The sequence below is a fragment of the Callorhinchus milii genome, unplaced genomic scaffold, assembly GCF_018977255.1.
Source record: "Callorhinchus milii isolate IMCB2004 unplaced genomic scaffold, IMCB_Cmil_1.0 Scaffold7, whole genome shotgun sequence".
Lineage (NCBI taxonomy): Eukaryota > Metazoa > Chordata > Chondrichthyes > Chimaeriformes > Callorhinchidae > Callorhinchus > Callorhinchus milii.
The window spans coordinates 24,067,860-24,122,730 of NW_024704748.1; the positions used below are offsets into that span (position 1 = coordinate 24,067,860).

General features: G+C 41.9%; 3 protein-coding genes and 1 long non-coding RNA gene across 7 annotated transcripts; 3 read left to right on the top strand and 1 right to left on the bottom strand.

Annotated features, from left to right (window-relative positions):
• The first annotated feature begins 11,303 nt into the window (after window positions 1–11,303).
• On the top strand, window positions 11,304–20,484 carry hpdl (4-hydroxyphenylpyruvate dioxygenase-like). Its single transcript, XM_042336750.1, has 5 exons — window positions 11,304–12,043; window positions 13,858–14,024; window positions 16,764–16,915; window positions 19,004–19,143; window positions 19,669–20,484. The coding sequence occupies exons 1-5, from the start codon at window positions 11,367–11,369 to the stop codon at window positions 19,898–19,900; spliced, it is 1,368 nt and encodes a 455-aa protein (XP_042192684.1). The 5' UTR covers window positions 11,304–11,366; the 3' UTR covers window positions 19,901–20,484.
• A 523-nt stretch (window positions 20,485–21,007) lies between these two features.
• abraxas2 (abraxas 2, BRISC complex subunit) lies at window positions 21,008–37,248 on the bottom strand. 3 transcript variants are annotated; one of them, XM_042336752.1, is made up of 9 exons: window positions 37,201–37,248; window positions 33,249–33,339; window positions 31,699–31,735; window positions 30,547–30,613; window positions 29,668–29,858; window positions 28,296–28,415; window positions 27,048–27,132; window positions 26,193–26,307; window positions 21,008–25,510 (listed from the first exon to the last, which is right to left on the bottom strand). In XM_042336752.1, the coding sequence occupies exons 1-9, from the start codon at window positions 37,219–37,221 to the stop codon at window positions 25,071–25,073; spliced, it is 1,167 nt and encodes a 388-aa protein (XP_042192686.1). In that variant the 5' UTR covers window positions 37,222–37,248; the 3' UTR covers window positions 21,008–25,070. The 3 variants fall into 3 exon arrangements, with proteins under 3 accessions (XP_042192686.1, XP_042192687.1, XP_042192685.1); XM_042336753.1 differs by lacking the exon at window positions 37,201–37,248 and adding an exon at window positions 37,162–37,190; XM_042336751.1 differs by lacking the exon at window positions 37,201–37,248 and adding an exon at window positions 34,952–35,047.
• eef1akmt2 (EEF1A lysine methyltransferase 2) lies at window positions 37,201–43,024 on the top strand. Of its 2 annotated transcripts, none has more exons than XM_042336754.1 (6): window positions 37,201–37,320; window positions 38,596–38,661; window positions 38,805–38,919; window positions 39,094–39,201; window positions 39,913–40,129; window positions 40,899–43,024. In XM_042336754.1, exons 1-6 carry the CDS (start codon window positions 37,220–37,222, stop codon window positions 41,003–41,005), a joined length of 714 nt encoding a protein of 237 aa, XP_042192688.1. In that variant the 5' UTR covers window positions 37,201–37,219; the 3' UTR covers window positions 41,006–43,024. The 2 variants fall into 2 exon arrangements, with proteins under 2 accessions (XP_042192688.1, XP_042192689.1); XM_042336755.1 differs by lacking the exon at window positions 37,201–37,320 and adding an exon at window positions 37,742–38,023.
• Window positions 43,025–53,061: 10,037 nt separating this feature from the next.
• Window positions 53,062–53,903, top strand: LOC121849466. Its single transcript, XR_006085236.1, has 2 exons — window positions 53,062–53,241; window positions 53,829–53,903. It is a non-coding gene; the product is annotated as an uncharacterized LOC121849466 (long non-coding RNA).
• The last annotated feature ends 968 nt before the right edge of the window (window positions 53,904–54,871 follow it).

Below are 54,871 nucleotides of genomic sequence, written 5' to 3' on the forward strand. Positions count from 1 at the left end.
GGAACTCCGCCCCCTCCCCGCCCCCATGTGAGTGATTGACAGACAGACAGATGGACAGATAGACTGGAGTTCCTGTCAATGTTTTGGGAACCACTCGCAGCTGTCACTCAAAGGGAAAGTCAGGGGTATTTAATGTTTAAAGGGAGGAGGTTGGCGGTGACTGTGTGTTGGGTGGCCACGCTGCTCCTTGAAATAATCCTCATGTGGTCACTCAATCCGCCGTTTGTGAGACGCTGCCGCCAGTATACTCTTTGAAGCGCTTCGTTGCTGTTGAGACGCCTCCAAGACCGTGACGAGGCGCCGTATTAGACGCGAGGATCGTTGTCGTTATTGCATTTGACATAGCGTCTCATCGGGGTCTTTGAGAACGCTCCCTCCGCTCGGCGGGCTCCCTCCCGCCGGCTCCATGTCTCCTGCCCGACCAGCGGGGTCTGAGCTTTCAGCCTCTCTGCCCCCACGCTCTGGAACTCCATCCCTCAGTCCCTTCGCCTCGCTTCCTCCCCTGCCTCCTTCAAGGCCGGTCTCAAGACCCTTCTCTTTGATCGTGCCTTTGGTCGCCCTCCCACCTCTCTGCCTTTCCTCACATCAATCCCACCCCTCACCCATGCTCGGGTCCTGACCCCCGACTGTCCAACGCCTTGGGACATCCTCCCGACGTGAAAGGCGCTCTATAAATGTCATTTTGTTGTTGTTGTTATTGTCTCAAGCGCTTCACAGAAAATACTGTAAAGTGAATTGACTGTATTTTGCGGGCCAAACACGGCAGCCTATTGCACACAGTGTACATAAAGTTGATCTGCCTGGATAATGCAAAAAGATGGAACAACGATTTGCATCTACACAGCATCCTTCAAGGAGAGTAGTGTACCAGAGAGCTTAACAGTGGCTGAGCACAATGCCAAGCCAGGGAGGTGACCCTAGTCACAGTCGAACAGGAAGGTCTTCAGGCGCGACCTGAAGATGGGGAAGGGAAGGATAAGGCAGAGGGGTAGAGGAAGAGTGTTCCAGAGTTTCGGGGCATCTGTTTTGGTCCAACCTGTCTGTGTGGCTATTGAACCTGTTACAATGGGACCCTGTAATAAATCTCAGGCATCCAAAAGGAAGGAAGAACCCAAGAAAACAACGTGCTCTTGTCATAAAGTGTGGTTATGTTTTCCTTTAGTATTAAGAAAAATTCTAAATAGTGATAAGTATTTTATGTTTTAAGTACTGTATCTCAATTCAAGAGGGAATTGGATAGTCATTTGATAAATAAATTGATTGAGAAGGGTATATGAAAGATACTATGATTTATCTTACTTTGGGAAAAAACAGCTGAACTTTTCCAATCTTGTATGATTTGGCATTCCTGTATAATAAAACTACCTTTCATCATCCTAATCCAGATGGTTTTCATTTTCTTGAATTCCTCAAATTACATTTTTAAGGTTTTTAATCACATTTTTAATAAAAAAAATCCCTTTTTGCTTGGAAATATATCGTAGATAAATCATTCAGAATTTGAGTAGAAAGTTCATGGCCCATCGTCACTTTTCCGCTCACATGCCAGTTTTATCATTCACAGGACTGCTGTGTTCTAATTAACTTAACTGAGATAATAGGACATCTTAAACAGTTTCACTAAGTAACAAAGAATTACAATAATTCTGATTTATGTGAAGAGATGAAACAGGTAAATTTAAATATTTAACAATTTGTTTATTTCTTTGACTGTGATTTTGGCCATCTTCCCCCTCCCCCAAAATGTGGATGCCCAGTCAGCTATGTTAATAATAATAATAATAATCATTGCATTTGATATAGCGCTTTTCACATCTTCAAGACGTCTCAAAGCACTTCACAGATAATGCTGTAAAGTGAATTGACTGCATATTTGTGGGCGAAAACCGGCAGCCAATTGCGCACAGCAGTGTCCCACAATCAGTCGTGGTTTGAAAATGATCAATTTATTATTGTTTTGTTTTTTGGAGGGATTATTATCAGGCGTGTGGAGTAAGGAAACTTGCCCAAGGTTTCGTCCTGCCTGTTTGAACCTAATTGAACCTAGGTGTCTCGCTTGCAAGGCGAGCGCTCTAACCACTGAGCTACAGGACTCCACATGTTAAGTGATTTGAGACAATCTCCCAATGTGAAAGGCACTATTTAAATATAAATTGCATTATTATATATGATAATTGGGAAGTGAAAGGTTCTTGACTACAACAACCACAAAATCAACAACAAAATTATATTTGTATAGCGCCTTTCACATCGGGAGGACGTCCCAGGGAGCTGGGCAGAATTTCGGACCCGAGCTGGGGGTCGGGACCGGGGAGGGTAGAGGGCAGGGGCGGGAAGCAGGGCGAACTATACGCATTAGTAGAGTACTAATGATGATTTAATCCAGCTACTAGGGTTCTGACAATGCATTTTGATATGGTTTTGGTTTGATATTTCAGTACAAAGCAGGAACAACAAAAATAACTTGCATTTGTATAGCACCTTCAGCATTACATAGCACTTAACAGCGGCGTGGGCAAACATCGAGCCTGAAAGGTGGGTGAGATGCCAAAGGCATGGTCGAAGAATAAAGTGTGTGATTTGAAGATGTGCAGAGAGGGAGCAAAACAGAGGGATCAAGGCAAGGAGTTCCAGAGAATGTGAGCATAGTGGTTAAAAGCACGGCCACCGATTGTGGAGCAGAGGGGACAAGGTATGTGCAGCAACCCATGCCAGCGGAGTGAAGACAGCGGGTGGGTGTGAGTAGATCAGTAGGACATGTCAGGCCATGAAGAGATTTGAAAGTAATAGGAAGGATCTTGAAATCAATCCATTCTGCATCAGGGAGCCAGTGGAGATTGGCAGGAACTGGGGTGATGGGAGCCTGGTACCGAGGGAAGACATGGACAGTAGAGATTTGAATCTTGCTAGTAGTGAAGATGGGGAGATCGGCGAGGAGTGCATTTGGAAAAATCGAGGAAAGATAGTTTCAATATGTACTGTGTGATGCACAAATGTTTTAAAAAACAATCACAAAAGTTATCCAGCACCACTAAGAAATGCATATTAGATTATTGTATTTTCAAAATTGTCCAGCTCCTTTCAATGTTTTTAATCCAAATTATTTGTTAACAATTAGTTACTGCTAATCAAATTCAAGATCCTCATCTTCACCTACAAGGCCATTCACGGCCCTGCTCCCTCCTACCTCTCTGACCTACTATCCCCCTACTTACCTGCCCGTACCCTCCTCTGAACCCGTACAGACCTCTGGCTCCGGTCTGCTCCACCTCCCCCGCCCCAACCGCCCTACCATCGGTGGCCGGGCGTTCAGCCTCTCAGCCCCGAGGCTCTGGAACTCCATCGCCCAGTGCCTTCGCCGCTTCCTCCCTTTCCTCCTGCAAGGCCGGTCTCAAGACCTTTCTCTTTGACCTTGCCTTCAGCTCCCCTCTCGACTCTCTCCCCTCCTCGCTCCCTCCCTTCCCTCCCCTCACCCTGACCATTTCCCCCACTGCTCGGGTCCTGACCCAACTGTCCAGCACCTTGGGACGTGCTCCTGACATGAAAGGCGCTCTATAAATGAAATCTTGTTGTTGTTGTTGTTAGTGCATCTGCTTCTGATGTCTATACAATTAATAATAATCCTTGCATATGATATTACCTTATCACATCATTAAAACATCTCTAAGCATTTTACTGGATTTTCAGGAAGGTCTAGTAACTCTGTATGTGTAGGTGAATTAGTAAATATTTAATTGAATTGTGTGAATAAACTGTGCATCTCATCTGAACAGTTGGTAGGTGTGGCTGCATGGCCATGTTTGCTAAATAGAGTTTGTTGACATCTCAGCACCATGTATAATAGGATACTTTGGAGTGAACATGTATTAAATTGTAATTTGATAAAGTAAATAGCAATGATTTGACAGTGATAAATACTTTCGTTGATTATTACTTAAGAGGAAATGAAGTTTGCCTTTCTGTAATAAATGTAAATAGTCGTATTTACATTCACAATTTACTGACAAAATCTCTGGTGAAAATATCAACAAAATAACATACCCACCATTGGAGCCAGTAAACCACCAAGATAGGTAGTTTCAATCCACGCCTCTGACAGCAGTATTTACACCTTATGATGGTGAAAATTTCTGTCACAAAGTCTGTGTTAATATAGTTGATTTCAAGCTAGATTTTATTCAGAAGTTTAAACAGAGTTTTTAAAAAAACACAACTGTGCTGTTCAGCATTTATTTCAAAACACTCAAGCAGTAGCATAAACTTTGCATCTCTTTTCAACTGTTGAAAGTATTTCATCAGAAGTCGTTCACCTCTATTCTTTTGGAGTAAAATTAATTAATTTCACCAGGACACAAGAACGTTTCTTCTTGCTGTGTTAAAATAATTGCAATAGCTCCAAATTTTAATTTAATGAACCCAATCTTTCTGAATAGCACCTCCAATTGGCTTCCCCAGTCTCCTGCTTCATGATAAATGTGCAGCACAATGACCTTATCGAGGCAAAGCAATAATCTGAGGGATTTTAAAAATCAAGATGAACTGATGGGAAGACGGCTGTGAAAAGAAGAAAAATGTTTGATGAACTGGCTCACCAGAAGATACATAAAACAGGAGTAGCCAGAGAATGTCAGACTGTAGATCACAGAACAGAAATAGACTGCTGGCACACACATACACCCAAGCACAGAACTAAATACTGAAAACGATGAACAGATAGCCAGGATTCATTTTGACCTCTAAGTCACACAGACTCTTGCATTTTTGCTCTGTTAGGGTAAACTTCTTGCTGCAAAACCAAAGTTGAATCTTTCAAAAAGTGTTGTGAATAATAAATACTAATTCATATTTACAGAGAACAAATTGGTGTCAACAATAAACCGGCAAAACAAACCTTCACAGCTAAATTTCTTTTTGAAAAACAGATATTAAGAGACTCTCTAGCAACTGTGATCCTTCGTGTGGATGTCTTTATATAGCAGCCAGAGTTAGAAAATGGATGACAGTCAGAAAGTAATTACATTTTCTAGTATCAAAATCGAGTGCATAAAAGCGGGAAGAACAGTTCCAAGGTCAGAATAACAGTTAGCATATGGCCTGGGGATACGAGCGAAGTAAAGTAGGAAAGGAATTTGCCTTCAGAAGAGTAAAGAAAAACATATTGAGGACCTGAATACGTATTCAACCTACATATTTACGTACTCATTCTTTCTTTTCCACTCTGGCATGTTGCAGCTTCTTGGAGTATGATACACATCATTAACTACGTGGCTCATTTGAATGTTCGAACAAAAAGTAACATTGAGTCATGACCTAAAGATAGTGACTGTGACTGCAAATATATTGTAAATTGTGGGTTTCCCCTAAACAAAGTTCACATTTTATAAAATAACTTATACTACACAATTATACATTGTACAAGAGATTTGAGGAGAGGTAGTTGAATTGAAGTATCTGACCTGTATATACACAAAACCCATGAATGATATAGAGATGCATGTCATTAATATTCATTGCTCGGTCACATTCGGTGTAATTAGGAAAAATGCCAAACTCATTATCAAAAAATTCAACTCTACAATTATCTTATGGTAATTGAGCTTTGGGATGATCGCAGGATATTATTAAACTTCTTTTGCTATTACCTTCAGGCTTTGTCCAAAGACATCTTTTGTGATCATTTGCGTTAATGATAGTTGTACATAAAATTCAATGTTCCTGCAACAAATTACCAGATTCATAGCTTGTCTTTTTACTGCCTTTAGTCTCTCAATATGAGATGGATTTTTACCAAGTATATACAACAGTGCTAGCCCTAACATTTTTCTCCCGAATTAACATAAAGCAATATTGTTTTATTGCTCCACTCTTCCTCACCTAATAAATGCTGATTATTAACTGTCGTTGAGTGAACAAGGAGAATATCACAGCTGAGCCCAATCCAGGACACATTTGAATCTAAATATGCACACTTTCCAGCAGGGGGGTCGATCGTCTAACTCAGCACAGATTGCGAACAAACCTGGTAATGTCTGGCCTGTAAACCTTAGCATACACTGGGCATTGCTTGTCAAGAACCGTTAGTGCCGAAGAGTAACATGAATGGAATTTGGGGTGAAATATCGGCACGAGTACAACTTACATTTATGTAGCGCCCTTCACGCGGGGTTAGTGTCCCGGCGCCCTTTACAATGGCGGAGACTGACCACGAGCCAGGGGGAAGAGGGAGAGAGAGGACTGTGAGCACTGATCAAAAAGGAAGATCTTTAAGCAGGATCTGAAAGTAGGGAGGGAGGGAGGGGCAAGGTGGAGGGATTGAGGGTGAGATACACTTGCATGGAAGCAAAAAGGAAATTTCCAAAGTTGAAGTGAGAAAAAGGAGGAAACAAAAAGTGAAAAAGCAGAGGTGCAAGAAGGAAAATAACCGAGTGAGGTGGGGAGCTCAAGTTTGGGAATTGAAGCTGCTGCGATTTAGGGGTATAGATCGGGAGATCTGGTGTTTTTCTTTCTGTGACTCCTCGGCTGATAACGCTCTGTGATCTTCAATGTTTTTCAAGTTGGAGGTGAAGCTGCACTCTCGTGGTTTCTGTGAGGCCCTCAACGTCCTCAGATCAGGGTGAACACTCTCTCCTGGATGGGAGACACCCCTCATATCTTGTAGTTAGCTCTAAAAACAAAAGCTGTGCATTCCTGGAATCTGACGCTGGGACCCTGTATCTTCCCGATGTTGTCATCCATCAACATCCATCACATCCATGTGATCCATCATCAACAATTTCAAGTGTTTTACAGGGTTTTGTCTCACAATAAAATCTGTAATCAAGTACTTCATCTGTGTAGTAGTATGAAGTATAAATTACTGTTAAAGTGTATTGATCCATGGTAACCATCATAAGGGCAGAGGGTACATTAATTCTCTGATATTAAATTGGGTTTTGTGACCTACCTCTCACCTTTTTCCAAAGAGGATTCTTCTGCCATCCAAGAAATCCTCTTAGTGGCGATGAAGAATTAAATCCACTTAATTATCTCCTATCAGCATCAAACAAGATGCGTCATGGAGTTAAGATGTTTTAGATGTTTAACTCGCTATGGTTTTCTTTAAAATACCTCATTTTGAGCACCGCAGTGACATCATTTTATTCTAGAAACTAATTTACATAATTTTCATTTCATAATTATTAAAATAAAACACAGTCAGGTACTAAGTGCATGAGTCAGTGCTCTTTAGACCCCCCAAAAACCCATCTTTAAGAGCATTTCAACAACAACAACTTGTATTCATATAGCACCCTTCACACCGGACAGCATCTCGGAGCACTTAAGGTGAGGTGAGGAGGTGAGGTATTTCAAGGTGAAGAACGGTGACAGTAGATCCAGTTAGGATCTTGTTCCACATTTTTCAAGTCTCTTTGGGAAGGGTGACCCTGGAATTTAACGGTCACGAACCTTCAGAGCTTTAATTTCACCAGCATTCGCTATATAATTTTAACGTTAATAGAAGTAATAAACTTCAAACTAATTTCAATAAAAAAATTAAAGCCCAGGTTAGATTGCCAAATATTATTGGATATTTAGCAGAAGAAAACTCGATATCTTCAAGATATATCAATTGATACAAAATATACAGGTTAGTTTGACTTCAGTATCCACTTTTATTGCCTTATTATCCTGTAACCTCATTTTGAAACTTACTTCCCTAACTGTTTCTTTTATTTTCGCTTTCTCAATTCAATTTCCAAACAATTACAGCTCTGACCATGATGGCAATATTGTCTTGGTTAATAGCATTGTAACATAAATGAGGCAGACAGTGCTACTGACTCAAATCCACAGTCGATCCACTTTACAGTATATTCTGTGAAGCGCTTCGAGACATCTTGAAACGTAAAAAGGCACTGTATCAAATGCAAGGATTATCATTACCTCCTAAATGTGGACCCTCAACCCACCTCTTGAAAGCAAAGGCACCAGGCACAACAATCCTACATTGGATCCTTTACTTTAAAGAGAATGAGAGTGATTATAGGTAAGAAAATGAGTGATTTAGAAGTCATTGCAAATATGAGAAAGTTGTTTACGTGTTTCCGGAATCTGTCCTTCAGTACAAACACAGAACAATACAGGAATCGCCAGCGTCAGCTGCATGAGAAACGAGTTGATTGGAACTCGATACACTGTACTTGAGAACCGTTCCATTTTAATCAAGTATTTCAGAACAGTTATATTTAAATAAGTTCTATTACAGGAGGCCAATTGACCCGTGACTCTAAACTTGCACCAGCTCCTCTGTCAGCGATAACCACTCCGATCCCAATTCACTTCATTTTCAATTATTCTTATATATTTTCCCATTTAAATATTTATCCAGATCTCTTTTATATGCTATTATCTTCTCAGCCTGAATAACTGCTTTGTGTCAAAAGCATTCAGGGTCCTACCAGCCCTCTGTAATTCTATTTGTGCCAAGGATTTTAATTCCATTTGAACTGATAGAAAGGCTGGATTGCATTTGATTTTATTATCTCCACTGGACTCACGTCATTCAAATACCAATTCCCTCCCTATGTATATCCTTTGATATTTGTACCTTTCAAATGTTTATCCAAACAACCTTTAAGCATAGCGTGCTGTATGTCTCAATAGTGACTCTTATAACTAAGCTTGAACCAAATATCTGAGAATTAGTCCACTGAGCTGGTTGAAATGTTGAAGAAATTATCTATTTCATTTCATAAGAACATAAGAAATGCTAGACAAAAAAGACCAAGGTCCATCTAGTTCGTCTTCCACCTTCCTGGTGGTCACATGCACATATGACCCAAACTACTTATGTACCATATCCCATAATAATATAATCCTTGCATTTGATATAGTGCCTTATCACATCTTCTAGACATCTCAAAGCGCTTCACAGAATATATTGTGAAGTGAATTGACTGTATATTTGTGGGTGAAACCCAGCAGCCAATTACGCACAGTAGTGTCCCACAGTCGTGGATTGAAGTGACCAATTTTATTATTGTTTTTCTTTTCTTGAGGGATTACTATCAGGCATGCGGAGTAAGGAAACTTGCCCATAATTTTATTTCCTAAAAGAAAATTATCTAATCTGTGCTTGAAAGAATGAACACTTCAGTTTTTCATTCATTCGAATCCCCTCCCTATACATGTTTTGACATTTTTCCCTTTCAAACGTTTATCCCAAACTCTTTTATTAAAAAAACGTTGTTTACAGACATTGTTTACAAAAATTACATTATTTACAGCTGCTTGTAACAATTGATTGTTTCCTCAGAACCCCACTTGAACCAAAAAATGCTTTTATTCTCCACTGGAACCAATCACTGCACAGCCCCACCCCCCGCATACATATGCTTTCATATTGTTTCCATTCAAATGTTTTACAATTTCCTTTCGGACATTGTTATGTATCTATGATCTGATAGATTGAGCTGTATGTGAGGTATCTGAGGACGCTGATGCTTTGGGTATCTCAGTCATGGATGATCAAAGTCACTGATGACATTCTGAACATCTGTGATCAGGGCTCCCTCTGCCTCCTTGTCCTCCTCGACCTCTCTGCCGCCTTCGACACTGTCGACCACTCCATCCTCATACACCGCCTCTCCACTTTACTCAATCTTCACGGATCTGCCCTTGCCTGGTTCGATTCCTCTCTCTCTCACTGTCTCCACTTTGTTGCCTCTAATGGTTTCTCCTCCAGCCCCCACACTGTCACATCTGGTGTCCCCCAGGGCTCGGTCCTTGGCCCTCTCCTCTTTAATATCTACGGTCAACTTTCACATGTATGCGGATGACACCCAACTCTATTTTTCTGCTTCTACCCTCAACTCCAGGACCACTGCAGTCCTGACAGACAGACAGACTGCCTGTTGGATATCAAGTCCTGGATGAGGGCAAATTTCCTACAGTTGAATGTGAACAAGACTGAGGTCCTCCCGATTGGTTCGCGCCAGCGCCTCAGCACCTCAGGCTCTGGCAGCATCAACCTCCATGGTTGCTCACTTCAACTCATCAGCTAGTCAGGAACCTGGGCGTCTTGTTCGACCCTCAACTGTCTTCTTCCCCACTTTCAAGCCATGACCCGCTCTGCCTTCCCTCACCTCCGTAACATCGCCCGACTCCGCCACTACCTCACCCCTCAGGACACTGAAACTAGTTCATGCCTTCATCACCTCCAGGTTCGACTATGCAAATGCCCCGCTTGTCGGCCTTCCCAACTCCTCTCTCCACAGCTGCAGATAATCCAGAACTCTGCAGCGCGTGTCCTCTCCCGCACCAAACTTCGTGACCCCATCTCCCCCATTCTCGCCCAACTCCATTGGCTCCCTATCCTTCAGAGGATCCAGTTCAATTTCCTGGTCCTCACATACAAAGCCCTCCATGGCCTCACCCCACCCTACCTCTGTGACCTCCTAACCCCCTACCAACCCACCCGTTCCCTCCGCTCAGCCGGCTCTGGCCTACTCCACATCCCCCGCCCCACCATTGGCGGGAGAGCCTTCAGCCACTCTGCCCCCAACCTCTGGAATTCCATCCCCCAGTCACTCCGCCTCGCCCCCTCCTTAGCCTCCTTCAAGTCCCGCCTCAAGACCCTCCTCCTCGACCATGCCATCGGCCACCACCCTTCCCCTCCCCCGATCCCAGCTCGGGTCTGAAATGCTGTACACTGTCTGATGGTGGTGGTAGTGGGAGCTGATGATGAGGGTGGGAGTTTGATGATGATGATGGTGGGAGCTGATGATGATGATGATGGTGGGAGCTGATGATGATGATGAGGGTGGGAGTTGGATGATGATGATGGTGGGAGCTGATGATGATGATGGTGGGAGCTGATGATGATGATGGTGGGAGCTGATGATGATGATGGTGGGAGCTGATGATGATGATGGTGGGAGCTGATGATGATGATGATGGGAGCTGATGATGATGATGGTGGGAGCTGATGACGATGATGATGAAGATGGTGGGAGCTGATGAAGATGATGATGAAGATGGTGGGAGCTGATGATGAGGATGGTGGGAGCTGATGAAGATGATGATGAGGACGGTGGGAGCTGATGATGAGGATGGTGGGAGCCGATGAAGATGATGATGGTGGGAGCCGATGAAGATGATGATGAAGATGGTGGGAGCTGATGATGAGGATGGTGGGAGCTGATGAAGATGATGATGAGGACGGTGGGAGCTGATGATGAAGATGGTGGGAGCTGATGATGAGGATGATGAGGACGGTGGGAGCCGATGAAGATGATGAAGATGATGATGAGGACGGTGGGAGCCGATGATGATGAAGATGATGATGATGATGATGAGGGGGCGAGGCCGGGGTCGGGCGGTGGCTGATGGCGGTGGTGCGGGTTCTGGGGCTCAGCCACATCTCCTTCCACGTGGGCAGCAGCGAGGCCCTGTGCCGGGAGCTGCGGGGCCGCTATGGCTTCAGGCTGTGGGGCAGTCGGGTCACGGCCTCGGCCGAGCAGCAGGTGCTGAGGAAGGGCTCGGCCGTGTTCATCGTGAACCAGAGGCCGGGAGGGAGGCCCCGGGCCCGGGCCCAGGCCTCGGCCTGGCCTTCGCCCTCGGGCGGCTTCCTCTACGACGTGGCCCCGGCTCCCGGGGTGGACACGGCGGCCAACGTCTGCTTCGAGGTGAGGCGGGTGGAGGAGGCGGCCCGGCGGCTGTCCGGCCTGGGCTGCCGGGTCCTGGTGCCCCCCAGGCGGGTGGAGGGGGAGGGCGGCCTCGGGCCCGTCACCTACACGGTGCTGCGCTCGGCCCTCGGCAATGTCTGCCACACGCTGGTGGACCGCAGCGCCTACAGCGGAGACTTCCTGCCCGGGTTTAGCCCCGAGCCCCGCGGGCCGGGGCCGGGGCCGGGGGAGGGGGAGGGGGGGGAGGCCGGGCCCGGGCCCGGGGTCTCGGTCTCACACCTGGACCACATCACCTACGCCTGTGACCGGGGAGACACGGGCCGTGTGCTGGGCTGGTACCGGAGGTGCTTCGGCTTCGAGCGCTTCCCCCTGTGCCGGTGAGTCCTCCACCTCCCCCCCCCCCCCCGCACTCACTCCCTCCCCCCACACTCCCCCCACACTCCCCGCCCCCGCACTCACTCCCCTCCGCACTCACTCCCCCCACACTCCCCGCCCCGCACTCACTCCCCTCCGCACTCACTCCCCCCACACTCCCCCCCCCCCGCACTCACTCCCCCCGCACTCACTCCCCCCGCACTCACTCTCCCCCCCCTGCACTCACTCTCCCCGCACTCCCCCCCCCCCCGCACTCACCACCCCCCCCACACTCACTTCCCCCTATACTCACTCCCCACCCCCCACCCCACCCCGCACTCACTCACTCCGCATCCCCCCCATCCCTTAATACATCTTCTCCCTCACCCCGTGTTATATCTCTCCCCCCTCCCCGATCCCCTCATGACTATTCTTCCCCAATCTCTTTATACATCTCTCCTCTCCCCCCAGTTCATGCCATGGGGACGATGCGGAGGATAACACTGTGATCAGAGACTGAATTAAACTTCGGTTGTATTCTTCGGAGCTCGACGTGTTAATAAATAATATAATAATAATATAATAATAATAATTAATAATATTTTAATAATAATAATCCTCGCATTTCATATATAGCGCTTTTCACGTCGGGAGGACGTCCCAAAGCGCTTCGCAGAACACACTGTAAAGTGAATTGACTGTATATTTGTGGGCGAACGCGGCAGCCAATTGCGCACAGCAATGTCCCACAAACAGTCGTAGATTGAAAATGACCAATTTATTATTGTTTTGTTTTGGAGGGATTATTATTAGGCTCTGTGTGGAGTAAGGAAACTTGCCCAAGGTTTCGCCCTCTGCCTGGGATTGAACTCAGGTCTCTCGCTTTCAAAGCGAGTGCTCTAACCACTGAGCTACAGGACTCCACATGGAGGGGGGGGGGGGGGGGGGGGGGGTGGGGCCATATTGGGGCTGTTATTGCGATATTGTATTTAAACTACCCGCCACTCACTCAATGCTGCACGTACTCAAGAGCTTCGGTAAATAATAAAAATAATCCCCGCATTTGATATAACAATAACAATCCTTGCATTTGATAGAGCGCCTTATCACATCTTCTCGACGTCTCAAAGCGCTTCGCAGAATATGCCGTAAAGTGAATTGACTGTATTCGTGGGCGAACCGCGGCAGACAGTTGCGCACAGTCGTGTCCCACAAACAGTCATGGATTGAAGATACCAATTTATTATTGTTTTGGAGGGATTATTATATAGCGCCTTATCTGCGAGGCATCTGAAAGACGTATTAAATGGCAGCTTTTTTTTTATGACAGTTGGCGGTCAGGCATTTATTAAACTGGTCGTTACACTATTGACCGAACGCATATTTTATACCTGTAATTTTATGTTAGAAGGTTCGAGTATAAAATGTGCGTTTGTTCAATAGCATATAACGCTGGTGTGAGTTTCCGGTTGTAAAGTGCTTGAGAGCGCACGGCTTCTGTCGTGTGTTGTGTGAAATTTTCCATACTGCACTCAGAGAAGCACATTGCATGGATTGAGCAGTTTCAGGTATCACAGATCAACTTCTAATTTAGATCAAAGAAGTTCAAAGTTTGTTTGGTCAGCGGATCAAATGTGCCACTCATTTTACACTTCTAAGCACAAGGATCGCGGTTTAACCTCTTAAGTATTTTTTAAGTTGCACAATTTTCTGTTAGGAAGAACTGCAACCCATTTGCAAAAAAAAACCCTGAACTAATTAGTTTTATTGTTCCATATAAAGTTTGCTGTCGTTAGTTTTATAAAGTTCTAATGTCTAATTTGTGTGCTCTTGCTAGGAATGAAGATGTAAATGAAGGCTACGTAATTGAAGGAAATGATGTGGGACTGCGCTTGACTGCTATGCGTTATTGGAAATGCAGTGAAGTTGGTATGTCAATCCCTGCCACCAAGGAGAAAAAAATGGACTGCAAGTTTGTGATCGCTGAGTCCTTACCGTACCAAGGTACACAATATTAAGTATCCCATCCTTTCGGCAGAGGTAGTTCTGTCTGCATCTACAGGAAATTTACATGCAAAGCCATTATGTCAAGTCATAGTAATATGGGATGTCCTCCCGACGTGAAAGGCGCTATACAAATGTAATTTTGTTGTTGTTGTATGCCACTTGCAGTAAAACGTACGAGTAGGATATTGGTACTTTTAAGCAAAATACATCAACCGATATATTTGTTTTATTTAAAGGTTAACTCCATCATTGGAAGAACATTAAAACATTAGGGCGACAATTTGAAAGACATATTTCTTTCTCTTCTTCCCCCTCCATCCTCCTGTTGTTTTGAACATAAATGTGTTATAACTGTACACAGAAGCAACTTCTACTTAGGCGGTCACCGAATAACAGTATGGTCAGTAAAAGCATCATTTCTCTAATTCCACCCCTCTCTCTAACCTGGGAGTTTGGAGATTAATTGCAGTTATAGACCATTGGTGTCTGGGCCTTCAGCTTTATTGTCCCCATCTCTGGAACTGCATCCCTGAATCTCTCTACCTCACCCCCTCCCTCGCCTCCTTCAAGGCCCGTCTCAAGACCTTCCTCTTTGACCGTGCTTCAGCCAAACTTGCACTTCCACTCCCCCTACCCTCTTGATTCCAAAGCTCAGGTGCAAACCCTTAACTGTCCAGCGCCTTTGGACATCCTTCTGACGTGAATGGCATCATATAAATGTAATATCAAAGTAATATAGTTACACAAGTAGAAGCCAAAAGTTAATGCGAACGCTGTATCAGTTAACAAGTGGAGAATCCTGGCGTATTATAGAATACAAAATGATGAAATCAGCAGTCACGGGACACTTTAAACAACATGCACATGTAATTGCATCTGTAGTAAGAATGAAGCGTGGTGTTCATACCATGCTAAATATAACAGCGAGGAAAGTTGGAGCCTGTTGAGATCAGGTTCAACTGAAGAGTATTAAATTAAACTGGAATAGATTTTAAATTCTTATTGGCTGGATCATACGGGTTTCAGTTGAGAGACCGCCAACTGGTATCAGGTGACATTGTTTGTGTGAATTGTTGCATGACCTGTATCCTTGGCTATAAATATTGACGAGTATTTTCACGCTCAAACTGCTGTTGCCAGATTGCGATTGCTGAAAAAATGGGTACTTTTACCAGATGTTTTAAGGAACAAGTTTGTGAACATTCTAGATCGACTTAATTTTGCTTGTGTACTGTAGTTTCAAGGAAGAAATTGAGGCTTAAATTTTGAAAATACAATTCGATGGACTCCAGTGTGTCATCTGTGGTTCACTTTATTACATTTTGGTACTTTGCCAATGCAGTCATTTAAATGTGACCAGTGAATGCCAATAGACTATTTTGATCATGGAGGATGGGGTACACCATAGCTGAGCCAGAACCTATCCTTACCCTCGATGTTGACCGTCTTATCTAGGAGGGGAATCGGAAAGATTTTCTGTTTTCGGCCTGGAAATGCTGGGGCCGACTGGGGCACCCACCTACTCCCTCCCTTGACAAAGGTCAACAAATTCAACCCAAGCTGGAGATTGAAGCTGGGACCTTTCTGATCTGTACGGCTCAGTTCGACTCCTCCTGGTGACATTATCAAGTGAACCACTATGGAAGCTTGCTGTGCCTGATAAGAGTACAGCAGGTGACCTGTTCAAGTCTCTACCCATCCAATAATTGTTTTCCAGGTGTACAAGGGTCTCCACCATTTACTCCTTTTTTTCCCCCCTCGTTCCCATGCAAAGGGAAGTTCCTGAGCTATGGGATTTGGTGTACAGGGATTTGTAGGCATCAATCTATATTCCATATTTACATTTCACTTTGCTACCCTCAAGTTTCTACGTGTAGTAGGTTTGATATAAGGTAACTATTGTGTACTTGAGGTATAAAAATACATTGTTTTTAACAAATTGAACAAAGGGAAATGATGTGCACCAGCTACTCATATTTATAAAACAAAGCAATAAGAAGCCACTGTATTGATTCCCTATATTGAGAGTCATTATAATCCACAATTTCATTCATCACGTTCTCCACACACAGCATTTGTTCAAATCTGCACAGTAAAGACAGATACAGTGCAATATAATGATTCCTTGTGATGATTTAAAACCATTTTGAACAGAGATTAAAGTAAAACTAATGTCATTTTATATCTCAATTTAAATTGCCATGGTCGTCATATTTCTAACACTCAAATGTTAATGTTTTTTTAAAAAAATGGAATTCACTTATCGCAACTTTCTGGGAAGAATATTTAGTAATATTTTGCTCATTTGATCTACCCCATCCACCCCTCAGTTACTTAAAAAACTGACCTTTCAACATGCCTCTAAAATCTGCTGATTTCCCTCCTTACCCCATCAAGAACTGAATATATGTACTCATGTTTCAACAGCTTTGTTATTACTAAACTATATTTAAATAGGATGTTTTACGCTTGAAATATACACAGTGGTCTGGATATAGTTAACATACCATATATTATACATATATATTTATATATAGAAGTACATTATTTCCACAGCTGTCTGCAGATAAGATTGACAATTAGAGAATTACTGGATGAAATGAACCGTGCGCCTGGATACACACAAGCACTGCAAGGTCACAGAGTATATCCAGCTGTTGTTAATTCTGACCCTGTCATCTATCTAAGAGATGGCTATTGGAAAAGTGCCTTAAACCTTTTTATTAATATGTTTAGGAAAGAACCAAGTTGATACGTTTTTGCAGCAGCATCATGGAGCTGGGATACAACATGTAGGATTGTACACGACTGACATAGTCTCTACTTCCAAATGCCTAATGGATAATGGGGTCCAGTTTTTCTTTCCACCACCTGCCTATTATACTGAGGTATAGTACAAGACTTTATGGCAATCATTGACAAGGTGATAAATTATAAAGTTAAATAACAGTCATTGCATAATGCATTAAATGTGTGCATATAATCCAGTTTTTGTGATAGTTGCACTGCACATGTTTTGCACTGACTGTCCACAATTTTTGCAGTTATTGAAAAATAACAAGTTTGCTTTGTAGAGGTGAGACATTATTATTGTTTTCCCTTGGGAGTGATTTAACATTACTGTGTCTGTGAATGTCATATCGGAGCTGATGCCTCCAAGAAGAAGTGAACTTGCCACCAGGGCTTTCCTGCCAATTTATTGCTGAACAAAATTCTTCAAGGTTACTCGCAATTACGGGTTTTGCATTAACTTAACTCCCCGGCGCAAGTTATTAATTTCAACATGAATTAATTGTAGAAATGTCAAATATTGTAATCGAGCTGCTAATTTTGTTTTCGGAAACTGATAAAGGCCTGCAGCATGTCCTCCGATACCTCCACACCACCATTGGTGGCTATGCCTTCAGCCACTATGCCCCTAATTTCTGCAATTAGCTGCCTTAAACCCACTGTCTCATTTTTATCCATCTTTAAATCCCACCGGAAGACCTACCTATTTGACTGCACTTATGGTCTCCGAGATGCTGTCCTGCATGAAGGGCATTACATAAATTGCAAGTGATTAAACGAAGGGGAAGAACAAGGAGAGAGGTGTACCCTGCTGCATTTACCAGCACAAGACGTGTCGTTGTGACTTTTTGGACTGTTCACATGTGGCTTGCCAATTTACATGCATATTTTCAAGACATTGCTTATTGAAGGGAAAAGTGACCTTTGAAAGTCAGTTAAAATGTTGTTTGCACAGGAATATTCCAGATGTTTAGCATATAAATGTTACATGTTCTGCCAAATCTCAATTTTTTAGATTTAATGTGGACTAAATTACTGAAGGGAAAGCTTCTGATTAAATAATACTTTCTCTGAAAAACTAAAAACACTGTTACCTAAAATGAAGCACAGATCAAATTCATATTTGCCCAGTGGAATTGTAGGAGAAATTGCATTAAAAATGTCAGAATTTACAGGCTTCAAGCATGATATGGCACTCTCTTAACCATCTATTTTCTGTGCAAAATAGAAAGACTCATATTACACTTAATTATTTTTAACATGTAGTCATTCAACAACACATGTCCTCGTGTGATAAAGGGCAGACTGGCAGGTGGCCAGCAAAGAATTGCTATAAATGCTGAATGTGCGGCAAGCAGGTTGTTTTGTAACAAGATGTCATCAATGCATCAGTCAACATTAATTATTTGTTACTGGAAGGAAGGAACAAAAAAAATTGATTCCCTGCCCCAGTTTTAGATTAATTGCAAATTATGTCCATGACACATTCACAGCTTGATTTTCAAGCATCTCTCCCAAGAGAGTGTGGGGACACTCAACTCACAGATGTTGAAGGTCTCAATGAGACAAGAGTCGCTGAAGACCGCAGAGAGAATGCATCCAACCTGAGGGATTCATTCCAGATGAGAAGTCACTGAAAAAACAGAGGTTATGGCTCGACTGCGACTGATCTGGACCACTAATACAATCTGTGTGCGCATATTCACTGATGCTCCAGATTGCAGCTTTACTTTTATTCCTCCTCCTCTACTTTTATTAATTTCAATTAGTTTTAATTCTTTATTAAATCAAATTGAAATGTCATGCTAATATTTCCTCCATTAAATTCCACCACAGAAGCATTTGAATGTGTGTGGGACTGTTTCTAGCACAGTTGGCTGTCATGTTTGCCTAAGTATTTTTTAAAAAAAATTCATCAACTGTAGTCCTATTTGCCTTGTGATTTAGGTATACTTTAAGGCATCTGTTGTCATTTTACAAAAAAGCACATAGTTTCTCCTGTTATCTATCTTATATTCGCCCTCTCATTCCAAATTCACCCCAAAAATATGGCCTTGGTTTGCTGTTATAACATTTACTTAAGTTTTCATTTAATTCTGTAAAGCATGAGATATTTCATATTTTATACATGTTCTTTGCAATTGGCAAATGCATCAGTTATGGTACACTGTTGACATGTTTTACAGACCAGCAAACGTCAGGAGATAATGGAAGTAGGACAAGACCCAGATGTACTCTTAAAGTATGGTGTTCTTCTGGATGCAGCGCTGGATGAGGAACAATGTAATGAAGTCAAATGTCAGGAAACAACTGTCAACAATAAAAGGTTTCTGACTGAACATTAAAGGTTTAATCAATTTGAATAGAAACGCTTCACAGCTGAAGGATTGAAGGGAGAAATATTAATTGACCTTTTCTGGTAACCTTACTCAAGTTCTAGACAGGCCACAAACCAAATGTGGCCAATTTTCTTCCAATGCTATTCTATTCGAACCCTTAGAAAGTGCTGGGAAGTCTGTTGGCCTCTTCTCAGCACCTTCCCAAAGACAATGACTTGGGAATCTCAGCAACATGGGGGAAATCAACCCATGTCCTGTTTCTGCTCTTGCACACTATAGGGTGAGATTGGATTGCCTGTACAACACTTGTAATTAAATAGGGAATGGTTTGTGAAGTGGGAAATTTGAAACAAGTTCTTTGTCACATAATAAGCAATATCAGATCTGGAGGCTGTTTTAATTCTTGTAATAATAATTCTTGTCAAGCGCTGAGATGCTGTCTGGCATGAAGGGTGTTACATAAATGTACATTGTTGTTGTGTAGTTTATTAGTCACTCTTTGTCTCTTTTAGATACCTAATGCAGGTGTTCACAAAGCCATTATTTTCTGAAGACACCTTTTTTCTGGAGCTGATTGAGCGAAAAGGTGCTGCAGGCTTTGGAGAAGGAAACATCCGTGCACTATGGAAATCTCTACAGACTTATATTGACCAAAAAGAGGACAAGGAAACAAAAGAAAAAGCTCAGAATGGATCCCCTTTAATGAGAACTAAAAACTTGCTTGGAGGAGTTTCATCCATTTGACTGAATCATGTACTTGTTCTGAGATTCCTATATCTTGCCAATACTCACACATAGCCCACACCTCAGCATCAGTTATTATCACAAAAAGAGAGTAAACGACAAGAGTCAAAGGAAGAAAACCTAAAGTACCCCCTTCCCAACTCAAGGAAAATAATATAGCACTGGCATTATGTGCAAACTGAACAATACTTGAAAAGCACTCTTGATACTTGAAACATACACTGTATTCTAGATTTCCAGAATTTCAACATTTTGAAGAACAAAAGCAATGACTTATACAACATCCTAGCTGACCAATTAGTTTGAAACTTGACCAATGACTCCAAACTGTCATTTTGTAGAATCTGTGCCATGAGTGGATTTCAAATGTTAACAGATTTTTCTATTTGAGTATTATTTTATACAGTTGTTTCATATTTTGGTTATTTTAATTTATGACTTCAAATCGTCAAATAATAATAATAATCCTTGCATTTGATATAGCGCTTTTCACGTCGGGAGGACATCCCAAAGCGCTTCACAGAACACACTGTAAAGTGAATTGACTGTATATTTGTGGGCGAACGCGGCAGCCAATTGCGCACAGCAATGTCCCACAAACAGTCGTAGATTGAAAATGACCAATTTATTATTGTTTTTGGAGGGATTATTATTAAGCGTGTGGAGTAAGGAAACTTGCCCAAGGTTTCGCCCTCTGCCTGGTCTCTCGCTTGCAAAGCGAGTGCTCTAACCACTGAGCTACAGGACTCCACATGCAACTTATGTGGCTTGATTCAAAACTGGATATTTGCCTTCGTAGATTCTTTATACTTCTTTGTAACTCACATTCAACGGTAAACAAATGAAGTGTTGTAACCAGCAAGATTAATTCAGGAATGTGCACTTTACAGTATCACATTTCTACACACATCGTACTTTCAAATAAAGAGCATCAACTGTAACGATTTTACTGATTTTCTTTGTTAGTGAAAGTAAAGGTGCTTCCCCAAAAAAGAGGAAATTAAAAGGAATGGGTATCTGGCCTCACAGGTGGGGATGGCATGGTTTGTAGGCAAACTCGTATGTGAAATCAGGATAAGACTCCAATTATCCAATATGACCTGTGCACAAGGTTACCAGGAGCAATTTATTATATTTGTTAGAGATGCAGAATTGCTAAGGCACAGCAGATGCTACCTAGCCACAAACAAATATGAACAAGTTCAGATAGAGGGCAATAGGGAGATAGATAGTCAGCAACAAATTGTGGACAATGAAACAAAAACTACTATAACATCCTGGGTGAAATGCTAATGCAAAATGGTGGAATTTCAGCATCGTCTAAAGCTGCAACAAGGGAAATGTATTTAAGGTGATCCAGGGTGCAATCAAAATGGTGCCTTCCTTATCTATATGAACAAGAACGTGGAGCATAGTAAACAACATAGCAATGGTTAAGTGGTATTTCACAGTGGGTTTTTTATTTTAAATCATTTAAATTATTTCCAGGGATAAGGGAGACAAATATCTAGTTTCCTTTGCCTTTTTTTTTTACAGTCTTCATACAATATTTTGGGTATATGCATATTATAAAAAAAATTAACTTCATCTTGATTTCTCCACTTCCATTTAGGACAAACTTGCTGACTTCATAGACCTTGACCAAACGTGTGTTCACAAATTTCTATCCTGCCAGTGAATACTTCATAATTCAAATCAGTCTCATCTAAATACATTTGGTCTGATCAATACCAGCACACTGGTATTAAAAAAAATGCATCAAGTAGGAAGTAATCAATCTGCACTTTAGGGATGTAGTCACTTGGTTAGTGCCACCTTAATCATCAACTTCAATATGAGCAGGTCATGTGAACACCTATTTGAACTCTCATTACAGGACTTGCAACCAATTTTGATAACCGCTACGGTCTGCTAGAATATTTTACAGCAGCACAGTTCAAACTTCGGAGAAATGATCACGTTTTGAAAAGAAACGAGAATCAATCCCTAGCTTTGTTTTTTTTTATTACCCTGTCATTTGGGAAACTAGTCCTGCGACTAGAAAAGTGGTTAGACAACAGAAATTTGCCACATGACTGAGTCGTGAATGTCTCTTCATTAATAAACTACCAAAAATTCCATCGGTTATCATATCAGACCAAATCCATGAAAGCTGCCAAATGCAGCAATTGCACATTCTGCAAATACGCACATTAAGATTTACAAAACTTCAAACACTTCAACACTGGCCTACTGTCAAACTTGGTTTCATGAAAAAGAAAAGGCAACAATTGTTAACTGTTAGTAAATAAAAGTAAAAACTTCAGCAAAATGTGAATGAGTAGCTTGAAAATGCTACCAGTGCATTACAAAGGTGCTACACTACAACCTTTCAGGGACATAAATTATATTTACATTCTACTCGACCTTTGCTCCTGTTGCTGAAGTCATGCAAGAGTGCGTGTCATAGCCTTATAGAGGTTGGATTGGTCTGTTTTGGACTAAATCCTAATAGGAACGAACGGTAGTTCTAAACAGTTCTAAATGGAGGAACAAACAGGTTGAGGAACACACAGTGCTATTTTTATATTTGGCAAACACTAAAAAGTTAAACCGTCAAGAAAATTAGTTGGCACAATTAAAAATATATTTTTAAAAACTTAACGTCTGGTTAAGGTTACATCAAATCATGTTTAACTTGTGTTCAGTCACATTATAGTGTAGAGCAACAAATATTAGCAGCTGTAAAGCTCTTAAAATTATGCAACACAGTTAGTACAAGAAAATGTAAAAGGATACCTCGCGACAAGTTTTCAAGCACAAGTGTTCACAAGGTGAAGGGTGACAGTGCTGCTGAAAAGATGTTATACTTTATATGAAGCAAATATATTACACTACTTCTAGTCTGAAATTGGCAATGATTATTACATCTAAATGTTGACACACACCAAGAGTGAACCTTTACCCTAAATATAGGGTTCCCTGTAATGCACCAGTATGCCATTTCAATTACTACCACTCCATAATTATGGCACGTTACCATTTAGAATGGCATTCAGATTCCAAATTCAGAAGCTACAGAAGAAGGTTCATAGAAAATGAATTTGACATAGCTAATGACATTTATTATCAGCATCGCGATCATGAAGATTTTTTTATATAACTGAAATTAAAAACATTCTTAAGAAACTAGTTAATGAATCTGTAGATTTGCTAGCAACAACCTCTCACTAGCTAATTTATTCCAGTTTATATTACCCTGTGTTACATTATCGTGAGTAATGGCAGCTGGGTTAATGTGATGCTTGATGGGCAGATTGATGGGTAGTATCAAGTTCAAAAGCATCCCTTTGAATTTACTGTAATTATGATTTGCCAATGCAAACTTTCAACTTTGACAAATGGTAACAATTTGATATTGCAAATGTTCCTCTAAACCTGTGCAATCAGTATATAGCCTACTCTAAGAAGGCGAGAGCTTAGTTCAGATATGATTATACAATTTTAAATGTTACTGTTTCTGATGTAAAGAAACACATTTTGCTGTAATCAATGGTTTCAAAGGAAACCCGAAATGAAGCATTGGTAAATTATATTATCTCTTCATAATTACATTTGTTCAAACCTCTAAAAACTGCCGGAATTGGCATTGGGTCATATTAGTTACTGATCAGATGAAATCTCTTTCATGTTATGCAACTGTGAACAACATTCAGACGGGGTTTTTCCCCCAAAAAAACAAAACAAATTGCATTTATAATTAAAAATAACTGGGACAAAGTGCTTTTTTTTCCTAGCAGGAGTTCTCAAATACCTCTATAAGTGTAAATTCAGTTGAATAAAACTTGATTATCAGTAGATGCCTTGGCCTACAGCTGGGAGAGTTAACCTATTATTTTTTAAAAAGGCAGTACACATTCTGTCTTTTTTGTTGTTGAAAAAAATAGGAATTCCTGAGAACAGGACAGGGCAAATTAACCAAAATCTCCTTGCAAGATAAACTTGACAGCCCAACTGTACACTAATAATTCTCATGTGTTGAACAAAACATTTTAAACTTTTTCTAAAGACCTGTGAAGCACTTCCAATAGCAAATTAAAGATACACAGATTTTGTTCAATCGATTTAAACTTGATTTTTTTTATATAAATGTCTCAACCGTGTTTTAGACAAATTCAGAATTCAAACAAGAGCATACAATTGAGATGTTAGCAGGTCACCGAGAACCCTATGCAAGATAAAGTTACAAGGATTTTGCTTCAAGTGTCTATAAATCTGAAAAATAACTGATACTGATCTTCTATGAACCTTCCAGCTCTGTCAAAACAAATTGTACACTAAAAATTTGGCAAATGGGAGAATTACAATAAAACCAAAAAAAAATCCAGCACCCAAAAAGGAATATAGCAATAATTGATAAACAAGACAGCACTGCGGAAAAGGCTTTCACAAATCTTGCTAGACTACAACTGGTCAGGCACATAATTGATAAAGAAACCAAGTATTGTTTGGATTACATATTGAAAATTTCCATTTTAAAAGGACTGGATGATTAACTGTAGCAATGACACTTGCTACCTAATTCCGAACATTCCAAATAACACAGTCCTAGTCACATAAATAATCTCACACAACGTGCAAGCTAAAGCGATTATATAAATCGATCTTTTTCCCCCAATTATGCTACGAAATTTATTAACAAGCACTAATTTGGCCCTTAAATGGGTTCAGTTTTGAAGGCCACCAACAATATTCCCTTTTGTGTGCCTGCAAACAAGGCAAAAAAAANTAGTGCAAGAAGTAAGGTTTTTTTGTCGGTCTCCAAAACAAATTCTTCATTAAGTATAGATCCAACAGCATTTGGGTTTGTCTGCAAATACCACTATAAAAAGAAACCTGCTGTTTTATATGCCAATAGTTAGTGATTATGCTTCTGGAAGTAATTTTTGGTCATATGCCTGAACCTTTCTTAAGGTACAGAACAACCCTTCATTTCCTGTATCTCATTTAGCTGAAATCTTCACTACTGCTTTGCATGAAGGCAAATAAATCATCTTGTGTAGGAAATTTAAATTTTCTGTACACTGAAACCTTGTCACACCCATTGAATTGCTTGGCCTGAAAAGCATCTTCGTTTCCCCATCTTTCAAACTTAAATGTGCAACACATATTAGTGCCATTTAACAGTTTGTTATATTTGTGAAGTTTGAGAGCCTGTGGCATCTTCATCAGAATGTGCATTAGGATGAGTTTCACCCAGTACAGGGTATTTACTGTCAGACGTTTCTGAAGGTTCATGGAAGTTTTCATAATCGTCCTCTCCCTTATTAACAGTGTCTCCGTGTGCTTTTTGTGAACTGAGTGTCCCCATTCTGCTTCCATAGTAGTGGGAAGCACCTGTGCTTGATGATGCTTTATTGGCTGAACCCACGCCCTGTAAACGAGGCATATAAACACTACTCGTCACCTGCATATTACACCGAACAGTAACATCAGAATTAGGCAACAGAGTACCAGAGGTGTCCAAGTTTTCTTGTGCGTGCATTTCCACTTCTTGTCCAGGACAGATCAGAGGAACATGCGCTGAATTATCTTCGCCCAATTCTCTAACTGGCACCTCTTCCTGAAGATCTAAACAAAAGTCAACATTTTACTTTCAGGAAACAGAATTTTGCAAAGCAACCACTACAGTGAACAGAAAAGGGCTACCCTCAAGCATGCCAAAATTGTGTAAGTTAACATTTTTGGACACAACTGTTCGAGGGGCACCGACATTCTTGTCCTGATTTCGACGACAATGTTAACAGTATGGTAAAACACAGATTTTGCTACATTACTAAATGAAAGTTAGCATTTAAACAATATTCCCTCAGATATAACCTGATGAACCTCCTCTATCAGATTTCTAAAAGCACCTGGACTAGATCTAAAAGTACCAAGTTTCAGGTTTGAAACCAGTGGATTTTTGACTTGGTTAATAATTTACTGACCAGTTGAAACGTGCAGCAATGAAAATAACCCTCCACATACCCCATTATAAAGCCCAACCACTTTTATATAACTTCCCCATTGTTTACAGAAATACAGCCGCCCCACCATTATTTGTCAATGAAGTTGACTGAATTTTTTTTAAAAAAATACAATTTATATACAAGTACTGATACAGCCCAACTGGTTGTATTTGTCCATTTGTTTTGTCATGGAAGATAAGACACTGGCTCCACTTTAGTGAGAACCTCTGACAAATATTTCTAAATATGCAGTTTCCCCAACACTGCATCATACAGTTGCTGTACAATTAGTGGATACTTACCATTCTCCTCCTCAATCTCCCTTTTCCTGAGTGCTATTTGATCTTTTAGTTTATCCACTTCTAGCAGATAACTTCCAACTGTTCTTTCACTTTTTTCCACTTCTCCACATACCATCTGAAAGAGTTAAAATACACCTAAGCATATGATACATCAAAGCTGAAAGTCACTGATTTATCGAAACTCTGTACTCTTAGATATCTCAAATTTTAATATTGAAGTTCAGTTGTAATAGACTTTGCATTTGTTGCAGCATCTTATCACTTCATTGACAGGTCTCAAAGCACTTCACAAGATTCATTGCAAAGCAGTGACCGTGCATTCATAGGCGAACACGCACACAGCAAAGTGAGTAAACAATTTAAAATGCCTACTTTATAAAAGATTAGTAAATCATTTCTCTTGCAAATTTCACAGGACGGTCAAGAGGCCAAGCTGGCTACAATGAAATAATCTCGGAATGCATCGATAAATGCCTTCTTGGTGAATAAAAAATGTTTTGCAGAGAGTTATGAAAATGCACCCAATTATTTCAGACATGAATGGTGGGGGGAGGGGGGGGGGGGGGCGAAGAAAAGAGCTGAATGTCCACATCTAAATAAAGTGAAAAATGTGGAGAATTACCAAAAATGTTGTGCCTAGCTCCATATTCCATTCAATGCAATATATCTTTAATTGTAGGAATAAACAGTTCACAACCGTATACCTTATGTACAGATTTTCAAAATCTCCAATTCAGAGCGGTTGAATTTCAAACGTGCATAAGAGACAACTTTCAACGAATCGAACCTCAGTTACACACAATTTAAGTCATGCACACACACAATCTCAAGTCACACACAAACAGTCACACTTACTTGTAATTTTTCCTGAAGTGCATTATACACCTGATATATGGCCCTGATGTCTTTCATCACTCCATCTTTATCGAAGAATTCAGCCCTATTTAAAGTAGAGCACAACAGTGTATTACATTATAAAGGCTAAAACCTGTTTGTTTTGCACGCGCAAAGATAAGTTGTAAATAGATATTTTGCTTACAACAAATACTTAACGCTAAAATTGCTTGGAATAGGAAAGGAGCTTATATTGCTTGTCCTATGTGGCTTTAAATTGAGCAGCATCACTTAAATGTTGGCATTCTGCACAGTGCACCAAAATTGGTCATTTGATTTTAACACTATTAAATAGCTCATTTGTGAAATCAGCTTGTTACCAATATTAAAATGGATTCCAAGATCCCTTTAGAGGTTTGGAAGGAGCAATGGGGGAGAAGTTCTGGGCAGTTTATACTGAACGGATGCAAATCGCTTTGCTCCTGAGACCATCTCTGCCGCCTGGTTTCACAAGTGCAATTCCAGCATGATTCACATCAGACTCTACACTTGGCAATGTCACCACCACACAATGTCAATTGATAATCACTCTTTAACAGGAGGTACCAAAGACATGTCAGAGATAAGTTTACAGGATAAACGTGCAGTGCGAATCAGCATCAGCTATATGTCAGGTTTAGTAACTATAATCGTAAATACAGAGAGAAACTGCAGCAAAGGTTACAATACGTCCAAAAGTGGCAGTCTCAGTGCATTAATGTTGTGTTGGCTCTATTTTACCACAAGGAATTGATAATCCCCAGATCATACTTAATCTCGCATTTACACATTTCTAGCCAACGATTAATATGTACATAATTCCTAGGCCTTATTAAATTCACAAACCTAGTTCTGTTGACAGTTGAGTCCAGTGCAAACGACCTTATATTTCATCTTTAGTTTCTATCACCATAAATAAAGAAATTCTGAATAAACCTGCCAGCTATGATCCACTGTAGTACCCACAGACATCCATAAAAGCCAGCCTCACTGCATTAATATTGTGTTGGCTCAATTTCAACACAAGGAATTCATAATCCCCAGATCATGCTTAATCGCACATTTACACATTTCTTGCCAACAATTAATGCGCACATAATTCTCAGGGAGTTATTAAATTCACAAGTCTGATTCTGGCGACAATACCACTCTATTTACTGCAGAGGAATGTAGTTTGTATACCATAAAAACATGTTAGAACGATTGGAAACCTTTTTGTTTGATACGTACCCATGTTCAGTCACCACCTTGCCATAGTTCCGTGACGTGTTTGGCACAGAGGAAATTTTATATTCCTGTTGACTAGTATTACCCAAATTGGGAATTGAAAGCGACACTCTCTGATCATACCTGCAAAGAGGTAGCAAGTTTTAAAATATGTACGACTGCCTCATTTTTAAAAAAAAGACAAATGTTGAAAATTTATCTATAATAATAATCCTTGCGTTTGATATAGCGCTTTTCACGTCTCCTCGACATCTCAAAGCGCTTCACAGAATAGACTGTAAAGTGAATTGACCGTATATTTTTTGAGGGCGAAACGTGGCAGCCAATTGCGCACAGCAGTGTCCCACAAAATAGTGGTGGATTGAAAATGACCTGTTATTTTGTTTTGGAGGGAATTATTATTAGGTGTGTGGAGTAAGGAAACTTGCCCAAGATTTCGCCCTGCCTGGAATTATTTCTGTGAAATTATTTGCTTAAATTGTTTCAGAGAATCTAATACTTAAAAAGTGCGAAACTCTGAAGCTCCTCTAATGGCTTAGTTCTGAAAAGCAGCAAAGTACAGGAATGAGTTAAGACACAGAACGCCCCAAATTCTTGTACTGAACTGGTTGATCTCATGGCTCCAGGAGTTGGATTCCAATCAGTTTCAGTATCTCAGGTTGGGGAGAGGCACAAAGGGTGGAAGGGTTGGTAAGAATGAAACAAATCATCCGGGATTCTTATCCCTCATCATTATCCAGTGATTCCTGCTGGAAAACTAACATTATGTGAATGTCAGTGGAGGATAGAATTAGGCTTTCCTGCCATTGCTCCACAATCACAGTCTGCTACCACTCAACATTGATGTTCACAGATAATGGCCATTGGGGGACAAGAATCAGATGGAGGTCAGCACTTTGATGAGAGACAACAAAAATATCCTCCAGAAAGTCAAATTTTAATCAGTACTGAACAATTCTCATCAATCCACAAAGCATACATGTACATATTAAAGTGAACATTTAAATTGTTATTCATACTAAACCATAAACCCAATACGCTGGGAGGTATATCCTTAGGCCAGTGCTTTGGGTTGTCTTCCGGACGCGAAAGGTGCTATATAAATGTAAATTTGTTGTTGTTTTAAAATGATTGAATATTAGGAAGGGATTATTTTTATTTTAAAAAATTCTGTCCTAATGATAAATAGGAAGGGATTTATTTTTAAGGAATTATTTTCCCAAGAGAATTTCCATGCCAGCTTGTGTCAGTTCTAATTTATAATTTGTGTTGCCATTTATAGGAGCACAATACAAATACATTTCTGTCACTAAACACTTATATTTGCTTAAAAGGATTTTGCATAAGGCAGCTGCTGCTTCCTGGCATTTCTTACCTGCGATTTGGTCTGAAAAGCACATACTCTAAAGCATGTGTGGAGTTATTTGCAGTAGAGATGAAGCTGAAGAGAAGGAAGACAAGATCAGGCACTCCGAGGATGTTTGTCAACTGTTTGTGGATGACATGTTCTCTGTAGGACATTTGCTGCTGTGTATTCCTCCTAAATCTATACCAGCCAATAACATTCTATAAAAGGAAAACAATATTAGACCTTTCAATGATAAAAAGCAAAGGCTTAATTTTGACAGTGCACTAGAATTGCTAAAATACAAAATCCATTAACAGAAACCTAAAATATTTGCAACCTCTCTCCCATGTAAAGTTATCTTTCACATCGTAACTAAATGCACTTCTTGTCTTTTCTCCTGTTTTTCCTCTTGATACCATCGCTCTGTGGACATTTTACCGAAGAAGTCTGATCCTCTCTATAGTCTGCTCCTGACAGATGGAACATGTTCTTGCCTTACAATGCAATATTGAGTAAGGTGGCCAAAAATTAAAAGCTAAACAAGCTACTTCAAGTGCACATGGATATTCAAATTTGTCCATTGAGGATTTCAAAATCTCAAAAATGTTGATGTGAAAGGCGCTATACAAATGAAATTTTATTGTTGTTCAACCCGCTCTGCCTCAAAACTACTGCAGATACTTTAAGAAAGCTTTTATCAAACATAAATGATTCAATGTTCTTCAGCAACGGAAAACACAGAATACTGATAGCACGTATTGAATCAGTACCAATGTTCTGATTTTAAAAGCAGTATTCATGTTCACTTATTGAAAGTAATACTGAAACCAGCCATTTTAGTTGGTATATAAACACATAATCCTTAAAAGACAAATGTTTGCAGTCTTTTTACAAGTAGTTACTTACTTTTTTCCTTCCCTTGAGAATTCTATCCAGACTTTCTTCATCGACTCTTCCTGCATAGTCGTAAAAGCTGAAAATGACAAATTGAAATAAACCAAGAGGATGTAGTGGGTTTTATAAAATTTACTATGGTTGGTACTGTTTATATCTGAACGGTGAAAATCTACAGGTTACTGTAAATTGTTTCTAAGAACACAGCCAGAGCGTTGCTTCTGCCACAGAGCCACAAACCAGTCGGAAAAGTATCTGGCACACTCATTTTCAAATCCCTTCCTGCCCGGCACTTCCCAACCTTTCCGACCTGCTCATTCGCCAACCCACTACCCGTGACTACACCCCAAAACCCTGGAACACTCCGCCAGTGGCAAGTGCTCCAGGATTCCACCCTGAGTGAAGAGCGCTATATAAATGCAAGTTCTTGTTGTTTTACACACCAGTTTCATAAGTATTCAGACATTATCATGTGATTGATAAAACTTGGTAAAGCTTTTAACTCACTGACATACTTCCTAAACATGAGTCACAGAGGTCAAGAACCGCACCAGGACATTAAGCAATTTTGCTCCCGGATATTTTTTTTCTGTTTTCATTCCCATTACACAAGTAGTTAAAAGGTTCCGAAGAGGTGACGTACTCAAACTTCTGTGTCATGAGTTGGAGCAACCGTGAGCAGCAGCCAAAGGCACAGTGTGTACCACATCTGAATGCAGGTTATACACTTAAGAGACATCATAGCCATTCTCTCCTCACTAAATGTCCACACATATGCACTCTCAGTAGGGATAATTACACAGCAATTAGAAAACAAGAATCCAATTGATGTTTCTTCTCCGTAGCCCATGAGGCTGCAAGGTCAACTCTAGTGCTCCCAACTGCCGTTCTGATTGAGTTGAACTAATGTATCAGAGACTGTGTGATTGAAATGTGCAGCCTTCTGGCTTGTGTGGCCTTAAAGCTACCCTTACCACAAGGCCATTGAAGAAAGCTTCACTGAAATAGTTGGCAATCAAACCAAGAGATAATAAAACATGTCATATTAGATTAAACTGCAATGTTAGACTAAATTAAGAACCCAAAGTTTATCACGGGCAATCGGTTAGAAAATAAAATGTTTCATAGATAGCAACTAAACTGCACCTCAATCAAAGGACTTACCTAAAGAGCTGGTAACCAGGTTCGTGATTGTGGATTTCTGGAGTGAAACAGGAATAAGCATCATTGAATTTACACTCCAATATTGCACCTAAACTATATTCCTTATAACATTATCAGTGATCTTAAAGTAACTATTTACATCATCACGTGAACACTATAATTATACTGCAAATTGAGTCTTAAAGAGGGGAAAAAGTGTCATGTTATTACAGGTATTCATTGCTCATGCCAAGAGCCTTGCTGGCACAAATTACCATTCTATTTGTTCATCTTTCATTTTTATTCTTGTATGTGCAAAAGGGCTGCAATTTGTACATAAAATAGTCTCAGTACGTATTTGGGTATTATGACCTCTGGCAAAATTCCAACCACAATTCAAAGAGGTCCCAGTTATGTACTTTCTGCAAACAGCTTATTGAAATGTTATTTGGCATTACAAGCATTGTAATTATTTTGCAATATTCTTGACTTCTAAAGTGCTTTTTAAGACCTTACATTTATGTCAAGTGCAAGTTGCTTACGGGAATGGAAGTGATATAACGTTCCCATTTGAAATCAAAGGGAGCAAGGTCATGAATGGATTAATAGATGGGAGGGCTAAGAGTGGAGGCAAAGATGATAGCTGTTAACTAGACTTGCAAGAGATACGAGGTAACAGTTTAAAGAACTGACAAAAAAAATGCCCCTGCTCTATTAGATGAAATGCACAAGATCAATGATCAGTGATTTAGCAAACAGAAGTGACATGAAAAAGCTACAACCCTCACAAGTTTTTAAATTAGAGAATATTTAAACCAAAACAAAAGATTACCACCTATTTGTCTTTTCAGCTCAAGTTTCAAGCTCACAGAATATTACATTTCCTCCATCTCCTTGTATCTTTCACCAACCAGAGAGTTTTAATTCTGATTTCTACTGCCTCTATCTCTTTCATTCTACTGCTATTATTGTTAAAAACAAATAAAAAAAGCAACATACTTCCAAAATAATAATGTTGCAAATCTTAATAAAACATCACAGAAGGCTACTGCGTCTTAAATGTCAATTCTAAACAAACACTGACAAAAGCAATGTAATTCTAAAAACACTCCTCCAATTCTAAGAAGGGATTGAGAGTACTAGTATCAAACCTACTTGTGAAATATTCTAAGTAATGGTTTATCACAACATTATTCACACATAAAACTCTTTCAATTTATTATTCTATTGTGAACACATTTCAACCCACTCCTTTCATTGTTTATATTCCAAATTACCTTTTACCTAACAATGTGGAAAACAGATGTACATCTTATAATAACATATATACTGCCAGTTCTTAAGGACTGAAATAAAATAAACATAATAAAAAATCTTAAGGAATGAAATAAAATAAATCACAACTATTGTGAACTCTGAACATGAACCTTGGCCAGCTACTTGCATTCCTAAATTAGTCTAAATTATATATTTTATATCAGTAGCATCATTATTTTAGTCTAAATCTGGGTTTTTTAAAGCTACTTTTCTTTCCCACATCCCTATCACACAGACAGAATTGTGAAGCTTACCTATTACTTGCAGCAGTTCTGTATTGCTTATATGTGAATCACTAATACTGCACATCTCCTGCTGCTTCACCTCCCCCAAGAGAAATCCTTCCTGCATGGAAAATGCAAGATAATCAGAAGGAAGTGTTTTAGTTACCAGCGATAAATCAAATGTTATGTAACAAATAAACAGAAATAAATCTAGTTTGGGTCTTGAATTTTACCAGCAGCCAACAGGACAAAAGCAGCTCACCTGAAGGGCTGATTCTACTTAGAATGCTTATATCTGATTTGACATCTACTTTTACTTGAACGGTCCTATATAAATAAAAGTTGTTTATTATAATCCTTGCATTTGATAAAGCACTTTACCACGTCAATAAGAAGTCTCAAAGCGCTTCACAGGATTTTACTGTGAAGTTTTAGTAACTGTAATGGTAGATGAACGCAGAAACCAATTTGCACACAGGGATGTTCCACAAACAGCCATGAACTGAGTGACCATTTGTTAATCTTTCTATTACTGCAATGACTATTCACTGCATCGCACCTGAGACATTTAAAACTGTTCAAATCAACACTAACTACACAAATTATAATAATTCTTGCATTCTATATAGCACCTTATCACTCATTGGGACATCTCAATGCGCTTCACAGGATATACTGTAAAGTGCATTAACTGTATTTTTGTGGGCTAATTAACTGTAGATCATTTTAAAAACTAGTTTCCAAGGAATAAATGAATTCCACAATCTCAATTGATACTTACATTAACAAGATCATTCTATTGCTCTGTCAAAACTGTGGCATGTTTACAACTCAAAGCACAGGGATCGCAAATGATGAGTCTCTTACTAAGATGTTACAATGTTTGAATATTATTGTGAATGTTAAGAAAATAAATACTCTCACACTGAGACCCAGGGCAGAAAAACAAGTTCCTGCTCAGGCGCAAAAAGGAAATTTTTCTCCGCGACGTGGGGAACATTGGGAGGCCAAAAGAAAAGTTATTACAAAAACTAGTCGCACTGAATTTTCCTAATAGAATTCGACTAATATCTCGCCCAGAGTCATGCACAGCTCATCGCTTTACAAACGCTGCGAGTTTGTCACAAAAGAAACTGCCGGTTAAGTAAAACATACGGACAGGACAGTAAAGTGGGAGGAATCACAAGACTTTTAATTCCTTACGGTGGGAGCCGACCGCCGCCGCCCGAGGGTCAGGTCAGTCTCGGGCGAGTCGGTGGCCGCAGATGAACTCAACCGAAAATGAAAGTCAGTGGATTCAACCCACCCGCCCTGAGCGGAGTAACTCAGGCACAAGCCGGTGGGGGGGGGGGGGGGGGGGGGGGAGGAAGAGGAAGAGAGAGAGAGAGGGGGGAGGGGAGGAAGAGGAAGAGAGAGAGAAAGGGGGGGGAGGGGAGGGAGGAAGAGAGAGGGGGAGGAAAAGGGATCCTCAGAGGGTTTAGAAACAGCTGTATCCCGACGCCGAGGCCGCCTATAGCCTATATCCTCCTCGCACTGGGCTCCTGACAGCCTGTCCCCCGCCGAGGCCGAGCAATAAAAACCCGGGGAACAAAAACACCAGCAGCTCCGGGGGCCCTGAACCCGCTGCCATCTCCCCCCCTCACCCCCAGCGGCCGGCGCCTGCTGCCCTCCCCGGGTGGCGGGGAAGGGGAAGGAGGGGGGGGAACGCGGGCTGAGCGCCCGGTGTCACCTACGTGGTCCGAGGGGCTGTTGCTGTGATGATAGACCAGAGAGCTGAAGGTATAGCCTGACACGGAGGCCGCCATCTTGTAGCAGCTTCCCGCCCACAAGCCCTCGCGAAGCGCGGGGACCTCTGGGAGAACTCCCGCCCGCCCGCCCGCCCGCCCACCAGCGGGCACTTCCGCCCCGCCGCTGTTACTTCCGCCTCTACTTCCGCCCCGCAGCTCCCAAGACACAGTTACTGGAGGGGGGGTGGGAAGAGTCTCAAACAAACACCTGAGTGACCCCCCCCACCCCCTCCTCTCAATTTAAAGCTGGTTAAACGCCAGTGGTTTCCCCCCCCCCCACAAGCCTCGGCTCTGGCCGACCCGCCCGTCGCTCCGTCCGCTGAGGGTTTGCGGGGACGCTGCTGTGCCCCTTTGGGCTGCCGCGTTTCACCCGCAAAATGTACAGTCACTACACTCTGCCGCACCTTCTGCGAAGCGCTTTGAGACGCCTCGAAGACGTGATAAGGCGCTCTGTCAAATGCCAGGGATGATGTTGTTGTTGTTGTTGTTGTTATTATCACGCTCACCGACCAAACCTTGCGGGACAATCGGAGAGGAGGGGTTGCCAACTTATCCCGGGGGGGGGGGGGGGATTATCAGTGGTTTTGCTGTATGTGTTTGTTTGAATAAATTATCTTTGTGAGAAAATAGGTTTGCGGTCGTCCGTCCGATTCGTTTCCCCCCACATATCAAAGAACAGATTTGAGGCTCGATTTTTGGGGTACATTTTGCTATGGTTTTGACCTCCTGCTGCTGCATCCAATACAGTATGTCACAATATTCTTGAGGTAAGTGGGGGGTTTGGGGGGTTTTAACTGAATCAGAGGACTCTGCAAGGCACGCCATCCTGTCATTAATGATAATTCTGGACGTGTTTTGTAACCTTACAGGTCAAAAGCCTTGACGACAGGAGGAATGCCAGAGGGGCGAGTGCTGTGCCGGACAGTCGTTGAACTCCAATGTTTCCAGTTTAAAACTTTCCTGGAACTAATGCCCAATTTGCGCCAAGTATTTGGGGTTAGGAGGATACCAGACCCTCCCTACAGAGAATCGCACCCACTCACAAGCATTCCCCGAGAAAGGCGCTCAAAGTCACCTTCGCGCCTTGGGGGTTGGGGCGAGGGGGAAAAGAAAAAAAAACAGAGACCAGAAATGCGACTTTTCAAAATAACGTGAAAAGAAAACGTGAAAAACCAAGCGCCTCGTTGTCCGTAACGATTGCAAGTCTCGGGGGGGGGGCAGGTTCGTGAAACACAGGGTGAGCCCCTTCCTCCTACCCCCCCCCCCCAACCCCAAGAAAAAAACCTCACGATAGCATTACAGTGTCCAATGCGTCTCAAAAGAAATGACGGCAATTATCGGTCATTATTATGAACGATGATAATGAAATAAAATAAAATAAAATAAATGGTAAATGCTGACTCCTCGTCAATGAGAGAATGTGAGACTTTTAACAACTTGGAATTATTGGGGGGGGGGAGGGGTGTGGGGGGGGTTCATTGCTGGGGGGAGACGGGAGGGTGTGGGGGGGGTCTTGCGGGGGGAGAGAGGGAGGGGTGTGGGGGGGGGTTCATTGCTGGGGGGGAGAGGGAGGGGGGGGAGGGGTGTGGGGGGGGGTTCATTGCTGGTGGGGGAGAGGGAGGGGTGTGGGGGGGGTTCATTGCTGGTGGGGGGAGAGGGAGGGGTGTGGGGGGGGTTCATTGCTGGTGGGGGAGAAGGGGGGAGGGGAGAGGGAGGGGGTGTGGGGGGGTTCATTGCTGGTGGGGGAGAGGGAGGGGGGAGGGGTGTGGGGGGGTTCATTGCTGGTGGGGGAGAGGGAGGGGGGGAGGGGGTTCATTGCTGGGGGGGAGGGGAGGAGGAGGGAGGGGGGAGGGGAGAGGGAGGGGGGGAGGGGTGTGGGGGGGGTTCATTGCTGGGGGGGAGGGGAGAGGGAGGGGGGGGGAGGGGTGTGGGGGGGTTCATTGCTGGGGGGGGGGAGAGGGAGGGGGGGGAGGGGTGTGGGGGGGTTCATTGCTGGGGGGGAGAGGGAGGGGGGAGGGGAGAGGGAGGGGGGGAGGGGTGTGGGGGGGGGGTTCATTGCTGGTGGGGGAGAGGGGGGGAGGGGAGGATTGGAGTGAGAGGCACGTGATTTTGCCAGTATGAAACATGTCCGCCCCCGAGTGGGTCACAGGACTAACCGCAGCGTTGGGTTCCTGTGCCAGGATCCTGCCACTCACTTCCTGGTTGAGGGCCGCCATGGAAGGTGCGGCTCCGCTCGGCTGTGGCGACGGTGCGGAGCCCGAGAGCGACTCGACCGACGATGCCCTTCGGCCCTCAGAGCTGGGAACTAAAGCCTAGTGCGTGCTCCTGTCAAACTGCCATCAGTGGAACTTCCTGCAGCAAAACCCCCCCTTCCTCCCCCTCCCTCTCCCTCTCCCTTCCTCCTCCCCCCCCTCCCCCCTTCCCCCTCTCCCCCCTCCCTCTCCCCCCTCCCCTCCTCCCCCCCTCTCCCCCCTCCTCCCCCCCCTTCCCCCCTCCCCTCTCCCTTCCTCCCCCTCCCTTCCCCCCTTCCCCCCCTCCCTCCCCCTTCCTCCTCCTCCCCCCTCCCCTCTCCCTTCCTCCTCCCGCCCCTCTCCCCTCTTCCTCCTCCCCCCCTTCCCCCTCCCCTTTCCCCCCTTCCTCCTCCCCCTCCCCCCCTTCCTCCTCCCCCTCCCCCCCCCCTCCCTCTTCCCCCCCTTCCTCCCCCCAAACCTTTCCACCAAACCTCGTAGGAGCTAATGCCTTAGTTCAGCAATGCCACTTGTGATCAAAGGGGGACCGGACCGTTCCTTAAGCGCGGACCGTGCGGCTTTAAACCCATCCAAGACGCTGCCCCTGGGTCGAAGTGCAAGTTGTTGCTGTGGTGGTGGTGGTGGTTGTTGTTGCCGCCGCCGCCGTTTGGAAAAATTGCGCGTTTTTACTTAACGTTAAGCAAAATAAAAAGGGAACGGTCAGTAAATATAAGCAACCCCAGGCTGATCGACAATCAGGTCTCCCCAAAATCAGCATGGAGGGCGCTAGGTAAATGCAAGTTGTTGTTGTTATAATGTCAGTTGAGTTACGCAGCAGTAGATCCAAAGCAGATATTTTGAAGAGTGGCATTCGCACCTCCCCAGACACCCAGTTGATCAACAAAAAAATATTTCGAAGTAAATTGGAGGGTTTCAACTCGCAGTAATAAGTTGTCTCGACACGTCAAGGTCTTTTAGACTTATTTCCTGGTCCCAACTTTTGTTAAAAATCAAACCACAATTATTGTACGTATAGAAACCGTAGTTGCATGGATACGGTGCAGGAAAACACTTCTTTGGTTTAACATAATAATTTATCAGAAGTACATTTTTGGGCATATTGTTTTGAGGAAACTAAACATTTTTTCACAACTCACAGTGCAGGGTTTGATGTTTGTTTCAGTGGGATGATATATATCAACAGCTTACCTTGGCCTATAATTTACTGCAAATGTGTGATTGTGCTATAACAATGAGGCTGATATTCAAAAAGGCGTTTTCTTTTACGTTTAGCAATGTTAACCCATATTTTGTGAGGTGTTGGGTTTCACTCTGAAAGATGCAATCTTTATCTATTTGCAGTTGGGATAGTGCTTATGAGAGGGAACTGCAGACGTTTCACGATTTGGGAGATGTTGGTGAAATCTGGTAAGTCACAAAACCACACACTTTCATTTGCACGGAGTTCATGCACAAATTAACTCACAGAATAATCATCAGCAGTTGATTATTCCAGAGAGTTAGAGTTATTTATAGGCAAAATGACATTCATGAGCTCAATTGCTGTTTAGGTTTGGTGAAGGAAGTATGGATCGAGTGATAACATGGTTGGGACGGCAAACTATTTCAAGCGATGCCGCTTTTCTGGACATTGGAACAGGCAATGGTGTTTTTTTGATAGAATTGGTAAGTATAGACTTTCACTTGAAAACCATCTGGGCGGTTGAAGCTTGAGCCAGATGTGATTTCGGAAAGTGCTCCTAATACAAAGAATTAAAACGAGTAAAAAAAAAAATTTTTTTTTAAAAAATCTCTTTTTGTCAATTCTTAATGACGGGAATGTTGTCCCTTTTTTTTAAGGCCAGAGCTGGATTCAGTAACCTGACCGGGATTGACTATTCAACTTCTGCTGTGGAACTCGCGAAAGCCATTGTTGAAAAAGAACAGATTGTGGGTATAAAACTACAGGTATGAATGCATTCGGAAAACGTCTCAGAACGCTTCGTAGGATTTTACAATATTTTTTCAAAGGATATAATTATCTTTTATTGTTAGAGTCTCATCAAGCATTGATTTCCTCACTTTAATACTTGTCTAGCGCATGGTGATGGACAGTTTTTATTGGTCTACGTCTATGTACTGCATTGGATTGTCCTTGAGTAGTTCAAACAGAATTGAACACTTTATTAGGCATGTGCTGTGAATTAGTTTCGAATACTGTGGGGCATTTTTCCTCCCAACAGAAAATCAGAACCAGTTGTTTCCTCTGTTCTGATAGTTACAATCTTGTTGACAATAAAACTTCAAACTATTGTTGCCCATATATGGTTTACGTTTCAAAAGCCAGCGCACAATGAGATGGCTCTGAGGTTTCCAGATCAGGTAGTGCTGTGGAGAAATCCACCTTCACCGTTGCATTTCTTCACCAGCAGCACAACCGCAAAGTATTGCCAGTTTCCCTGAGTTAACAGTCCCTGGTGATTGTTTATGTATATTACTGCTGGAACTGACAGCAAACAACGATTAGCAGATGAAAATGTTGACTACAACAACAACAAGTTGCACTTATATAGCGCTCTCCACGCAGGGCAGTGTCTCAGAACGCTTAAACTACTGTTGAACGCTGTTCGAGCATCTGAAAATCCATTTCTTAGGACAACAGTTTTCTCTCATCCACAGGTGGCAGATTTCTTGTGTGAATCTCCTAACCTTTCTCACTACGAGGTCTGCATTGACAAAGGAACTTTTGATGCCGTTAGCTTGAGTCCTGACCATCCTGCTGATAAACAAAGGATGTATTTGGAATCCTTGCACAGGGTTTTGAAGGAGGGAGGCTTGTTCCTCATAACATCCTGCAACTGGACCAGAGAGGAACTCATAAATCATTTCAGTGAAGGTCGGTGATCTCTTTATCTTTTCCATTGGTATAGATCTTACAGATTATTGTTTTCCCCTTGATGTTTTTATTCTCTTTAGAACATTGTCCTGATCCGAATGGAACATGGCTAGTTCCCATTTCCTTGCTGCTATCGGGAGGTGCAGCTGCAAGAAAAGAAATTCTGGGCATTCAGCCTGTTTCTGGGACACAGCACTGTCTGGAGATGTGGAAAGTTTCAACCCAATTTCTCTCTCATGGCAACTGTACTAGAGAAAGTACTAGTTCAGGACCATCCACAGGGGAATCCTATGAGAGCGCCCTTCAATATAGTGCTGACCAGCCTATAGTGCAGTCTCCTGTGGACCTGCAATAAATGGAAGTGTTGTAGACCTGGCTTTCCATGTTGAGCAGTCGGTTTTCTGGTTGTCAGGTTGCCGTGAACATCCTCTGTGCCTGAGAGCTAAGCACAGGATGTGCTGCTCATATTACTTGACAAAGGAAGTCAGAATCAAATAGCTTGACACTGCTGGCCATTGAAATGAAGGCATGAAACACTTTGTAACTTTGTCAATGGCATTATATTAACATTGATGGAGCTTAAACAGAGGTAAGGCAATTAGGTAGAGATAACGGCACCCTTTTCCTGGTACATTCTCCTGCACTGAATTGCTCCTTCAACAGATGTGAATAGAGTACTGTATGAGATACCCTGTGGACTCTATAAAGGCCTCGGTCATTTCTAAAGTAACTGTGAGGAGTAACCACAATACTGTGCTTTCTGTTTCAGGATTTCAGATGCTACATGAGTTGCCAACACCAAAATTCCAGTTTGGGGGGAAAAGTGGAAATAGTGTCACAGCGCTGGTTTTCAAAAGAAAAACACAAGTCGAGTAACTGCAGGTCACAAGGTTCCGCCAGTGTTCAGCTCCAGATCTCTGTTTTGTGGGAATCACGTTCACTCAAGAGAGTGAAACAAACTGTTTCGCTGAGCTCAGATACATTTGCAAACGTGTTTCAGATCGGAAAGAGGTAGATGGCTGCCGGTTAATTCCTTGCGAAATGATCATCTTCATATCGAGAATCGTCATTCAATGAATCTGGATGTGGTGGTTAAAACGGTCAATCTGAAATTGTCTTGACAAATAGGAGGGATTTTGGGTTTCTCTTCCTTCGAACTGTCTGGAGACTATTTATATTGCAAAGTGTGCTGGTGCCCTCTTGTGGTGCGAGGCAGACTGTGGCATGAACTGCTGGCATCACTGTGCTTGAGAATGGGACTGCACCACCAAATTTAAGCATTCTGTTCCAGTCACTTTTCCCAGCAATGCCACAAATCCAGAAATCTATTTTGCACAAGGGGCTCCAGTTACGTTTGATGTTCTGCGTCGTTTCTATTTTGCCAGGTGTTCACGTGACAGAATGACTGGATATTTTAAAGCTGTATAAAGAGCATCCATTCACAAACCTTAGTAAAACAACTAGACACGTGTCCTTTCAATATTTAGATAAGTTCTTTTTATTATAAACACTTAATGTGTGGCCATTTTTAAGACGGCCGGTGTGGTTTGTGAAGGATGGGGTCAATATTCTATGGGTTCGTGATTCTAAGGGATGACCCAGGAAACCCCAAATTGCTAAGCATCTCAATGATTGAAGCCATTTTCAATAATTGTCCTGCTTCCAAGCAAAACATCTTCCAAATGAAACTGCAGTGAAAGGAAATTGAACCATTAAGAGTAAGACCAATAAACCACTGAGCCATCATTAATATACAACAGCTGGAAACTAGAGCCATCCACATCCTTATTCCTAGGCCACCTAGGAAGACAGTAAATAACAGCCAGATAATCTACTCAAGGCTGTTGCCTCAGATGATTTGCAGCTCTACTCCTCTGACTTACCCTGAAATGCACATTTCCACTATTGAAGGATGTGCTTGATTGGAGAATGGACTTACAGAATGCATTCAAACACAGAACACTAGGTACTGAGAATCACAGTGTACTCAATCTCATGGTTAAAGCCATCTGGTCAGATGTTTTTGTGCCATATTCTGGATGTACAGTATTTTAATGTTTGCACCAAACATCCAGAAGGGCAGATTGATCTTGGTCATAAAATGTACCAGTTCCACTCCCTGATCTTCCAGCTAAGTGCCTGTTCAAACAGGGCAAGCTGATCTGTGCCAATTTCCTCCCTCCTGTGGAATGCCTGGATTCTCTAATGCACACATCCCAGCAACCTGCTGGAGAACTAACCAAACTGAGGAGAGCAGGTTTGAATGACAGGGAGCTCTGGGGCTTAGACTTGGAGCCTTGGTTGGAGTTGAGAGGGGCACTTGAGTAACATTTCTCATACGCATCAACTAGAGGCAAATTTTAAAAATCGTGGTTTTCATACAGAATCTTCAAGTGTCGTGTAATGAACAAATAGTGAGACCTACAGAATTGCCTCAATGTCCGAATTGTAAAGTGAACAGTAGGTGGTAGTATGTACCACACGGACTATTAATCCAATGCATTGACTGAAAAAACAGATTAGCCTTAACCAAGGTCTGACTATTTATACCTGCTGAAATAATGATGTACCATATCCTGCTTAGGGATGCATTTACTCACGTAATCTGGCAAGCTTTTGTCCTTCGTAAGCACTTAAACGGTAGACATGTGGAGAATTTCGTACAACTGATTTCATTCACTGACACCATTTTGACAAGTTCCTTTTTCAAAATGGCAGATGTGAAGAAAGCCTCCTTTACTGAAATGTTCACAAATATAAATGTTTTAATACTTAGCAACCCCCTAATAACGTTAAATCCAAGAACTATCGGAAAAATACTCATTAAGGTGGGGTATATCTTTAGTTATTTTGACATGATACGATTTTTAAAAAATAAACAAATCTATATTTTGACTGCTTTATATTGAATGGAAGCATCAACATGTGAATAATTACACAGCTCCAGCATTAGATTGCCACCTTCCTGAATACAACAAAATGGCCTGGAAAGGGTTTTGGTCCCATGCTGTTTTCCTTGTTGTTCTGCCACCTGTACTGTTTCCTGTACTATACACCTACAAATTGGTCGTTTTGGTGGCTGTTTTTTTGCTGGGGTTTCATTGGCATTATTGATCAGACATAAAGTATGCCGTAGCATGCTGTGTGTGATGAACTGCAATTTGGCAGCAATGCAATTGGCATTGGGAAGCCTGGTGAAAGAAAGTCTGTCTTGAGGAGGAGAGGAGTGGAAACATGTTATACTTTTTAAGGAACAAAACCAGCCGAAGCTGCGCAAAAAAAATACTACACTGCATACAAAAAGCTAATTTTACCCAAACAATAACTCATTTTAAATCCTTGATTCATTCTTATTTTACTCTGTGAGTATCTGTTGCAGATTACAGCGCTCTGGATTAATGTTCCCAATTTCAGTTCCATTTTAAAATGATTTGACCTTTCTGCTTTCTCCACTTACAATGCAACTTCTGTGTTGTACAAAAATCACTGGGTAGTGGATTCAGAGTATTATGTTACTTTGAGGTCTGCTCCTTATCCTCGTTTTCTGCTCATGGGGAAGGTGACATTTCATAGCTCTGCTTTAATAAGGGGTATTTTCAATCATTTTAAACACTGCACTGCAAACAAGGCTGATGTCAGAGGCAGCTAAGTAGTCAAAACAAACAGCTCTGGGATGGAGAGTGATGTAGAAGCAAATGCTTTTCACTTGTCGGCCATTGAAGCTGAAGTTAGCAGCTCTACTATACTTCTGCAAACTCCCGGCAAGATGACTGTCACATTCACTTCATTAAAGCATTGCTCAGACCCTGATATCCTTCCCATTTCTTGGATAAGCTGCTGCAGTCATTGCCTCTTGCAGACCAGCCTGAATTCATTATAGCATCAACATCAGCACAACAGAAACCACAACATTATTCACTCGAGCCCCTTAATAAACACAAACTAAAAGAAAAATTGAGTTCTGACAAAAGGTCATCGACCTGAAACGTTAACTCATTTTCCTCTCTCCACGGACGCTGCCTGACCTGCGTGTTCCCAGGGACTTCTGTGTTTGTACCAGATTTTCAGCATCTGCAGTATTTTGCCTTTTGGTCAAAGAAAAATAGTTTTATAAACCGGGGAATTACCTTTTCAGAAAAAGAGGATTGTTCTTTTAGGAATGATAATAAATGTTTAATGTGGAATTACCTTTCATTCTAAAGAGTATGTTGAATTATAAGTCAGTGTCTTTAAACCTTACTTAAAATGTTTTTTCTCTTCAGGTAGAATCTCAACAGCAACTTGCATTTATGCACAGACACGATGGACCGAATGGCCTTCTTCTGTGCTGTATAATTCTATGATTCTATGTGGCGCCCTTCACACAGGATAGCATCTCAGAGTGCTGTACAGAGCTGCCAAGGAAGGGGAGGTGACCATTGGTGCAGTCGAAGAGGCAGTTTTTTCAGATGGGATTTGAAGATAAATAAGAAAGAGAAAATCTCATTACCATCTCCATTGCATTGTAGTAAATCTTTGGCTGTACCAAACGTAAGGATTACTATTAATTAGTCTTTTGGTACTGGATGCCAGCTTCTACAACATTTTAATGCCCTCCCAGCAAAGATCAGGGGTTACGGTACATTTTGTCCTTGTTACAGTTGCCTCCAATGTATTATTGGGGCCATGTTTTCCTTGTAGGTGAAAGGGCAGTAATTTCACCTGGCATTCCTCAGAGCTGCACCTCAAATTTCACAATTAGAAACACTTTGGTGCCCTGGCCAACAATCCCCTGGATAAAATTGGTTGTTTGGGGGACATTTCTGTGCACAAATTGGCTGCTGCGTTCGCCTACAAATGAGTGGTCACTGCACTTTGTAATAAAATCCTGTGAAGTGCTATGTGACATCCTCCAGACGTGAAAGGCTCTATATCAAATGCAAGGATCGTGAAGATTATTATTATGTAAACAAAATGGTAAAATATAGCATGCAATGAACTGATAAGGATTGTTTGTGATTCCCATACGTTTCTAATAATAAGGGTTGGCCACATACATTTTAGTTATTTCCTCAATCATTACATTCTTTTGTGGACTCATGAAAAGCCTCAGGCATTCAATCAACAGGAAAGAAGTACTTATCGTGCCTTGTACAAGTTGGAAAGGCAACTGTAATTGTTAAATTAAATTTGTCTGAAGTTCCATTTTGCGCGCAATTATTCTAGAAGTTTCCAGAGAAACATTTACGCTTTCTGGTGTTTGCGTAAACGGTGATTTTGTTACACGGTGACAATTTGAAAAGTGCTTCATGGATTCTTAATGCTTTCAGCAACCGAAGCGAACTTTTGAAGCAAGGGATACTTATCATAAACATGTTTATATAGAAGTGAGTAATGTTGCTTACAGAGGATTTACAGACAAATACAGATGCGCATTCATGATAAAAATGTATAAATGTCCCAGTGAATGTTTTGGTAAAGCCAGGTCTCTGTGAAAATCTCATTAAGCAAATTTCTCTCTGGCACCCACACCCTGTGTTTACTATAAACATACATTATGAACTTCATAGATGTAAGTGAACTGATTTGTTACATGAGTAATGTTATTATTATAGTTCTATGTTGATCTGTTTCCTTTCCAGTGACCAGTTCAGTCAGTCTAAGTTCAATTCCACACTTGCGATGGATTGTACACAATTTCTGCATAACTACATTAAGTTATGTGCAACAACTATTTCAGTGCAGTAAAAATAAATAATGACAAACTATTTTCAATGGCCATTGAGTCACTAGAGGACATACATTTACGATCATCAACCAAAAAAATCACAGGATGAGGTTAGCAGAATTTTTTATTAGGGCAGGGAATGCTGATCAAAAATAGTTTGAGACATTCTCTTAACATGAAAGGTGTATAAATGCAAAATCTGTGTTTCTCGTATATGTGGTGTCACTGAAGTGAAATGAAATGCCTAAAACTGAACACGCTTTGTTGAAGGTTCAGGAATGTGAGCCAATCCGATACATGTCAAGTATACTTACAAAACTAAATGCAACTACCTTTACAGGTAGTTTCATTGTCAAACCTTATTTCCTGTGTTTAAGGTTGAGATTTGCTTCTTGTGTTTGAGACATTTTATCTTCTGTGAGTCAGTCTCTTGCCTCTAAGTCAAAAGGTTATGGGCTCAAGCCCCACATTGGACTTGGGAATCACTTAGTCTGAGCTGATACTCCAATGTAGTGCTGGGGGTGTGTTGTTGCATTGTCGGACTTGCTGTCCTTCAGATGAGATGTTAAACCGAGGTCCTATCTGCTAATTTAGATCCCACTATTCAACAAGAGAAGGGAGTTTCAGTATCCTGCCTAACAATCCCCCAAATAAAATTGGCTGCCATATTTCGCCCACAAAATACACAGTCAATAAATTTTACAAGTGCAGTGAAACCCTTTGAGAAGTCTTGGCGATGTGATAAGACTCTATACCAAATGCAAGAGTTATTATTATTATTTCAAAGGATATTTTACAGAAATTGCTTCTATTTTGGTGGTTTTCCAAAGTAGTTGAGTTGTGATTATTAATTGTACAGATATGTTAAAGGTTAGCTGTTTACTTGAGATATATTTTTAGTTTCTTTCAGGATCAAACCTTGCATAAATCCTGTGAAGACTGAATATCCTTTGATCTAATTATCAAGAAGACCTACACTAAGGTCAATTCAGAGTTAGAGACTATTATATCTCAATCATATCTGTCACTGAGCATAAGCTTCAATAACCTCTGTAAAGGATAAGAGTGAACAGACTAGTTTCTCCTGATACCATGTTTGTGACTTGGAAGTAAGATTTCAATTCATAGGAAGGAAAAATATTTCACTAATAAAATGAGTGGAGTGATAATAATAATAATAATAATAATAATAATCCTTGCATTTGATATAGTGCCTTATCGTGCTATCGAGACGTCTCAAAGGCTTTACAGAATATACTGTAAAGTGAATTGACTGTATATTTTGTGGGCAAAATATACAATATGATACATGGTTGTATCATACAATTATAGAAAATATGCAGTATATTCACCATTTTTATGTATGAATAAGAAGAAACTTCAACTAGGTATTGGTGACACCAATATTGCATAGACCATACTGACACAGCATTAACACAGCACGGATTAATGTATTGGTAACAGGAGTGAAACACATTGTGAAATACTGCAAATTTCACCCCATAGGTTTTATCCTAGGGTTCAAAATTACAGTATTGTAAACACGGCCCATTCCTTCACTTTTCTTGATGATAATTAAAACATAAAATACATTTAAGAACCACTACAGTTATGAGCCCCATAGTCTCTTTGTTTACTTTCACAGAATTTCACTAATTCCAAAAAACAACCCATAATCATAACATTCAGATCTCTTTTGCATACAGTTCCATGTGCACACAACTGAAGGTGACAGAAATATCCCTTGTGTTGCAAGCAAAAACATTTACTACCTGGGCATAACATGCAACGCACAACTAAACCATCCTATTTATACATGTTAATCCATATCAGCAGCCCGGAAATATAAACCAAAGACCTCAGGCCTTAGAGATCTGCTGTCATTCATTTCAGAGCTGTAGAAGAGAAGGGTTTCAGAGTGAAATGCATTGCTAGATCTTCTCTCAGAAAACACTGCCTGACGGCAAAATACACCACCATTATGCCAGGCAATTTTTACCAGAGAAGCCATACTAATGAAATACATTTTCTCAGCTGATGGCTCTTCTGAAGTCAATCACCATAGTTACCCACAGAGCATCAGATCAGTTTGACCTCATTTGATTCCCCTGTAACTGTTATTTGCCACAACTGTTTTCCTTTGTCTTTGCATCACTTGCCAATTAAGCCATTAGACACAATTAGTAAACAATTATATAATGGTTAATGCCTCTGAGATTCCTTTCCCCATGATTTAACACGCTTTGGAAATATTTTCATTATTAAAAAGCATATTACAAATCTTGCATTTTGCTTTTTATCTAAACTACTACACAAACATGAAGAGAAAACTCACAAATGAAGAAGAAAATCTACCACAAAAGCTGTCAAATAGAGACACACACACAACCCGGCTATTGTCATTATCAGGTTGACGGGCATGTTGGTGAAGACGATTGCAAACAGTACATTTGCTTAAAACAATACTTGTCAATTTATGAGAGGGGGAGGAATACCATAGGTGATAATGATAATTACTACCAATTCTAATTTGATGGTGAAGAAAGACTGAAACATTGCTCCCAAGCTGGGAATAATGGCACTCCTGTTCCTTGCGAACTAAAATAGAACAGTTGCTGCTATTTGCTGTGTTGAAATACATACACTTGTTTTCTAATATTCATTTAATAAATAGAATAACAATTTACTCAAAGATTCATGGCTGTGATTTGCTCTATTGACACGATGCCAATACGAATTGCCGCTTTTGTAACACTTTTGACAACAGGACATAACGATGGCACAAGGAGGATTGGCAATGAATTAATAGTTAGACATAAAGCACTTTGTTAATCCCTCTGCTTTCAAGTGTTATATATTTTCCAGTGGCCACATGGATAGCTCGAGCTTTATTTCTTGGGATGTCCTCAAGACGTGAAAGGCACTATATATAAATGTAATTTTGTATTGTATCTCTGTTTCCCCCTAAATGCCCCAATAGCAGATGAATCAAAACAGTCTAACATTGATTTCTTTTCAATGCTGCAAATTGTCTTTGTCAAACATGGGAACAGTTTGGAACATTCGCACAGCACTAAAGTCCCACATCGCCTCTATGAAGATACATCAATATTCCTGTCTCCATTCCATTCTGTTTACTTGGGACAAGACTATATTTTCTTTAAGATCTGGGTTTGGATAACCAAGGTCCCTGCATTTCAAACAAAGACTTTATTCCCACTCCCACTCCCACGTGCACACATGTTTTATTTTATCGGTAACATTCTCCAAGGGTTAATTCAAGTAAGATGAAATTATGAAAAGTGAAGATACATTTGGGAAGATAAGCCAAATAAAAAGAAAAGATTTGAAAAAGGAAAATAAAGAGAGTTGTTGAAGGGGAGAAGGAAAAAAAAGTTTGCAATCACATCTCTACTGTAATTCAGCAAAGATCAGAACTGAGCAGATTTCTGATGAACAATATAAAAACTCACACAATTACGACAACAGCAGCAACTTGCATTTATTTTGCGCCCTTCACAAGGGGTTGAGTTGATACACACTGACACAGTATGAGAGGCACTATATTTACATCTGTGGATCTATATTAGTAATGTACTTTGAGATCTTTCTTTTTAACTGCTTTTTGGTCACTTTTCTCACACCTCTCTTTTTGGTCTCCCAGCCAGCTCAGCGAAGTGCTTTGGGATGCCCTACCGGCATGAAAGGCACTGTATAAATGTAAAATTGCTGTTGTTGTGGGAACAGTAAGTTTTAAAATTATGATTTAATGGACAAACGCACTGCTGTGGCACTAAATGCTACGCATCGACAGAAGAAAAACAATAGTTAGATTATATATTGTTGCAGCCTGTTAAATGGTAGTAAATTGTTGTCCAGTATGAACAGATATTGTTTTTTTTCCAATTTGGTATCAAAAGTTGCTCCAGTAATAATAAACCTTGTTTGCTAAAATCAATTGGTGAGAAATTATTTCCATTCCCCAGTTATGTTCTCCAGCTGTCAGTTTACTGAAAGAATCATTGACCAGGTTTTTGAATGAACACTGATTAAAGCTAGATCAGAAATGGATAATGACTTTTCCAATTTGATATTAGTTCTTGCACGCACAAAAGTCAATACATTCTATTGGAAGAAAATAATGGCTGTGAAAAAATTGGATTGTACACATTGATTCTGTCAATCGATTTGGGGCACAATGCTTTACTCGGGCTGGAACAGCTTTGAAATGTCTGCCTGAAATTTGCCATAGATATTGCAGTCAACCAAATGAAGGCCGATGACTCTTTTGACTGATTTCAAACCTTAGGCCAGTTTCCTTGCTCCACTCGCCTCTGTTTACCTAACAGTAAGGTAATAAGCCCTCCAAAACAAAATCCAGTCACTCAATCCACGACTGATTGTGGGACACTTCTGTGCGCAATGGGCTGCCATATTTTGCCTACAAAATAAAGAGTCTATCCACTTTACAGTAATTCTGTGAAGCGCTTTGAGATGTCTCAGTGACGTGGTAAGGCACCCTATCAAATCCAAGAATTATTATTACGTTATTGTTATTTCACAGCAATATATTGAAATCTGGTGTTTAAATATTCATTAGCAAAGCACGAGGGGTAATCCACAAATGTCAAAATAGTTTTTAAAACCACGATGTATGGAAAACAGAAGAAAAGATTCTGTTGAAATGTGTCAAAAACATGGATTATTTCATAGATGTTCAGCAGTGTTCTCAGTGCACCAGTGAGATTCAGTGGAAACTTCAGGAAGGTAAGATAGAGTAAAAAGAGGAACGCACTAAAGCTTCACAAGAAAAAAAAGAAAGGATTCAAAGATGATACAGTGTAGTAGTGGACCCTACAGACTGAGAATGTCCCAGGTTCAATCCTTGGTCTGTGCTGTGCTCAGTTAGTCAATCTCAGTAGTTCTGGCAATAGGGGAGGGGATAGGGGTGCGAGGGGTGCATTTGGTTTTGTGTCTCTTGGCTAGTAAAAGGAAAAACGCACTCCACCATAAAAGTATCAGCTTGGCTCATTAGGTAAAGCTCTTACTATTGGGTCACAAAGCAATAGGTTCAAGTCTCACATCAGAACTTGAGCTCATAGCATAAGCTGCCCGGGGAACCACTGAATTGTCAGAGATGCCATCCTTTAGATGGGACATTACATTGAGGTCCCATCTGTGTGGTGTTCAGGTGCACATTAAAGACCCTATGGCAATATTTGCAAAGAAAAGGGATTTTTTTTCCCAGTGTTCATCAATCCCCCAGATAATTAATCATTCACCTCATGGCTGTTCACTGTTTGTGGGATCTAGCCTCTGCTAGAAAAGCAGCTACTGTACTTGACAGTAATTGCTGTAAAGCACTTTGATATGTTTAGATGTGATAACTAAGGTACTATAAAAATGCAACTCATTTGGTACCCCATCACATCCAACCACTCTCATCCAAACACCCTGAAAATCACAAAGCTAGGTCATTATTGATCTAAATTATATCTACTTATGTGTTAAACCGATTGCCAACCACATCATTACTTTAAACGCTTACTCTGTTTTCTACTTTGAGTGCTGAAATCTCGCTTGAACTAAGCCACCTAAAACAGCCTTAAAACATAATCCTTTTAAGCCTTCAACTCTTAAAATTATTGAACCAATCTGTTAGGCTGTCAGACTTGTACACAACATGTCCATCTCAGTACAGTCCATCATCATAGCACTTTAAATAAAGTATTTTCATTGAGTGGGCATTGTGATTGTTAGCATTTTAGGAGCATAATTATAAGTGTGGATTTAAATAGAAGGCATTAACTAATAAATAGATTTAAAGAACTGGGTATTCAACAAGATCGTGGGAATGGTATACATCTAAGGATGTTTCGTATACTATTGTCAGTAGAATTTATTTTCGGATTCATAGCCTTGCACAGTGGCAAGTTATAGGTTTGTTGATTTGGGGAAAAAATATCTTCACTAAAATATCCTGGGTTTTCTGCAATTAAAAGCAATAAAATAAAATGATGAATTTACTGACCAGTGCAGATGAGCCATGTTCTGTTCCTGAGATTGGCAGCTCAAGCCAATCATGGTGCCAATGTTGATGCCATTGCTGAGGTTGAAATGTGCTGAACTATGGAATAATAATAATAATAATCCTTGCATTTGATATAGCACCTCATTATGTCTTCGAGACGTATCAAAGCGCTTCACAGAATACGTTGAAAAGTGCATTTCGTGGGCGAAACGCAGCATTGACAGGAAGTTCCCAGGTTCAATCCCTGGCCTGGTCTGCGCTGAGATAACTGACCTCAGCCAACGTGCCAGCTGTAGTGGCATTGTGCTTATCCTCAGAACTCCTGAACTAAAGAGGTGTAAAAAATAAATCACACGGCAGTGTATGTGTGTGTGTGTGTGCGTGGCTGCTGGGTGAGGACAGCATTGATTATTATTATTTATTTTTTAAATCACCCTTTTTCCCCGGTCATTACAATTCTCTCCAAATGGCAATGACGCATGTCAGCGTGTGTGCCAACAGATCACTGACACATTGTGCAAGTGAGCAATTATGTACAAGATTGAGTGGTCACTCACACAGCCCATGGGTGATCTGTACCCTGGGAACACCCATCAAGGCAATTATATTGCTCCAAGTCCCAGCTTGCCTGAGTTGAGATAGGTTGAGCAGAGGTCAGGGATCAAATCTGGGACTTTCTTAGTTTATCTTCGACATTCCTACTCCCCATCCCACTACCCATTTCTCCGCTCAACTGGCTCTCCTGACTGCTGTTCCACCATCGGTGGCCGTGCTTTCAGCCGCTGTTCCCCAAAAGTCTGGAACTCTCTCCCTCAATCCCCAGCCTCAAGACATCCCTCTTCGACCGCGCGCGAAAAACCGAAACAACGAGTTGCTCCGCAATTTTGTTTAAAGGAGATGCGCAGAATATCGTATCGTGTCCTGCGTGGCGCACATTGTTTTTCTTGCTTTCAAGGAGGTCAAATGGAAAGCAGATTCTCTTAAGAACCAGACCAATCTTGTGATCTTCTGATAAGAGTGCAAACAGTTGGGTGGGGGGGGGTGAGGTGGGGGTGGTCTGCATGTACACTCTGCATATAATCCTGTGACAACTAAACGATAATTATAGATGACTCTTTAGCCCTCAGCTATTTTTAACATCAGTATTGAATAAACAGCAGGGTGGGTGGGTGGGTGGGGGGGGGAGGGGGAGGTGGGGGGAAGAGGAAGGTAATTAACCACAAAAAAAAATCCTCCGAGTACGCCGCTCAGTTACTGCTTTCCCAGTGTTCCCTTTAACTCCGAACCACTTCGCAGAACAATCTGTGGAGTATTTTGCAGCACTGAGTGCCTTGGATCGCGGCACCGTCTCACCTCCTTACTCAGAGAGTCAGTGTGAGTATTTGTACTGTATGTGCGAGCGTGTGTGTACTGAGAGTGTGTGTGTGGTGGGGGGGGGGGGGTGCGTGTGCGTGCGTGTGAGGGGGGGTGGGGGGGTTGTTAGGAGGAGAGAGAAAAGGAGGTCAATTTTAAACCCTGAAATAAATCAGGACCGGGTCCCCGTTGACTTTTTGTTACACCCATTCCGACCGAGTTAAAAGCATCTGCCGTTTGTCGAACCGATAGCAATAACCACACAGCGAGGAAAGGGCGGGCGGGCGGGTCCCCGACGGCAAACAGTACCGTTTAATAACAACAACAACAACAACAACAATAACAACAACAATCCTTGCATTCGATGCAGCGCCTTATCGCTGCGGCGCGACTCCTCACAGCGCTTCGCGCGGGGGCTATGGGGTAAAGCGGAGTGACTGTGCGTTGTGCGGGCGAAACAACTCCTTCGGGATAAGACGAGAGTGCGAGTGAGGGTTGGGGGTGGGAGTGGGGGGGTGTTGGGGGGGGTGGGGTGGGGGGGGGAAACTCATGCATTTATAATCGCAGAGAGTCCAGGAAGTGACAAGGCACTTCCTTTACTATTTCAGCTGATCGGCAGCGAGTCACAGGGATCCGAGTCTCCAGAAGAGAAAGACGGACACACACACAGAGAGAGAGAGAGACACACACACACACACAGAGGTGATTGCCCTGGAACAGGATCATAAGGAGGAGGGGGTGTGGGGGGGGGGAGAGAGGTAAGTTTGCAGAAGGCTGGGGCTGTCTGTCTGTGTCTGTGTGTCTGTCTGTGTGTGTCAGGGGGTAGGTTTGCTGTGGGGGGTGGGGGGCGTCTCTCTGTGGGTCTGTTGTTGTGTGTGTGTGTGTGGGGGGGATCTGTGTGACTGTGTTAAGGGAAAGAGGGGGGGTTTGCAGGCTGAGTGGGGGGGGTTCTGTCTGTGTGTCTGGGGGGTTGCAGGCTGAGTGGGGGATTGGGGGGTTGCAGGCTGAGTGGGGGGGTGTCTGTGTCTGTGGGGGGTTGCAGGCTGAGTGGGGGGATTGGGGGGGTTGCAGGCTGAGTGGGGGGATTGGGGGGTTGCAGGCTGAGTGGGGGGTTGGGGGGGTTGCAGGCTGAGTGGGGGGATTGGGTGGGTTGCAAGCTGAGTGGGGGGTTGGGTGGGTTGCAAGCTGAGTGGGGGGGTTGCAGGCTGAGTGGGGGGGTTGCAGGCTGAGTGGGGGGATTGGGGGGTTGCAAGCTGAGTGGGGGGGTTGCAGGCTGAGTGGGGGATTGGGGGGGTTGCAGGCTGAGTGGGGGGATTGGGGGGGTTGCAGGCTGAGTGGGGGGGGTTGCAGGCTGAGTGGGGGGGGTTGCAGGCTGAGTGGGGGGGGTTGCAGGCTGAGTGGGGGGGTTGGGGGGGGTTGCAGGCTGAGTGGGGGGATTGGGTGCGGATACATTGTGGGGGGGGGGTGTGAAGTCGTGGAGTTGGTGACAGACTGTGCGGTGTTGGTGTTGGAGAGAGAAGCAGCAGAAGTCACAGCTCTGCTCTCCTCCTCTCCTCTCATCCCCTCCTCATCTGTGGGCTGATCACCACCTTCAGACCCAACACCAACACCCGAGGCAAGACGTGACCTGAAGGAGTCATCACTAGGGGCG

What these genes read in the sequence shown, in the direction of transcription:
- abraxas2 (XM_042336751.1), bottom strand. Translation starts at nt 35,023, where the DNA reads ATGGCGGCCTCCGTGTCAGGCTATACCTTCAGCTCTCTGGTCTATCAT. An exon ending in TTCTCAAGGGAAGGAAAAAA is followed by an intron (nt 29,859 to 30,546) that starts GTAAGTAACTAC and finishes TTCCTTTTATAG; the next exon opens with AATGTTATTGGCTGGTATAG. An exon ending in GGAGATTGAGGAGGAGAATG is followed by an intron (nt 25,511 to 26,192) that starts GTAAGTATCCAC and finishes ACTTTTGTTTAG; the next exon opens with ATCTTCAGGAAGAGGTGCCA.
- eef1akmt2 (XM_042336754.1), top strand. Translation starts at nt 37,220, where the DNA reads ATGGAAGGTGCGGCTCCGCTCGGCTGTGGCGACGGTGCGGAGCCCGAG. An exon ending in GAGCTGGGAACTAAAGCCTA is followed by an intron (nt 37,321 to 38,595) that starts GTGCGTGCTCCT and finishes ATCTATTTGCAG; the next exon opens with TTGGGATAGTGCTTATGAGA. An exon ending in GTGTTTTTTTGATAGAATTG is followed by an intron (nt 38,920 to 39,093) that starts GTAAGTATAGAC and finishes CTTTTTTTTAAG; the next exon opens with GCCAGAGCTGGATTCAGTAA.
- hpdl (XM_042336750.1), top strand. Translation starts at nt 11,367, where the DNA reads ATGGCGGTGGTGCGGGTTCTGGGGCTCAGCCACATCTCCTTCCACGTG. An exon ending in GAGCGCTTCCCCCTGTGCCG is followed by an intron (nt 12,044 to 13,857) that starts GTGAGTCCTCCA and finishes TGCTCTTGCTAG; the next exon opens with GAATGAAGATGTAAATGAAG. An exon ending in ACAACTGTCAACAATAAAAG is followed by an intron (nt 19,144 to 19,668) that starts GTTTCTGACTGA and finishes TGTCTCTTTTAG; the next exon opens with ATACCTAATGCAGGTGTTCA.